Consider the following 72089-nt stretch of genomic DNA (forward strand, 5'->3'; position numbering starts at 1 on the left):
CTTCTGCCTTCAGAGTCCCTTAATGCCCTCCTGGGCTGCCATTCTGGCCCCTGGTCATCAACCTTTTCTGTGTTTCATTCCTGATTTTATTTAATCTCTATTAATGAATGATATCTCAAGGTTGGACCCTTCCTGGGAATATTTGCATATAAAAGGCTAGCCCTGTAGTTATAAACAGACCCACACTCAAAGGCACTAAGGGATAGTGGTGGAACAGCCAGGTGATGATGTTGATGGCGTGGTCCTAACCCTCTGGAGGATAGGGAGACAGAAGACATGGACCCTAACCTTTGCTTCTCTGCCAACATCCTGGGTGTCATTAGAGAAACCACATAACCTTTCTGACCCTGAGAAGAGCTCAAGAAGCTCTGCTCATCTCACAGGGCAGCCGAACTGAGCACCTCAGACTGGGGTAGTCTTACCCCACTGTGCCGAAGAGTGTGGAAAGCCATAGAATAAATGAGGTGCATCTTCCAGTTGTCTCTATTATAAATGATATTTTTATATTAAAACAAACATGAGTGCGTTCCAGGCAAATTGCCTCACTTGCTGAATTTCTATGCAGGCTGCCCCATCCCCATTTCCAGAGGAGGCCTGGAGTTGCAGCCAACAGGTCCCAGGCTGAGGGCCTTGCTCTTGCTTGCACTTTCCCTTCTCACCAGAGATGAGACTTCTCCCTTTAACCATACCCTGGGCTCAGGCAGGTGAGCAGAGCCCTGGCTGCCTGCTTGCCCTCTGGGATGACCACACTTCTCCCTTTTTTCCCCCCAAGGCTTAGTTTCTGATCCTCTTGCCTCACCTCCTGGTGTGATCAGCTGTGTTACCTCCATCTGTTGTGTGGAGCAATGGTGCTTCCCCTTCTGCTCTGACACAGTTAGCTTCTGGCACGCGGGCAGTGGAAGGGCCTTGAGACATCATGACCACAATCAGAGTTCTGGCCTCAGCTCTGCCATCAGCCAGCTGGGAATCCCACTTCTATGGGGCTCCATTCCTCACTTCTATGGGGCTCCATTCCTCCCTGTGACAGACCGGGCTGGAGTAGACAGGCTTAGAAAAGCAGGCAACCAAGAACCCCAACTCAGAACTCTCTCAGGACTCCCAACACCCTCAGGAGGAGACGCAGCCTTCTCATTATGGCTCACAATGCACTTCATGGTCTGGTCAAGCTTTACCTTGAGGCCTTTGTTTTTATTCACCTTTTGAAACTCTGTGGTCTGGCAAAAATGAATGCCTTGAATCTCCCAGGACATACCCTATTCTCCCTTATTCCCAGGACTGCTCCTCTGTCGCCATGGCTTTCCTGACCCCTTTCTGCCTCTCAATCCCTTAGACTCTTACTTGCTTTTGGGGGGCTCTGCTAAGTCTTCACTTCCTGAAGCAGCCCTTCTGACCCCCTCCTGCTCAGAACTGGTTGGGGGCTACTTTCTTGCAGGATATGAACTTGATTTGGGTGCGATTCTAATGCCCTGTTTACTTGTCTGAGTCATCTTTACCTCATAGGGTCTGTCCACTTTTAGAAGGCAAGACATGTGGTTTGTTCCTGTAGAATCCTCGTGCCTAGAATTGCATTGTCTAGCAGGGTCACCCCTAGCTACAGGTGGCTATTGGGCACTTGAAATGTGGCTACTCTGAATTGAAATGTGCTGGAAGTGTCAAATCCACACTGGATTTCAAAGACTCTGTACCAAAAAAATGTAAAATAATTTTACATTCTCGTTCATCACTTTTTATATTGACTACTTGTTGGAGTGATGTCTTAGGGCATACACACTATGTTAAATAAAGCGTATTATTAATTTTACCTGTTTCATTTTAATCTTTTGAATGTGTTGACTAGAAATCTAAAATTTAAAATCACATATAAGTCTTGCATTTATGACTCACATTATGTTTCTGTTAGGCTGCACTGCTATGGCGTGTAGTGCCTGGCACATCTGCTTAATGAACAAACTGGTAGGCGGATCTGTGTGAAAGGGTAGGTAACTGTCTTCCCACCTCAGGCTCAGCTCATGTTGCTTTGCTCCAAATATGACCCCACAGCCCGCTCATGCTCCGTGCTTAGAGCTGGGCAGCCTGGCTATCAGTGGTCTGTAGACACGAGTCCCTTAGAGTTGGAGTAACCTGGGATGGAACACCCTACTTTAAGCCTATGGACTCTGACTTGCAGGAACCTTGTGCACCTGTGTCCATATTTCCAGGAATAAAATATTAACATGACTTTCTAAACTGAACAGAACAGATGCTCATTTTGATCAATTGCAACATCCCATGATACCGTAAGGGGTGTTCATTCTTACTGGCACTAGGTGAGGACACATTTCTTACTTGAAATTTCTCGTTTTGTAATATTTTGATTCTGTAATCAAGCAAGATGTACTGATTAGATTAGATTAGATTTTTCAAGGAAAGCTCTGCAACCATAAAAGAACAAAGAACCCTTTTCTTAAACAGTAACTGTACCTTTCCTTTGTGTGTAGAACTTTGGCTTTTTCCTCATTCTGTACTTTATGGGGTCATTGTGTAGGCAGGTTGGAAGGAGGAGTTTAGGAGACTGCTTATCACTATTGGGAGTCTTTGAACTCTGATTTCCTGAGGATTTAGTGATTACTTGGAACAGCTATGGGTGCAGTGAGAACACAGTTTTCTGGAGATGCTACAGCTCTAACTGGGCACAGAAATTCTTGAGTCTGGTTGATATTTTGAAAGCCATATTTTTAGTATACAACAGGTCTCAGATCTTACAATTATACTCAGCATTTACAGAGTGCTTTTGCAATTTCCAAAATGCTTTCACACACAGTATCTCATTTGGTCCATACTTTCAGTCCCCTTTTTAACAAAACTCTTCTCAGAGATGCGTACACTTGCTGTCTTCAATTTCTTTCTTCTGACTCTTCATTAAAGCCCCTAAATTGTGCCTCCAGACCCACCACTCTGTTGGCACAACTCTCATGAAAAGTTTCTATGATGCACAATGTTGCTAAGTCCCATTGTCATTCTCAGTCTTCTCATCTCATTTGACCCAATTGAGTCATTTGACACAGTTGATTCCTCTCTCCTACTTGAAATTCTTTTTTCGTTTGGCTTCAAGGATGTCATGCATGCCTGGCTTTTCTCTGACCCCACAGGCAGTTCCTCTCCATCTCCTTGACTGTTAGCTCCATGTTCCTCCTCACCTTTTTTTTTTTTTTTTTTTTTTTTTTGAGACAGGGTGTCACTGTGTCACCCAGGCTGGAGTACAGTGGCATGATCCTTGCTCACTGCAGCCTCTACCTCCTGGGCTCAAGTAATTCTTCCAACTCAGCCTCCTGAATAGTTGGGACTACAGGGTCACACCACCATGCCTGGCTAATTTTTAATTTTTTATAGAGATGGGCTCTCACTATGTAACCCAGACTGGTCCAGAACTCTTTAGCTCAAGCTACCCTCCTGCTGACCCTCCCGTCTCAGCCTCCCAAAGTGCTGGGATTACAGGTGTGAGCCACCATGCCCGGCTATTTCCCTGACTTTTAATCCTGGAGCCTCCTAGGCCTCAGATCTCAGATGTCTTATCTTCTTTAGCTATACTCACTTCACTGGTGATTTCACTGAGTCTCTTGGTTTTAAATATCATTAATAAGCTAACAATTCCTAAAGAGTTTTCAAGAGTCTAGATCTTTCCTCGTAATTCCAGTTTCATATATCCAGCTACCAACATACTACCTCTACCTGGTTGTCTAAAAACATCTCCAACTTTACATTCCCAAACTGATGCCCTGGGCTTCCTTCTGTGGTCTTCTTCTTTTCATTTAATGCCAACCTCATTCTTCCTCTTGCTAAGAGCAAACACCTCAGAGTATCTGGGTCTTGTCTTTCTTCACAGCCTCTAACATTGTCTCATCCTGAATGTGGCCATGTCTCATAGTTTCTACTGCTGTCACCCTGGTGTGAACCACCATCATCTCCTGCCTGGATTATGTCAGAAGTCTCCATGCTGGTTTCCCATTTTTGCTCCTACTCAGCACATTCTGATCTCAACAAAGCTCTCAGAGTGATCCTGTTAAAAGAAGAATCGGATCATGTTGCTCCTTTACTCAACCAGCTGCCGCATAACCAGAGTAAAACCAAAATCCTTCTAGGACCATTGCATAGGACCTTAGAGGCCCTATGCAATGTGGCACTCCCCTGACCTCAGATTATTCTCCTCCACTTTGTTCCATACCAGCCATACTGGCCTCCTTGCTTTGTCATTCAGTTCTAGGTGACATGTCTGTCTTGCAGTTTTGCATTTGCTTTTCTCTGGAATGATTTCTCTTCAGAGAGCCTCACGTCTTTCTCCCTTTTCTCCTTTATACCTTTTACTCAAATGTCTCCTTTTCACTGAGAACTTCCCTGACCACCCTACTTAAACAGGCAACCCCTGATGTCTACCTTTCCCTACTCCCCTTTCCTATGTAATTTTTTTCCCCATGGCACTTAATGCCATCTAACATACTATATATTTTGCTTAATTTATATCATCAATCATCTGTCTCAATTAAACTGTCAGATGCATGAGGGCAATGGTTTTTATTTCCATTGCTGTGTCCCCCAACACCTAGAACAGCCTTACCTACAAGGCAAGCTCATTAAATATTTGTAAATAAATGAACAGTCCTAGAAAATAAGCATTGTTCTTCTTCTTTTCTCCACTACATGAAGGAGTTGAGAGCTCAGCAAGACCCGAAACCAAACCAAATATTCACACATATACACACATACACAACACACACATATACACACACAGAGATACGCACAGACAGACATACACATACACATACAAAATAAAACTTAACCCAGCACAGGTATAGCATAACTAAAGTGTTTGAATTGCGAAGGGGGTAAGAACGCTGGGTCAAGATAGGGTGTAGACCACTTGTGTTAGGTCTGTTTGGTCTGGTTACCAAAAGAGGCTTCTAAGCAAGCCACAAACTAAAAACATTCAGGCTAATGTTTTACAAATGTGTATTTTAAAATCATTGTGTAAACTTTTCATTAAATATTTTCACAATGACATAAAAGCAATAGTCATTAACTCTCAGCACAATAGCAAGATTTATTTGTCATCAGGAAGTTTGAAACTTCATGGGAATAGAAGTGCAAAATTCTTAAACATGAGACTCAATTAGAGAAGCCTCAGGCTCTCTCATGCCAATATTTCTGGATCCTCGAGGTTTCAGCAATAGGTTGCTAAATGCTGCTTAATAGGCACGAGTGACAGCTCAGAGGGTACCTCTTCCACCATGATGCTGTGAAACCCAGTTTTAGATTATACAGATGAGAAAATCATGTTTCAAGTCTCATTTTGAAATTTCTTTCCCTTTTGCTGGAAGACTTTCTTAGCCCCCCAGAACTGATTAGATCCCCCTTGCAGTTAGGGCTGGCTTCATGGATGTGCCACCTGTGAGTCACACAGGTCCTCACCTTTAGAAGGGCCTCACACTTGGTTTAATGCTTCGCTATCACTGTTTTAACATTCTTCATCATTTTTGAACAAAGGCCCCACATTTTCATTTTGCTCTGTGCCCCACAGTGGCCAACTCATACCAATAAGTCATAGCAGTTGAAGCAAGAAGCACTAAGGAAGGACCAGGACAGACAAAGCAAGAGCCAGCTTCAATTATGTTTAAGCGATCATAGATGAGGTTGAGTTATTTGGTAGTTTTATGAAATTTACTTGCATAAATTTCCTGCACATGTTTGGCCATTGCTTCATTTAATGATTCATTAAATTTTGTTCCATTTAAATAGCAGTTTCAAAATTCATTTCATTATGTTCTGATTGTTTTCCAGAACTCATAAATCCAAGTTTAGTGACATGGCATGTTATCCTTGGTAATACATTTTAACATTATGCTGTTCTTCTGATGAAAGTGGGGGAAATGCAATATCCTAATTGCTACATTCTTTTTACCTTTAAATTGCTACATTCTTTTACCTTTAAATTTTCTTTGCTTCTGAAAAGCTCATTTTTCAAAGTTGAAATCTTAAAACAATAATTGCATACCCAAGGGCTTATAAAGGCTAGAGAGGTCATGTACCTAAAAGAAAGAGACCAGGTGTGGATGATGGGGACTATGGCAAACTGGAGAGCATGTGCTACTCAAAGGGCCTCTGCTGTCACTCCAGCTCACTGAGATCATGGGGAATGTAGGCCTGGCGTTATGAGATATTTCTTTCTCCAACAAAGGGACCTCAAACATAGAAATTTATGTGAAATCTCTTGCTTTTTGAAAACATGGGCTCAAGTAAAGCACCATGTGGTTACTCTTGCAGAGGTAATTTTCACTTTGTGAAAATTTTCATAAGTGAAATTCATAATTCCTTCACTTTGTTCCAACTAGCACTGACATATTTTTTCATTTCTCTCATTTGATAAACTTTTTAATATAAGGAGTAAAACGTGTCTAATTTCATCTTGAGGTTCCTTAGAGAGAACTTCTGTAACATTTAACATTTGTGAAGAAATGTTAAGTTTGAAATCCAATGACAGCAACCCACCTGGTTAGCTAACATCCTGTGAGTGGGAAGAGACATTTGGTACAACTTCCGATGTTCTGGCAACCTCCAGGAGCGTCTCCATCATAGCTAATCGTGCTATGCGCTCTGCGTAGCACTGTGCAATAGAAACATAATGGAAGCCACAAATGGAACTAAAATTTTTCTATAGCAGCCACATTAAAAAAAGAGACAAGTGAAATTAATTTTAATAAAATATTTTAACTGTATCTAAAATATTACCATTTCAACCTGTGATCAATATAAAAATTATTGATGAGATATTTTACCTTTTCTTTTATACTACATTAAAAAAATCCTGTGTATATTTTCTACTCAAAACACACCTCAATTCAGACTAGCTGCATTTCAAGTGTTCAATAGCCATACAGGGCTAGTGGCTGCCATATTGTAAAGTTCAGGTCATGCTGTGCTTTTGCACTCAGTCACTCAGGAAGTTGGTAGATTTAATAGTTTTGCTTAGTAATTTGGACTCTTTGGACTCTTTGCCCCTCTCACTCCATTGATTTGCCCCGAAGTATTAAGTGCAGAATTCTGACACCCAGCTAGGGTTTAGTATTTGCCTGGTATCTTAGTTTGGGCTCCTGTCACAAAATGCCATAGATTGGGTGGCTTATTAACAACACAAATTTATTTCAGATAGTTCTGGAACATGGAATTCTGAGATCAGGATGTCAACATGGCCGAGTTCTAGTGAGGAGCTTCTTCCAGGCTATAGACTGTCGGCTTTTCCTCACGTGGAGGAAAGAGGACAAAAAAAGCTGCCTGGGATTCCTTTCATAAGGGCACCAATTCCCTTACGAGGGCTCCACCCTTATGAGCTAATCACCTTCCAAAGGCCCTGCCTCCTGATTCCATCACATAGGGCTTAAGATTTCAATCTTGAATTTTGCAGACACAAACATTTAGTCCATAACACAGTTTGAGAATATTTGGGCAGGGAAGTAACAGCAACAGAAAAATAGAAGGTATGACTAAATTTGAAAATGCTTAAAATAGTTGCAGTGGTCGTACTTAAAATTTCTGGGTGACAGTGTCCAATAGGTGTAGGAAGAGTTTGCCTCTTTCTCACAGTGAGAGGTGTGGGAGTTAGACACGTGCAACTAACTACGGAGACAACAGGTATCACTCAGAACTCAGGTGGTTTGGATGGGAGGCCGGCAAAGGCTTCTATATTGGGGCAGATGAGCAAGGAGAGGGTGCTCTTTGCCTCTGGCTGTAGAAACCAACTCACCTGGCCTTGGAGGAACCTGTGGGTGATTTACAATATCCAAGCGGTATGGGATATGAAAAACCCAGGTATTGATGTTGAGGTGAAGTGAAGGTGTGCTTCAATGCTTAGTCAGGAGATGGCAAGAGGAATTTAGAGGGCAGTCTGGTTCTAGGTCTCTGGGCAGATTCCATCTAGTGGGGTCCAGAGATAAACCTGAAGTTTGGTGTCTTCCTTGTGATGGTGGTAGGGAAATGCTTCTGGGCACTGTTATGGTTCATTAGTCCAAACTTTCTCTGTGGAGGGTATAAGGCTTCTCTTTCCCCCCCCCAAATTAGTATATGCTACCTTTCAACCCTTTGGTTATTGTTGCCTTTCTGCATTTGCATAGACGTTTGCCCTGGTTTCCATTAGTTGCCATTTTTACTAGTTTGGTTCTGCATTTTGTCAACAGGAATGATTTTGCTGCAGATTGAAAACATAAGTATTTGGCTGAAAATTCTGTAATTGGGGGTTTTAATCTTCTGAGCCAAAATAACATGGCAAAATTTAGGTAGTTCTTGATATAGGATATGCTTAGGGAGTGAGAATGTTGATTTGGGGTTCAGGTCAGGCTGAGGAATAACCTTAAGAACTTGAATCCAAGTATGAGTTGCTAGAGTGGGCTACATGAGATTGTAGGTACAAGGGCATAATCATGACCCTGGAGAGAATTTGGGTTGCCTATGTTATTTTACTTGTATAATTTCTCTTGCTTGGAAATCATTCCCTTTTCTTCAACACTAATTTTAAAAAAATAAGTATTTTCTCCAATAGTTATTTAAGAATTTCCTTCACAATTCTTATTAAGTCAATCCACTCATTCATGCATGCATGCATTCATTTATTAAATATATTCCTCAGTGTACAGACATTTATTAGACACCAAATGCCGAGCACTGGGCTAGGTGCCGGAGATTGAAAACCAGTGAAGCCATGGTCTCCATCCCTAAGAAACTCAGCACCTGGCAAATTCTTCACACTTCAACCCACTTTTGGTCACCGGAGTCTATCCAGTCATTTCTCAGTATTCATTTAACTGGTTTTGTGTTCAATTTGTGTTAATTCCTAGTAGAAGTGGCCTGTCTTCCATAAGTGACTAGGCATTTTCATAAGAAAAAATTATACTTTCTTCTTTCCTTATCATCATAGGGCCTGGTATTCTGCACAGAGTAGGCTCTAATACACATTGTTAACTGAGGGACCACTTTCTAAGGTAAATAAATGGGGTCAGCTGATTATTACTTATACACACAATTATTGATATTGCTAATAGAAATTTGAGGGTTGTTGACGATGTAGTCAACTGATATGAAAAGCCTCTATTGCCAATCTGTAGACTAAACACAGCCTCTGTTACCTTCGTATACACCAGATACCCTGTAGACAACCTCTTGCAAAAGTGCAGCAGTATGTTTGATTTTTAATGACAGGAGGATTAAATTAAAGTTATATCTACACGGATGTCTTCCTTGTGTGTTGCAACTGTTCAAGAAGTGTGGTTTGGGGAGGTTCCCTAATAAAGTGCATAAATAGTAATTTTCTTTCAAGCTGTCAATGAAGATTGCTGTATTACTCAATTGAATTTCAGTGACCCCTTACTCTAGAAGGAACCCAGGATAGAACACATTTTTAAAAATAATACACTTTGCTTTCTTTGCTTTGCAGCTCTGATAATTTTGTTCCTGTCTTTGAGTCTGTCAAATAACCAGGAGGCTGCTTGTTTCTTAGGACAAAGGTATTTGCAGGAAAACTGATCAAACTATTTTTATTAATAATCTCATTATTATTAATAATCTCATTACTGAGGCATCACCAATGCCTTTGTGCATTTGAAGGTACCAAATAGATTAAAGTTTTATTCTGGAAACTCTGGAGCCATACAAGAACAAAGAAGCTTATGAGCACAGTGGGTGGTGGTTCTTCCCTGGTTAAGGCACATTTGTGCTTGGGAGAACTGCTGTCCTATTTCTGCAGCATTGCAACCCCTCTGGTAAGGGGTCTTCTAATGAATTGGCCATAGGAGCCCTTAAAGGTAGTCATGACTACAGGCTATACTATTGTTAATGAGATTTTCTTTCTGACAGGGCACCAACATGCTCCTTGAAAAAAGGTAAAAGGAAGGCTCATTACAGCTACATGCAGAGGCTACTAGCAAATGAGAACAAATTTGCCCTTTGCTTTGGTGGGAATCGGGAGGAAGAGGGGAATTGTGTTGGGAGGGAGAGATACACTCTCCTTCTTATGTCCATATTCGTAGCATTCAATCTTAGGATAATGGATACAGTCTCCCAGTTTTCATTCTCATACATTCTATACACATTCCCTGCCTTGGACTGGGCATCTAAGTGGTTAGAACATTTGACCAAAGAGGCCAAGGCTGAATTGCTTCCCACAGAGAACAATGAACTTTACAGCCCACATTTCTCCGTATTTGTTCTTCTTCACTCTCTATTCATCTATTTGTGGTTTCCTGTCCCCCCTTCCCCCTCCCCACAACCCCAGTTTCTGAATAGTGTACCAGGGGTTTAAGACCCTGTTTGTCACCTTAGCACTGTGCTTATTCTGAGAGTTTGTGTGGAGCTTCTGGGGAGGCTGGGGTGGGGTGGCGACAGAGTGGGGCATGAACCTTCTGTCCTTGTTTTGAACCCAACAATCTTACATATTGATCTAGTCTTCAGGAAATTAAACAATGAAAAAGCTGACACTTTTATGGCACGTCAAAGCTTATAAGCAACTTCCCATACAATAGTTCATTTAATTCAAACAATTTAGGAATTGTTACAACTCTAGAGGGGCTAAGTGACATGCCCAAAGCCACTGACTCATTGTGACAAAGCTTTTTTGTTTGTTTTTGTTTTTGTTTTAGACAGTCTTACTCTGTCACCCAGGCTGCAGTGCAGTGGTATGAACATGGCTCACCACAGCCTCAACTTCCTGGGCTCAGGTGATCCTCCCACCTCAGCCTCCCAAGTAGCTGGGACCACAGGTGCACACCACCACACTTGGCTACTTTTTTCATTTTTTTTGTAGAGACAGGGTCTCACCATGTTGCCCAGACTGATCTCAAACTCTTGAGCTCAAGTCATCCTCCCACCTTGGTCTCCCAAAGTGCTGGGATTACAGGTGTGAGCCAGCCTCCCCAGCCCAGAACTGAGTCTTAATACTGAGACTAGCGCCTTTTTCATTCTCCAGGGGAGAAGGCAGAGGCCACAAAGGTGTGTGAAATGTTGAGCAGGGCAAATGGATCCTGGAGCCCAGGGTCAGGGCTGCTGAGCAAGAGAAAATGCATCCTATTTCTCAGTTTTTTGAAGAATAAGCTTGAAATCTTGAATGCCTGGCTGTCTCACAAGAAGCTGAGGGGTAACAGAGGTCAAAGTTTTCTGGAGGGAGAAACCGCTCCTGGGGTCCTCCTTGACTGGGTTTGGGGCAGTGTCCTGGCCTGGGAGAGCAGGCAGTGGGTCATCAGGATCCCTTTGTTTATTTGGGTGTTTTATCTCCCCTACATGAAGCACACAGTGGTGAGTGCTTGATAGGACAGAGTCCTACCTGGTTTGCCAGGCAACAAAACGTCCCTGATCTTTCCTTTAGAGTGGGGTTGTTAGACAACTTTGTCTAGAAACAGTCACTGTAAGGGACAGGTCAACGACAACTTGGGCAGTAGGAACTGAAGAGGGAAGCTCAGTCACTCCCGGAGGAGAGCCACAGTCCCTAAGGTGAGTTCCCTGTCTGTGGAAAGCAGTAGGCAGTAACACGGGGAGGAGAGCCATAGTCCCTAAGGCGAGTTCCCTGTCTGTGGAAAGCACTGTGCTTTCCACACTAGAAGTGCTGCGAGGCAAAGGACAGAGGGTTGCTTTTCCTCCCTGGAGCCTCCAAACTCTGTCTCATCCACAAAGACTACTTCGATCCCATCTCTTTCAAGGAAGTACCAAGTGGGAAACCAAATACTGGGCTTTACAAAGCACATTGGAGTTAATGTTTGGCAGGGGATATCTGGATCCAAGGGCAGCTCACAGAGTGGGCCTCACTGACAAGGTGTGGGCTGTGACTCAGATTCCTGGGTGTCCTGACCCTCCTGGGGCAGGTCACATGTTCCCTGGCCACTTCCTCTTTTCCTACATGCTGGCCATGGGGAAATCCCCACTGGGCCCTATAAGAAGCCCCTGGGCTCTGTGCAGAGCCGGTGGCTCCAGCTAAGAGGACAAGATGAGGCCTGGCCTCTCATTTCTCCTAGCCCTTCTGTTCTTCCTCGGCCAGGCTGCAGGGGATTTGGGGGATGCGGGACCCCCAATTCCTAGCCCTAGCTTCAGCACCTTCCCAGGCGTTGACTCCGGCTCCAGCTCCATGTCGGGCTCCAGCTATAACGGCAGCTCAGGCAGCAGAGGTTCTGTGTCCCAGGTGAGGAGGCCCCAGAATCTGAATGAGCTGCCTTCATTCCCTTCCTCTTGCTTTTGGGGACCTGAATACAATTTCATGGATGGCTAGACCTGGGCACTCTAAAAGATTTACGACTCCTTGTGTTAACTATAGGTGCCCTGGAAATGAATTAAAGCCTCAGTAAAATAATTAAATTGTTAGCAAGAGAGACGACATCTCAGTTCTCCAGCTGGGACTTCTGAGAAAATCTATGCTTTAGAGGAATTCTCAAATCTGGCTGCACATTAGGATGGGTGGCCAGGGGGACTCTAAAAGTACAGATGCCTGGATTCTGTACTTAAAAAAATCCTGCATAGATGTATAGAAATCAGATAGTTTAAAAAACCTCTGCCCAGGTGATTCTAATATACAGGCCAGGATGGGAACTGTTAGGAAAAGACTCTGTGGGTTGCAGCTCCAGGAAAGTTTGTCCAGTTGATTTGCTGCCTGGCAGGGTCCTGGGATGGTGAATAGTAGCCCTTGAGGGAGTGAGAGCCACAGTGCTCTAGTTGAAGCCCTGACCATTTCTCTTGGCCTGGTTTGTAAAGTAGATGGGTGTCAGAAATAAGCAGGGGAGTTACTGGTCTTTAGCAAAGTGTTACTACAAGGGGACATTTCCCTAGGGGAGTGTTCACTCTTTGCAATCTTCTTTATAGGGAATCTTCAGAGCCATTTCCAGCTCCAAACAACAGCAGCAACAAACAAAACCAAAAGTCATGCATTACAAAGAGACTGGTACAGCTAGGCTAAGTGCATAGAAGGCATAGCGAGCCCAGTTCCTTGGGGGATGGGTCCTCTTTGGATCTCCTTTAAAGAAAGGAGAATAGGCTGGAGGGCATGAGGGGTTAGGAGGTAAGAAGCAGTTGTTCATTTCACTCTGGGCCTTTCTGTGGGAGCCCCACTCTGCAAACCTCCCATGCTATTCTCACTAAGGTATAACTTGGGGTGGGGGAGTCTTATCTGGGCCAAGGCTCCTCTCTCTAAACCTCTAGGATCTTTACTCACAGGTCAGGTGGCTGCTTACATGATCATGTCTGAATGGAAGGGCAAATGGGAGAAAGGGGAGGAAAAGGCTTTTATTTGTTTTCATTTTGACCATCAGAAATATGCATATATTAAAAATTTGATAATTAACAAATGGTTTGGATAGGGCCTAGATAGAAACAGCAGCAATAACATTTACTGTGTGTCTAATACATGCCAGGACTAGGTTAAGTACATAATATATATCTTTTTTGTTTGTTTGTTTGTTTTGTTGTTTTTTTTTTTTTGTTTTTTGAGACAGAGTCTCACTCTGTCGCCCAGGCTGGAGTGCAGTGGCACGATGTGGGCTCACTGCAACCTCTGCCTACCAGGTTCAAGTGATTGTCCTGCCTCAGCCTCCTGAGTAGCTGGGATTACAGATGCGTGCCACCATGCCTGGCTAATTTTTGTATTTTTAGTAGAGACGGGGTTTCACCATGTTGTCAGGCTGGTCTTGAACTCCTGACCTTGTGATCTGCCCGCCTCAGCCACCCAAAGTGCTGGGATTACAGGCATGAGCCACCGTGCCTGGCCTATATTATCTTATTTAAGCCTAAGAGGTAGGTAAAATTAATAGTCCCATTTTAGAGATGTGAAAACTGAGGCTTAGCAAGGTGAAGTCATTGGCTTTAAGTCACTAAGCTAGCAAGTCATATAGCTCGAAATTAGTCTGCCCATTCTCTTCACCATGTCTGCACATGCAGGTTTCTATATTTCCAAGGAGTATAGATGAAAATTGCTTAGTTTTTAGAGGAGGGAGTCTTGGGAATCATAAGTAGGCACAAGGATTCTTTGCAGTCAGAAATCAGATACATAATTTTATTCCGTGATACTCAGTGATTTCTGGGGATGATCAGAATTGGCTAGCACTCTTTTTTGAACTGAGGTTAACAATAATCATTTATTATGAAGCTCCATCAATATTTCTCCATCAGAAACCAGCATTTGGGTAAGATTATCAGCTATAATAATAGAAAATATAGATCAAGAAACAGAGAAATCCAAAATGCCTGTTGTCTGGTAAAAAGACAAATATTTAAAAGTAGATGAGACATGGTAGTTAAATTGTACTTGGAGGTTTTAATTTTCCTTTTTACTTATCTCTCCCTGGTGAGTCAGTATCACAACTCCAACTTGTTTTTATGGTGGACTGGGAGTCAATTTCACTATCAACCTAATTTTCTGGGGCTGGCTGTCAGCTTGATGCGCTCTTTGGAAGGTGGTGGAAACCCTTTTATAACTGTCACTGAGTAAGTTCCAAACATATCATTTTCTGTACTTTGAAAATGTTGAGTACCATTATTTTATACCTTGAATCTTTGCTGATGCCTAGCCTTGGCTACTAATTAGAGCCCATTGCAACCTTAAATCACCTTAAATGTGAGTTGTACCTTCTGTTGTAAGCACTCAGAGTACTCCCTGCCTCAGACGTCTGCCTCCTGAGGAGGGGCCTCTGCAGGGTCCTCAATTCGCAAGACTAGGAAAAGGCTCAATGCTCTGCTCCACACAGTAACTGGTATAGTAGGAACTGCAGCGAGTCACATGTTTTGTTCTCATCAGGCTACAAGGCTGGTTTGAGAAAACAAGCAGGGCTTTCATAGTGACAGTGGGCCTGATTCCTGGGCAGAAATTGAGTCTTAATCATCTCCCTAAAGCCAGAGCCTGGCATAGTGTAGACATCAGTAAATGTTAATTGAACACATGCTTAGTGAAAACCTACCAGTATAAAGTGTCTTGTGGGGAACTCAGGGTCCTATTTGCCCTACACAAGAGGAATCGGATATTCTTCCAAAGGCCAAGGGGACAAGCGCTTGTCTTTGTCTCCCATCCCCCAGGCTTCATTCACGTAGTGTTTGAGCATTCACCGCAGAGAGAGACTCATCACCATTAGCTTCATTGTCTTTGAATGCGAGGAGCAGAAATATCTCTAATGGGAGACACTGATCAAACTTATGGACCATTTTGATGTCAGCTGAGCATGCTGGGCTGATGATAAGCAGGATGGAAGCTGGGGGAGTCCACAGCACTGGGACAGAGATGTTCAATAGAAACCGATGGAATGGCTGTCAGCAGGGCTCATAAGTATTTGCCTGTCTTTCAAGTGAACTTCAGGACTAAAAGTTGTTAGCTAGTGGTTCCTAGTTGACTGTCTAGAGATTGCTTGATGATATCCACTGTTTTCTCAGTGGGCAGAGTTTTTCAGAGAACTCTGCGAATGGCCCAGCCCTGTTTTGTGCAGCTAATTCAACTTCCCTTGTTAAAATGCAATGCAAGAATTTTTTTTTTTTTTGCTAGACAGTTATTATAATAAGCGATTTCTTCAAAAGTCCATGATATGTCGATCTTTTCTGCAAAAGCCTTGGCATGCTTGAGTTGGAGTCTTTCTGTCTTTGGAGAAATGAGTAAAGCTGGTTTCAAGGGAGGCTGGCCTCTCTGATAGGTTCCTGGTGTATCCTGTCCAATCTTTATTCATCTCTAGCAAAGACCTTTGCCCTATTCAAATCCTGCTGTCCACCCCTATGTTCGACATAAATCTGCTTGTTTCTCCTCCCTACTCCTGAACTCTTTCCCGTGTGGGGATGTGATTGGAAAAGAAAATTGAGGCCAAGGTCATAAATTTTGACTAAACACATATAGAGACTTTTGGATACACACACACATATATATATTTTTTGCTCATCTTGAAACTTAAATTAAATTAAAAACAACTTAGGTGCAAAAGCCTTGATTGGCCCCGAGGCCAGTGATAAAATAAGTCTTCATTATAGAAGCATCTAGACCCAGCTTGTTCAGGCATCATGGAGGTTGGTGGCCATTAAATGCACAGGACACATGACACCACCTGCAGCTGGCTGATCTGAACTTTGAGAGACATGGCCAGAGTGTCTTCTAGCTCTGAAGACCATTGCTGTCTCCTTAGTGGTTTCATGAAAAGTCCCTTCAGGCTGATGTTCCACAGGTGAGCTTTGGGTTGGCCTTCAGATGAGATCATTAAAAGGCACAGCAAATTGGCTGCCAAGGGTTACTCTGTAAGGCAATAGTAGTAATGAAAAAACGTTAATTGTGCTGGGATCCTCTTGGGGAAGTTGAAAGGGGACAAGAGAAAAACAGGATCTTTCAAATATATCATTTAAAAATATGCAGTTGCACTGAGGTGTGAGTCTGAGTATCTTAAAGAAACATCAAATATTTTAAAATGACTTTTTCTGCAAATGGTAAGCTGGAAAAAAACTTTTACTAAAAAAATTGCACAAAACCTTCAAGCTCGTATGCTCTTCAGTTTCTAACAAATGGCTGGCTCTCATTTTGAAGGATGTTAATTTACAATTTCCCAGGCGATGAGAGGATACGAATTTGCATCATACATTTTCATTGTAGCCTGCATCCTTGGTGATTCCCTCATTCTGATGAAAAGGAATTGGATTGGGGTTGGGGTGAAGGTGAGGAAGAGAAAATGAGCAGTAGAAGGAAAGAGAATGTGACATTTTCTGATCATTTACCCTGTGCCAGAGACTTGGCTCACATTACTCCGTTAACACTGAGGACAACCCTGTGAAGTAGGTTATCTCTATTCTACAGATGAAGGAACTAAGAATTAAGGAGGTTTCACATCTAGCAAGTGCTAGAATTGAAATTCGAACTTAGCACTCTCATAGCTTCTTTATTTCCCTTTCCTTGCATAGAGATAGGAATAATTTCCTTTAAGACTCCAGAATGGAGAATCTTCCTTTCGGGAAAGTCCGCTGACATAGTGGTTTTCATACAACCAGTGGCGATGTGGCTAAACGCTGTGTGGCCCCCACCTGTGAAAACAAAGCTGTTTTAGCTTGTTTCTATGATTCTATTCATTTATGTATTGGACTCCACTTGCTTGCCTGTAAGTCCTCTTGACAAGCCAATTTCTGTCACTCCAGTTGCCAAAGGGCTCAGATTCCAGCTTGTCACTGATGTTCAACTTGTTATTATTTACAGTTGTTTTCCAATGTCACCGGCTCCGTGGATGACCGTGGGACCTGCCAGTGCTCTGTTTTCCTGCCAGACACCACCTTTCCCGTGGACAGAGTGGAACGCTTGGAATTCACAGCTCATGTTCTTTCTCAGAAGTTCGAAAAAGAGCTTTCTAAAGTAAGCATTTTCTTTTCAAACAATATCTTGATAAAAAGAAACAAAACAAAACGTGTTTTAATTTAGGATTTTATAAGCAACCATTCTTCACTGTATCAAAGACATCACATTTTTATTCTATGGTGATTTTAGTATTTATTTTAGAGGACACCAATGGAGTTCTTATTAAGGCAGGGGAAATGAGAACACAGGAAGAAAGTGGGGTTCAGATTGTTCACTATAGTATTGTGGTATTTACGCAGTTGGAATGAAGCCTTGAGCTCTCCCTGCAAACCCCAACCTGCAATTTTTATTTTGTTTTGATGCTGCTTATTCCTTTTGGTCTTCTAGATCTTTCCTCAAGCTTTCATTTCTTTTTTTTCTTCTCTTCTATCCCCTTTAGTTCTATTCTATCTCCTTTCTCTTTTTCCTTTTCTTCTATTTCTATTCCATTCCTGCATCATTTAGTTTCTTATTTCTCTTGCCTCAATCCTTGCCCTTATTCATCCCTTCTAATCTATCTTTTCCTTTCCTGGTTAATTCTTTTTTTTGGGGGGGGGGGGGACATTTTTGGGTATTTTCTTACTTTCAGATGGTCTTTTTTTCCCTCCTTCTTTTCCTCTTCCTCCACTTCCACTCCTTCAAATCCTCTCCCTCTCATCCTCCTCCCCTCCCTCTCTCTTTTCTTTAACCCTTTTACAAATTGCTCACTTCCTTCTCTCTCTCCTTCACTCTCTTTCTTTTTTTGTGACAATAAGTTGTAGTCTCTTTTATTTTTTTCTCTTTTCTCCAAGTGAAACCCAAGGTTGTAGTCTCTTTATTTTTAATTTTTATTTTTTCTAGGTATATAGTACGTGTATATAATAATGGGGTACATGAGATACCCTGAGACAGGCATGCAATGCATAATAATCACATCATGGAAAATGGAGTGTCCATCCCCTCAAGCATTTATCCTTGTGTTACAAACCATCCAATTAGACTCTCTTACTTATTTTAAAATGTACAATGAAATTATTATTGACTATAGTCACCCTGTTGTGCTGTTGAATACTAGGTCTTTTTTATTCTTTCTAACTACTTTTATTTTTTACCCTTTAACCATCCCCACTTCCATCCTCACCCTCCATCTCTCTTTCTTGATGGTTGTCTTCTATTGTCTCAGCAGGAACATTACATTTGATGTGTCCAATGTCAGACAAAAATTGAAGGCTTCCCTTGGAATTTGAATCAAGACTAGTAGGTTTCTCAGCCTTGGTGAAAACACTGTCTTGAACTCTGATTACTGTTTTTTTCTTTAGCCAGAGAAAGTTATCTTAAAGGGTTTGCCTTTCTCTGGACGGGCTGGCACAATGTGACTTGGCGTTCTAGTTTTGACCCCTTCCACCTTTTCAGCCCAAGTTAAAAATCAATTAGAAAAGTTCCTATTTTCTGCACAGGTGAAGTTCAAGCTAGGCTATAATCACATTATGCATTATTTAATACAACTACACTAATTTACAAGGAGCTCTGGCTTTACTGCAAGATTCAGAATAAGTTTTCCTAAGAAATTTAAGCTTTTCCACCTCAACATCCAACATAGTTATCCTTTAAAACAAAAATTATGATGAGGCTGAGACCCTACTTTCAGCCTGAATTGGTAGATAAATATTCTAAGTTTAAATGAGTGTCCAGGAAAATGTGTTTGACTACTCTAGAAATCTAGCTGCTTAAGAAATAAAATGTCCTTGAATTAATCAGCAGAAAAGGCACAGCACTAAATTATAAATTCTAACCATTAATATTCATAGCCTTATTCCAGCATAATCAAGTACAGATAAGAAGTTATGCATAAAAACATAACAAGTAGAGGAAAGTCCTAGGTAGAGATTTTTTCAGTTAGAGTCATTTGCTTTGAAATAGTGGAAAAGACTGATTCACATGTCATCTTTGCTGGCAGCAGTGTGAAGGGCAGTTTGAAACCTTATGTGCTCCAGGGAGAGTATGTGGCTTGCCAGGTTTGTGAATATGGGACATTCAATTCCAATACTGTACAGGGGTCTGGTAGCATCTGCTTTGCTTGTAACAGGTAAGGATGAAATGCAGAATAGGTGGAAAGTTTTAGTTCTGAATGTGTCAGTGGCCGCTCTGATCCTAAAAAAATCTATGATTGTGGCCTAAGGAAAAAGTGTATCTGCTAGCTAGGATTTATATAATCTATTTAGTGTGGCAGGTGATAATAACAACAATAATAGTAGCAGTTTGTTTGTGCTTTTTCAAATACTTCCAGTTCTATTCTCCTCTCAAGTAACCCTTTAAGGCAGATAGGCCAGGTGTTGTCTCTCCTATTTTAGAGAAGGAAAAACTGCAGTTCATAAAGGTAAGGAGACTTGCCCAAGGTAATTCCTCTCTTGGCTGGTTAAGCCAGGTCAGAATTCGAGTCTTCAGAATCATCCCAACTCTCTTTCCTCTTGGCCATGCTGTCAGCATCCTCCAGGGTAGGCCCAGGAAGAGATGCAGTAGGTTAGTAATGCCTTCAAATCCAAAGTTATCTCTTTAGCTGAGGGCTTTCGAATTTCCAAGTGAATTATTACAGCTGTCCCTAGGTTGCCTTGAAAATCATCATTTATCTGGGGGCCTGGGAGAATGCCCGTTTAGGACAGGCCAGTAGAAAAGGTTTTTGACTGCCTTACATTGATTCATTATCTGTCAGTACACAGAGAAGACAGGGAGCTGCCTCTGCATAAGATGCTGAAAGCATTTTATACTTTTCTGTTGTTTACAATATGTCCTTTTGTGACTATACTTAGGAAAGGGATGGCACAAAAGGCAGCTCAAGATTTTCTCTTTCTCTGGAGGCTTATGGTCTTTGGGGTAAGTTGTTTAATATGATACATTTGCTAGTAGATCCTTATGCATGGGAAGGTTGAGGAGACATTAAGGCAACCCATAAAGAAACAACATTGATTGAGCCATATTTTGTGTAGTGAAATAAAATAAATTAAAAGGTTAGATTGAAAAACACTGAAATTACTGTTTCTCTACTAATTTCTATAATTCATAGTGCCTCCATTAGCTAGGCACTTAATGTACATTATCTCTAGTCTTTATGATAATCTTGTAAACTCAATATCATTACCCCCAGTTTACAGGAAACTAAGGGTTAGAGAAATTAAGTGATTTGCCCACTAAGTACTGAAGTTAGAGTTGAGTCTAGTTGGGTCTAGCTACAAAGTACTTTGTATGTCTTTACAATCACTTCAGGCTCAATGAACCCTGTTACATTTACTTTGAAACATATATTGAAAACAGTAGTATGTTGCAAAGTAAACTTACTTATTTCAAATATTCCGGCCATAGTTATAATCACAGGTTTTGAGAGACTGGCAGAAACAAGAACCAGATTACTAGCACTACATCCTTATTTATTACAAGACCACATTAATTACAAGGAACAATAACAAGCACCCCAAAACCAACCCTCACACAAATTTTATTCCTCATCAATGACATAGTATGTGCATAACAAGCAAAATAAAATGGAAGCTGTGAATGTTAGGCTGGTGGCTTAAAGACTCAACTAAAACATAGATAAGCCGTCTAGTGCTCAGACTTGTCATGATGAGGAGCTTTGAGGTAAAGATGTTGATACAGGATGTGTCCTCTCAAAGCTAGACCCATATTCTTGATAGAATATTTAGCAGTGTCCCTGGCCTTTAGATGCCGATAGCACCCGCCCACCCCCCAGTTATGAGAACCAAGACAAAATCATCACAACTACCACCCTTCCTCCATTTAGAACAACTGTTCTAGATCAAAATACAGCCATAGGTCTTCTAAAGACAGGGATATATTCTGAGAAATGCATCGTTAGGTGATTTTAACATTGGTGAACATCACCGTATGCTTACACAAACCTAGAGGGTGTAGCCAACTACGCACTCACTCAGGGTATATGATATAGCCTATTGCCAGGCTACAAACCTGTACAGCCTGTGACTGTACTGAATATTGTAGGCAACTATAATACAGTGGTAAGTTTTTGTGTATGCATATATTTCTAAACATAGAAAAGGTACAGTAAAAATATGATATTTATAATCTCATGTTACCACTGTCATATATGTGGTCTGTCATTGACAAAAATGTTGTTATGCAACAAACGACTGTATTTTCTAGAAGAAGAAAAAAATGCAGAAAGTGCCCCAAGTGCCAGGGATGTGGGACTGGAGGCTCCCAGGCAGGCTGGACTGCCTCTCCCAAGACTGCACCTCCCAGGAGGAGATGGCTTGTGCTCAGCATTGTCCACGCATTCCCAAAGCTACAGATTCATATATGTGAAAGGTTCATATGAATGATTTACTTAAATTAGTAAAGTTCACACTCTGAAGTCTTTCTGGCCCATCCCCAAGCTCTTTTGTGTCTTCTCTAACTCCACGGATTATTGCCATTTTCCTGAACACCGCTGAGGGTCTTTTAAGTGTCTTCTGAAGAACCTTGAGTTTTTTTGCTCAAATAGATCTTTACAGACCCTTCATTTTGTCTGCACCAGGATAGGCACACCACACATTTTTATAGGTAACAAACTCCAGAATATGCCTTGCTTTTTTTTTGTGAAAATCTGGGAGAACCACATTTTATTTAGCAGAGATGACAGTTGAATCACTCATTTCTGTAGAACAACAGCTGCGATGTGCCACCAAAATGTTCCAGAGAAGCTGAGGGTGTTTCATTTGTTCCAAGAGCTGGCAAGGCCAAATGCCAACAAGCATATTTATTTCTCAAACTTCCATTTCTGTAATGGATTGGCACTTTATTTAATTATTTTTATCATAGTCACGGTTTTATGCCTGATTTTTGTAGACACTGAAACCATGCAGTCCTATATCTGCAGTGCACTTTTGAGGGGGACTTGTTAGGTTTTATATACAGTCAGCCCTCCATGGCCTTGGTTCTTCATCTGCAGATACAACCAACCTCAGATTGAAAACGTTCACAAAAAAAACTAATAAAAATCACCATGTAACAAGAGAAATTATACAAATAAAAGCAATACAACAACTGTTTACATAGCATTTACATTGTTTTAGGTATTATAAGTAATCTAGAGATGATTTAAAGTATTTGGGAGGATGTGTGTAGATTGTAGGCAAATACTGTACCATTTTCTATCAGAGTCTTGAGCATCCTTGAATTTTGTTATTTTTGGGAGGTTCTGAAACCAGTCCCCCATGGATACAGAGGGGTGGCAGTATATATATTTAAACCTCCCCATCCACCAAAATATCACCAGCCTTGTCATCCTCCGAGTTATGGTACATCCGATGGCAGTGAGCATCAGTTGCCTGAGGAGATACACTAGCAGTGCCAAGGGCTGTGTTTTCAACTTTCATTAAAATCCTTTTTGCCTGAAGCCCTAGCTCTTTAGGTCTGTGGTCTATGAGTCTACTTTAATTTGCACAATGGGGTTAAGTGGAAGGGCTGAAATGACAGAAGTTAGGATTGCTTTTGGTATTAGAAGGATTAGAGGCCAACATCTGGCTCTAAATTCATCCAGGCACTGTGGATCAGCTACTTGATATTAGTGTAGTTTTGGGAAAAGTATCACTTCTGTTCAAATTTTTAAAAAGCATATAAAGCCAGCAACTTTTAATGAGCAGGTCCTTAAAAAAGCCATGGCATTTTCTGTAGAGATCAGACACAGAAAGAACCACCAACTGTGTTTATTAAAATATCCATTTGGAGATTCCAATTATACACTAAACTGCCAAGGGAATTTTTGGAAGTATTTTAACTTAATGATCAGACATTCAAATATATGCAACAAATGTGTAATTTAAAGGTCTGATTGCAATCATCAGTTCTTGGAATAAATGTAGGTGCACTTAATGAAATGTGTACTCTACAGGGCACACACACTCACATATTGTGTAGTAGTTTGGATCTTTATGCCACTTTGTAAAAGGCAGAGGGGATCAAAACTAATTGCATATAGTGATCAAAGAAGGAACTCGGCATAGCACAGTTCTCCTTCTTCCAGAAAATACTGAGATTTAGAGCATCAAGAAGCCAAGGATGCTGCTTGATATTGTATAATTCACAGCCCAACCCCCACAAGAAATGGCAATCCAGTCCCAAATGCCAACAATTAGAGGAAGTGTGTTGAAAGGAGGAGAGATGGCAAGAGAATATGATACAAACCAGTTTAGTTTGGGGAGCTAATGTCTTCAAACATTAAAATGGAGATTAAGAAAAAAGAGCTCAATATCACCTGATCATTAGAGAAATGCAAATCGAAGCCACAGTAAGATACCATCTCACACCAGTCCAGAATGGCTATCATTAAAAAGTCAAAAAATAACAGATGCTGGTGAGGTGGCCAAGAAAAGGGAACACTTATACACTGTTGGTGGGAGTGTAAATTAGTTCAGCCATTGTGGAAAGCAGTGTGGTGACTCGAAGAACTAAAAAGAACTATTATTCAACCTAGCAATCCCCTTACTGGGTATATACCCAAAGGAATATAAATTGTTCTCCCATAAAGATACATGGGTGTGTATGTTCATTGCAGTACTATTCACAAGAGCAAAGACATGAAATCAACCTAAACGCTCATCAATGGTACACTGGATAAAGAAAATGTGGACCATATACACCATGGAATACTTTGCAGCCATAAGAAAGGATGAGATCATGTTCTTCGTAGGAACATGCATGGAGCTGGAAGCCATTATCCTAAGCAAATTAACACAGGAAGAGAAAACCAAATACCACATGTTGTCACATATAAGTGAGAGCTAAATGATGAGAACACATGGACACAAAGAGGAGAACAACAGAGGCCTACTTGAAGGTGGAGGGTGAAAGGAGGGAGAGGAACAACAACAAAAAATCTCTTGGGTGCTAGGCTTAGTACCTGGGAGACAAAATAATCTATACAACAAACCCCTATGACATGAGTTTACTTACCTAACAAACCTGCATATGTACCCCGAACCTAAAAGCTTTTTAAAAAATGAAGATTAACGTATACCTGCAAATGATGATGCTGACGCAAAATTATTTTTAGTCTAGCAAAATATAAAATCTACCTCCCTTCAATTGGAGTAATAATTTCTTTGTATATGGATAGATTTTAAAATCTAGCTAAATATATTTTGATCTATTTCTTTACAAAAAACAATGATTGGCAAGAATCAAATAGTTCTCAGCTCAAGGGCTTGGTAGTGGAAGGAGATGGTGTGATACTACTCAGGGAATTGGCTTGAACCTTTTGATTTTCTTTCAGGTAAAGGAATATGTCAAATTAATCAGTGTGTATGAAAAGAAACTGTTAAACCTAACTGTCCGAATTGAGATCATGGAGAAGGATACCATTTCTTACACTGAACTGGACTTTGAGCTGATCAAGGTAGAAGTGAAGGAGATGGCGAAACTGGTCGTACAGCTGAAGGAGAGTTTTGGTGGAAGCTCAGAAATTGTTGACCAGCTGGAGGTGGAGGTAAGGAGTGAACTCACTTCTTGGTAAATTAATAATAAACTCCCTTCAGTGACTATAAGCAAGTACTAGGACCAGGAAATAAAACTCTCTCTTCCAACTTCTAATTCTCTACTTTCTCATGGCCACATGGCATATCACTATGTTCTATTTTGGATAAGGGCCTGCGTTTGAATAGTAAGTTAAGCGCATTGGGAACGTGCTGACTTAGGAGCAGGTATCGTCTAATGGTCAGAATCCTGCCCCAGAATAAAATGCCCTTTCAACTTCTCTGAAAAGGAGGTGACATAAATTCGAACAACTGTTCATGGCCAAGCTATATGAGGTGTCTTCTCTGCTCTCGATTGGAACTGGAAATCCACAATATACCTGATTGTGGTAAACTTGTTAGGTTTGTTTCTCCTTTTGAATAACCTGGAATCCTTCTCCACAAACTGGAAACCTCCTTTAATAAATTTCTTGTATATTTCTGTGAAGGCTTTTAAGATCTGTGGATAAAGACCATCACATTTATGGTTGGGTAATTTATATCAACGAGAATTTACTAGCACAGTCATGACATGGTCTATAATTGCGAATTCTAGTTACATATTTTAGAATTTAAGCTTTCTCTGGCCCTCACCATTCATTAGAATCTTAATTATAATACAACACGAGTAAACACAAATTTATAGGGGAACGTTATTAGAAATGAACTTTAATGGACATTTGTGGATGCTGAGAATGAGCTTGGGCTCTATTATTAAAGCCATTAAAATCTTTGCCATTTTCTTCTTGTCACACACATCTGCCTGAGATCTGACAGGCGTTCACACTAAACCATAAAATGTATTCTTCCAAATGAAACCATTCAGAAGAATCTCTGGTGTATTCTCTGGCAATGTTTCACTAAATGACAAATTCAGCCCTGGAATGGTATGAAAGAAATTGCACCATAATATAAAGTCACTCTGAATTTTTATTTCCTTAGATAAGGAATATTACTCTCCTGGTAGAGAAGCTTGAGACACTAGACAAAAACAATGTCCTTGCCATTCGCCGAGAAATCGTGGCTCTGAAGACCAAGCTGAAAGAGTGTGAGGCCTCTAAAAGTCAAAACACACCTGTCGTCCACCCTTCTCCCGCTCCAGGTAAGCGTGTTACTTTTTTAACCACTTGTGCCAGACCCCATAAGGAGCTGTGAGTGGGGTGGGGAAGGGATTGGGGATCGCAATGGTGAAAGGAGGTGGTTTTCTGTTTTTCGTTTTTTGCAGTTCTCAGTTTTCTCTTCCATGTTTTAAAAGTCCCTTTCTCCCTAGTATTCTACATGCTATCATATTCTGGGTTTCACAGAGAAAGAGCACAAACAATGAGTGATTTAAACAAAATCCACAAGTTATACGTATTCTCTTTGCATTTTCTAACAGGGAACAGAAATCTCTATGGTGATGGAGGCACTGTCAGGGGCCTCAGGGGAAAGCCTCTGGAATTTGTGTGTGGCATCCACGTTCCTGTGTATTTAAGGGCTGATTGGCTCACTTATCTGATGAGCTGGGTTTATGCCTTCAATGCTCCCATCTTCTCTCTCTCCTTCCCTTTCTCCTCTTCAATTTTTCCTTTTTGCTTCTATAAATGCATGCTGAATACCTGTTGTATTATGTGTCTTCAGATTCAGTGAGGATTAAAGGAATGACCCCACATATCACGTGCTTGTGGGTGTGTCTTGCCATTGCTCATGGATTGTGAGTGCTTGGAGGGTAGGGGTGGCATGTTAGTCTCCAATGAGTTGTCACTGGGGTTAAGTACAGCACAGAGGTGGGTGTTCTGCAAATATGCCCATAAATGGAGGCAGTGGAGTGTAGGGTTCAAGAGCATAGCTTTAGAATCCCAAAGACCTGAGCTTCTCAGCTAGGTGGCTGCAGCAAAAAGGATCCTTAATATCTTCATTTGTAAAATGGGAGAATAATAGTGCCTGCCTTGCAGGGTGGCTGTGGGAATTAATGAGTCAATGCTTGGGAAGCTCAGAGCCTTATGATCGGCATTCACACGCTGGCAATAGATATTATTAATAATGTTGATAATTGAAGCGAAACCTTGCAACAAAACAAAAGCAGTGCCAGATCACTGTGCCCTGAAATGCATCCCTCCAGGTAAACTAAAGCCTCTCAGCCACAGTGTTCAGCCCCGTCCTTTAGAGATATCGATGACACAGGGACCTTCTCTCTGCAGGTCCTGAGCATCTTAGACTGAATGGGGACTGTATCTTTTCGTCAAATCATACAACCCTTTTATTTTTATTAATTCCAATCTTCACACCTGCTTTCTTTTAGGTTGTGTTTATGAATTCTTGTCAATGTAACTGATTTTTTTAAGGCTTCAATTATTAAATAGGTATAGCCATGGATATAAGCCTCTTGGTCTTGTTCAGGCGGATCTTTTTCCTCCCTCTACAAATAGGAGTCTATCCTACTATGACAGGTGTCATCTAATGGTCAGAATCCTGTCCCAGAACAAAATGGCCTTTCAACTTCTCCAGAAAGAAGGTAACATAAATTTGAGCAACTGTTCAAATTTCTCAACCTGCAGAGGAGTTTTAGGGCAGACAGCATGGTCTGTCCTCTGTAATAAACTAAGGCTAAATTTAGTCTGGGATTAGTGGTGCAAAAATGTAGCAAATGAGAGCTGTTTCTGCTGGACCACAGAGGGCTCACTGAGGCAGAGGCTGAAGCAATGACAACTCCTGATAATACCTGAACTAGCTCCCCAATACCCCTTGCAAATCTTCCTCATTGAATGGATTTTTCTGGCACAATTTTCTATGCATCCCTTAGAATGAGGACATTTTAGATGAAGCAATATTCAGGGCCATCTAACTTAGCCCCATCTTGTCTCAGAGGAGAAGACTTGGATAGTAAGGATGCTGCTTTTCCTGAGGCCACACAAGTAGTTAAAGACAGAGCAGAAGGTGCAAGGCAAGGGTCTTTGCTCCCTGGTCAGCTCAGGACTGAGAGTGTCAGGCACCAGTAATCCAAGGACAATGGTGGGGAGAAAATGTATTGCTTAGTACCCAGGGAGGAAAACAAGTGAGCCTGTTGGGTTGTTTTGTTGGATTTTTTTTTCCCCAGAACTTTCCCCTAGGCCCTCACACTTAGACTTCTGTGATCCATCCTAACCCAGCTGTGTTGTTTAAGCAAATTGGACCCAGATTTTCACTCACTTTCCCACAACCTTGACTGTACCTGAATCCCTGCCAAGCCACTTGGCTCTCTTCCGGCTTTGTTCATATTATATTTATGATGTTTATATTAAACTGACTTTTGGTCATGTTTTTAAATCAATTTCTTTCACTTGCTCTCTTTCTGTTTGGATTGGTTGATAATGCAGAACTGGAAAATCCCCAGGCACCACAAACTTGTGAGCCTGTGGAGACTTTAATTAAAGTTACTCCCTATTATGGGACTTTAAAATCTGGCCTGTCTGCTTTTTTCACTGCGGAGTTGCACAGAATAAAAAAGACTATATGCAAGTCTCAGCTCTAAAGTAACTCTGTGCTCTCTGGGCCCCCTCCCTCATAGCTACAGTTTGCTAACCCAGTGGTCAGCTTGAACTTAGAACAAGTGAATGTATCCCAGGTTCAATCAAATATGCTTCCTATTTGGTTTTTGCTACAAACAACATCCTTTTTCTGCCTCATTTCATAGAACTTTCTAATCTAAAATAATTGGCCTTCTACTCATTAACCTTTTTTCCCTTCAAACTTCAGTCTGTCTCTGTTTTGCCTGTGAATCTAAATGACTGCATATAGGCCAAATGTGATCGGAGTGCTCAGAGATTGATCTCCATTTTGCTTGGGGATGCAAGGTTCTATGCTGGTCCCTAGTGATGCTCAGTAAGTAGCTGATGATTAAATGGGGTCTGAAAGAAATGGGGTGATCTACTAAAATCTCAAACTTAGGGAAGAGCCACGTGTTGAGCAGCATATATCCAACACTTCAGAGTCAATTTAGTCTTAATCATTTTGTGACTGATTGTTTTAATTGCCTAATTCTTATAAGTCAATCATATTCTCCTCCTGGCTCAAACCAAGTTCAGTTGCCCAGTTGAGAGAGTGCATTAATAGATCCAAGATTAATTTTCCTCTGCAGGCATATAATTATTGGCTTTAAAAATGCTGCTAACCATGATACTTTAAAAAAGCCGAGTCAGAATATTTTAAGGTCTCATGATTATGGCTTCCTCAGATATTTTCAGAGAACCATGGTGCCATCTAATGAATTGCATGATGAAGAGAGTGCCAACCAAGGCTAAACTTGTATAGAGGGTTCCTGAAATTATGTTCCATGGAGTAAATACCAGGCTTTTTATTTATTTATTTTATTTATTATTTATTTTTTATTATTTAATTTTTAATTTTTTTATTTTATTTTTTTTTTGGTTGAGAACGGAGCTCGCGCTGTCGGCCCAGGCTGGAGTGCAGTGGCCGATCTCAGCCTCACTGCAAGCTCCGCCTCCCGGGTTTTTACGCCATTCTCCTGCTTCAGCCTCCCGAGTAGCCTGGGACCACAGGCGCCGCCACCTTCGCCCGGCTAGTTTTTTTTTAGTAATTTAGTTACAGACGGGGTTTCACCGTGTTACCAGGATGGTCCTCGATCTCCCTGAACCTCGTGATCCACCCGTCTCGGCCTCCCAAAGTGCTGGGATTACAGGCTTGAGCCACCGCGCCCGGCCAATACCAGGCTTTTTGTAAAACCAGATATGTAGCAGGGTGGAAGGCTAGTATTTTATAAATAAGGGTAAGCGGAGTTTAGGTGATTTGATTAATCTTTCCTTCCTTTATTCCACAAACATAATTTGGTGCCACTGTGTGACTGGCCCTGTTCTGGGTACTGGGGTTATCAGCATGAGTAAAGAAGCCTCCAGAAGCCACTATCTAGGAAAGGAGACATGTAAACCTCCAGTTGTAACATGATGTGATTATATTGAGATATTTACCATTTACTGAGTAACATTTACATGCCTTCTCTGTATTTTTCATAACTATTTTGCAGAGCTGGTATTATTTTTCTTCTGACATGAGGAAACTGAGGCTTAGAAGATTAAGTAACTTGCTCAAGGATACACAACTACTATTGGAATCAGGCTTTGAATTAGAATCTGGCTAGTAGTATTTTTCATACTAGGCTGCCTTTCATAGATGCTCTAACAGAGAGGTGCACCTGTGGTTTCTAGAGTGAAAAGAAAATTCCAGCAACTCACCTATCTGCTTAACACCAAATTATCTTTGCCTCCTTGCTTGTGGAGTAGGTAAAAGGATACTTTTGCTCCTGACAGTTTTGTGCTCTGTGTTCTCTTCCACCAGAAAATGCAAAATGATTCAATGGTCTTTCAGAATTCTTGGATCATGATTGGGCAATGGGCTGCTGCCCAAGTGTCAGGGTGAAGTTGGGATAGAAACTGGGTATGAAGTATGGAATGAAGTATGTCTAAGACCTTGACATGAAGGAAGAGGCTGGGAAGGAGTATGAGATAAGGGAGGGTAGTAAGAAGCTCAGTGAAGATGGGATGGGTGGATGGGGACTCTGAGGAAGAGTGGGAACTGGGCTGTCAGTTTCAGTATCGTGTCCAAGATGGTTTGCTGCCAGAAATTGAGGAAGCCTGCCACAGCATTTTTCCTAGTCTGACATTGTTGTGGCCACATTTGTAGCACTGGCAGCAACATTGAGTTCTCATCCCCATTTCTGCTTCCTTTCTACCATAGTCAGGACCCTAAAAATGGCCCTTTATCCTTACCCATAGAGGATAAAAGAAGGATAACAAATGAACAGGAAAGTGTTCAGAAATGTTTGGGAGGTGAGAAAAAGAAAGTTTCATACATTTTAATATTTACACTGGGCAATTTGAATTTTCTGGTCCACTTATGAAATGATGAGCCACTATTATTATTAGTAGTAGTAACAATAGTACCAGTACTAACACTATTATACTAATAATAGTGCATTTAGTACTAATACTATTATATTAATACTAATACTATTATACTAACACTATTATACTAATAATAGTGCATTTAGTATAATGGTGATAGTAGTAGTAATAGTAATTTTTTGAGAAGTTTATTTTGGGTCCTTCATGTCTAAAAATTTCCACATCTGGGGACAGAATAGTTTAACCTCTTGGTAGTACTTGAATAAGTGATATGCATCATAAATTTTCCTTAAATACTTTGTTGCTGTCGGTTTGGGATATTTTCTTTTCAGGAAGGCAAGATTCAATGAAGCAAACAATTCTATCTTCCAACCTGAAAGAAAAAAAGTGACTTTCCTCAGAGTGAAATGTAGTTAAATAAATAAGTTCTCAGGAAGATACTTTAACTAGAAAATCCAGTTTGTAGCATATGGAAACTTGAATAGTTTTTGTTATCATTAAACTGAACACACCACTAACTTTATTTTAATAATTCATGCATTGTTTCATAAACAAAAGCAAACAAGCATTCATCTGAGAGATCACTTTTAGTAGAAGAAATAATAATTTATAATTTTATTTATTATTTCTTCAGTGGAGAATAGTCTCTTGGCTGAACACACGTTGCTTTTTTATTTATGAAATGGCACATGCATTATTAAAATAAACCTGTGACTGTGTTCTGCTTAATGATATGCAAAATTATTTTGAGGTTGGGTACAGAGTGGTTTCATTTCTCTACCTGTTGTATGGTTGGCTGGCTTTCTCACCAACTGCAGATTTATGAGACCATTTAAGAAACACATATTTAATTCTGGGACCAAAAGCCCCAGCAGATTGGAAAATAAAACAGAATTTCTAGTAATGGTTTCACCTTTGAGCAGTCCTTGGGTGAGGAGGATGGGGAGGGAAGGCGTTTAGCAAGGAAAGGAATGGGTCTTTGCATATTGGACACAGCAGAGACCCAGAGACAAAGGCTTTGCTCTCCCTTCCCAGGCTCCATGCTAATCTCAGGCAATTCTTTGGAGCTCTGCTTTTGGCTCCAGCTCACCTCATGTTCCTCAATGGCTCTCTGAGTCCCTGCAAGCATTTCAAGCCAGATCCAACAATTTAGGTTCTGCTCCTTTCCTGTCTCACCTGCTCTGCTCTGAGCAGCAGGACGAGGGAAAATGACCTCAAATATACTTGAAGTTGGGTTTTCTTTGTTATCCAATAAAACATCTCACGAGTTTTTTTTTTCTGAGTGTTAAGATCCCAGAAAATGTGTGTTCAACTCTTTGGATAGTTATTATAAAAATACTAGAGGAACTTTATTTTATTTTTATAGCCCATAAACTCCTGGGAAGGCAGGCATTTCAGTGGGAGTACAATGTGAAGGGTTGATCGCCCAGACTGAGTCATTTACCCAAGTGTTACAGGGAATGTAGATTCAGTGGACCAGTGAATCTTGTCCCACTTGATTGTACACATTGTGACAATGACAGTGTCTGGATGGAAAGATGAAATACTTGCATGTCATTCTATGGCACAATAGCATATGGGTAATGAACGGCAGGACTCACCTTGTAACTCTGCAGCAGGATGGTCACTGAGTGATTTATTGATGGGCTGTGCATTGGGTACAGAGCAGGCAATGTTGCCCCAAAATAACTTTATGGCTTCTCAAGGGTGAAATCCCACCATTATAGGACCATCTTTCTGGATCTATAAAATGCTATATTTAAAACATCCTCTTCTGAGAATAGCTTAAAGCAGGATTGGTACCTGGCATGGATGTGCAATTGGGGTCCCAAGGAAGGGGAGAACGAGGAAGGGCATGAAGCCTTGCCTGGGAAAACCTTCTCCTTCATCACAGTTCTTTCTGGGGCTGACCCTAGTGAATAACATCTTGTGGATTTATAGAAATAGGGTAGGATTGTGGAATAATCTTGCTTTCTTGATTTTGCTGTAAGAAAAATGAAATAAGATAATATTTGCAAAATGCTTTCTGATAGAAGGAAATATATTAAATTCACCAAGTCTCCTTTTCCTCTCTCTGGGCCTCCAAACTTTTTAAATATAGTTCTTGCCAGTTTCGTTATTCCTATTTTCCAGATTGAAAGCCCACCCATGGAAACAGCAGGTAGTTCTCTGTAGAGCTGACATCGGGTTTGCATTGAGACTGAATGCACTGAACTAAGAGGAGGTTTGGCTCTTCTCCATCAGAACCACTGTTGTTATTGAACCTTGACAGGAAAAATATTTATAGATTCCTTTGGTGCTTAGGATATTAAACTACTTGTATCCTGTCGTTCCTTTTCTCTAAAAATGCCTTTTTATTTTCTTGTTTGTATAGGGAGCTGTGCTCATGGTGGTGTGGTGAACATCAGCAAACCGTCTGTGGTTCAGCTCAACTGGAGAGGGTTTTCTTATCGGTATGGTGCTTGGGGTAGGGATTACTCTCCCCAGCATCCAAACAAAGGACTGTATTGGGTGGCGCCATTGAATACAGATGGGAGACTGTTGGAGTACTACAGACTGTACAACACACTGGATGATTTGCTATTGTATGCAAATGCTCGCGAGTTGCGGATCACCTATGGCCAAGGTAGTGGTACAGCAGTTTACAACAACAACATGTACATCAACATGTACAACACCAGGAATATTGCCAGAGTTAACCTGACCACCAACACGATTGCTGTGACTCAAACTCTCCCTAATGCTGCCTATAATAACCGTTTTTCATATGCTAATGTTGCTTGGCAAGATATTGACTTTGCTGTGGATGAGAATGGATTGTGGGTGATTTATTCAACTGAAGCCAGCACTGGTAACATGGTGATTAGTAAACTCAATGACACCACACTTCAGGTGCTAAACACTTGGTATACCAAGCAGTATAAACCATCTGCTTCTAATGCCTTCATGGTATGTGGGGTTCTGTATGCCACCCGTACTCTGAACACCAGAACAGAAGAGATTTTTTACTATTATGACACAAACACAGGGAAAGAGGGCAAACTAGACATTGTAGTGCAGAAGATGCAGGAAAATGTGCAGAGCATTAACTATAACCCTTTTGACCGGAAACTTTATGTCTATAATAATGGTTACCTTCTGAATTATGATCTTTTTGTCTTGCAGAACCCCCAGTAAGCTGTTTAGGAGTTAAGGTGAAAGAGAAATAAAATGTATGTTGAAAAAATAGTCTTCTCCGCTTACTTAGATATCTGCAGGGATGTCTAAAAGTGTGTTCATTTTGCGGCAATATTTAGGTGCATAGTTCTACCACACTAGAGACCTAGGACATTTGTCTTGATTTGGTGAGTTCTCTTGGGAGCCATCTGCCTCTTCAGGTGCATTTTCCAATAAAGTCTGTCTAGGGTAGGATTGTTAGAGTTCTAGGGGTACTGTGGGCCTAGTGAAGACTACCGTGAGGAGGCTTCACTAGAAGCCTTAAATTAGGAATTAAGAAACTTAAAGAGAACTCAGTATGACTTCTAGGGATCCTTTGTACAGGAAAGATTGCCCAGTGACCAGTCCTCATCCATGAGTCCCACTAATTATTTCATGCCTGGAAGGAACCTGGGGGCTTACTTAGGTAGATTAATATCTGGAGCTCCTTGAGGGACCAAATCACCAACTTTTATTTTTTTTTCCTCACTAGCACCTGGAATGATGCTTTGTATGTGGCAGATAAGTAAATTTGGCATGCTTATATATTCTACATCTGTAAAGTGCTGAGTTTTATGGAGAGAGGCCTTTTTATGCATTAAATTGTAAATGGGAAATAAATCCCAGAAGGATCTGCAGATGAGGCACCTGCTTTTTCTTTTCTCTCATTGTCCACCTAACTAAAAGTCAGTAGAACCCTCTACCTCATAACTTCCTTCCAAAGGCAGCTCAGAAGATTAGAGCCAGACTTACTAACCAATTCCTGCCCCCCACCCCCTCTAGTAAAAAAATTAATAGTTTTCTATGGAACTGATCTAAGATTAGAAAAATTAATTTTCTTTGATTTCATCATGAACTTTTATTTACATGGCTCTAAGACTATAAGAAAATCTGATGGAAGTGATAAAGTGCTAGCATTTATTGTGATATAATGAAGACCTTGGAGCATATGTGCGACTTATGAGCATATCAATTGTTGCATGTCATTTTTGCCTTTGTTTAAGCCTGGAACTTGTAAGAAAATGAAAATTTAATTTTTTTTTTCTAGGAAAAGCTATAGAAAAGCTATTGAGAGTATCTAGTTAATCAGTGCAGTAGTTGGGAACCTTGCTGGTGTATGTGATGTACTTCTGTGCTTTTGAATGACTTTATCGTCTGGTCTTTGTTTTTCCTTTGATGTTCAAGTCCCAGTCTATAGGATTGGCTATATAAATGCTTTACTCCCCCTTTTTAAATAAATGATTAAAATGTGCTTTGAAAAAAGTCATCGTTTGTTTTATTTACTTTTTAATATTTTTTAATGCTCTTAACGGAGTAGTCCATATCTTTCTATGAGGTTCAGAGAATGGCTACCTCCCAAACACTAGTGCCAGGAGATTGCACACCTAAAAACAGATCATATCAATAACTTTTATAAGAGTCCAAAGTTAGCCTGGCTCTTTAGTTTTTCTTTCCCTTTAAAAGCCACTCTTTCTGGCAGCTTTTATTGTACAAGACTGCCCTATTATCTTTTGGGATATGACCCTATGTACTTATTAATTTGCATGACTGATCTGATTATTTCCAATGCTAGACTACATTTATGTGGCTTATGTTCCTTTTCCAATTGAGCTATTAACATGGATCAGAAGCCTCTGGATCTTCCCCAGACAGGAGGACTTGGGCAGAAAGCAAAAGGACTAACTGGCTGTACCAGGAGGAGAGGTACCTTTACCAAAGAGAATGTGTAAGAAGACAGGTGACCTACAGCTGGAAGGACACACTGGGCTGATGTAGTTAGTCTTACTGAAATGCTCATTTTGGATTCTTGCCAAGCTTTTTGAGACAGATGGCAGCTATAATATTTAGTATTTTAGTAAGATTTTTCCCTATCTCTTCAGGGCTGAGTGTAGAGGCAGGTATAGCCTTCAAAATGCAACAAGATATGAAGATAAAGACATGTATGTCATGTGAGATACAAGTTAAAAACCAGGATGTTATATTTAATCTGGCTCTAGGCAGTTTCCCAGATGAATGTTTTGTACCAAGTATACAGTATGACCTCTGAAAATTCAGGAAAGGAGACAGGAAGCTAAGGTAACCCTAGCAATCAGCTTCTCATTTGAACTGCTACAGAAGCATTTGCCCGAAAAAATTCACTTCCCAGCCTCTTTCCCACTGGACATGGTGTATCAGCCTGCAGTGACTGCCTGCAGGAAATCTCCCTGCTGGGAAGGTTGAAGGACTCAGGGATTCAGACTCCTGGGTTTACTGCAGTGCAGTTACACAATGGAAATTTTAGCTCCAGATTCATCAGCTACCGCCTGTTTGAAATTTGCATATATATATATTATAAACATAAATTACATAAGATATAATTCATATGTGATAAAACTTGCCAGTTTTAAGTGCGCAATTCAATGAGTTTTGACAAGTGTAGAGTCGTGTAAAGGCTACCACAATTAGGAAATAAAACACTTTCATCCTCCGTGAAATGTTCTCTTGTGTGTTTTTTTTTATAGTCATCTCCTACCCCCACACTCCAGCCTCCGGCCACCACTGATCCGTTTCCCATACCTACGGTTTGCTTTTTCCCCAAAGTCATAGACAGGGAATTATATAGTGAATAGGCTTTTGAATCTGCCTTCTTCAACAAGGGAATCAGTCGGTTCAAATTACCCCAGAGGGAACTGGGCATTACCAGTGCTCTTGGGGTTCCCTGCATTGTTTATTATCTTTCCTGGGGTTGGGTAGGGGATTATGGAGATCTGTGGTGACCTACTGCCTTTATAAGTGTTCCCAAGTGGCCTGTAGGGCCATGGGAAGGGTCTAAATCTGTGCACCAATCAAACTTACCAGGCAGCGCTCCCAAAGCATGAGGTTTTCTTGTTACCAGGCTTGTTGAAGGTTTGTTCTCCAGTCTTCACTCCTGTACCACAAGCATCCCTACCCAGGTGAGACAAGATATTAATTAACATTGCATAGAGTGGTTATGAGCACAGGATTCAGAGTCATGCAAAACGGATTTGACTCTTGGTCCTACTACTTGCATGTGGTATGGGTTTGGGAAGGTGCCTTAACTTTTGTGAGACTCAGTGTCTTTTTCTGTAAGATGGAATAAAACTGGGGCCGGGCGCAGTGGCTCACACCTGTAATCCCAGCACTTTGGGAGACCGAGGCAGGCAGATCATGAGGTCATGAGATCAAGACCATCCTGGCTAACATGGTGAAACCCCGTCTGTACTAAAAATACAAAAAATTAGCTGGATGTGGTGGTGGGCGCCTGTAGTCCCAGCTACTCGGGAGGCTGAGGCAGGAGAATGGCGTGGACCCAGGAGGTGGAGCTTGCAGTGAGCCGAGATCACGCCACTGCACTCCAGCCTGGGCAACCGAGTGAGACTCCGTCTCAAAAAAAAAAAAAAAAAAAAAAAAGACGGAATAAAACCACCTACCTCACAGGCCTGTTGGGTAAATTAAATGATATTAAGTATACAAAATGTCTAGGAAAGTCCTTGGCCCATGTTCTGCCCTTTATGATGAGTTTTTAATCTCTGTTTTTCATTTTGAATTTTAGGTTCAGAATAGGCATTGGGTTGACAAGATATAAAGCTAACTGGGATTCAAGTTTACATTTCCCCTTAGAATGGCTGTGGCAACTAGTGACTTTTTGAAGCAGGGGCCATTTTGGCATGAAAGAGTTCCAAAGGCTAGAATGTCCTCTCTTGGTCCTCAACTCCAAGATTGATCCTCAGAGCTGATATTTTCTATGCTTTGACTCCAAAAGATTGACCAATGTGAGCAGCAGAAACGAAGCCTGTTTCCCATTTCTTTTGGGCCACTGACAACCTAAACGAAGACCGGCTGTCACGAAGCCACTATGGATAAGACTCAAATAAATGCATATGTTTTTCTACTCGCTTTGCTGTAGTCCACACGGGTATTGGCCTTTTCAGAACATGCATGGGTACTTACTTTGTACTCCACTTTTAGTAAAATATATTTACCTCTTAAGGTTTATTTATATTGCCAATCTAAAGGGTCTGTTTTTCTCCCCTTCTTGTTCATGAACCACTGAACAGGAGAGCTTCATCCTCTGTCCTGTGACTGTGTGGGCTGCCTTCAGGATGACATTGGGAGGTTCTGTGCCTGAGCCTTCAGTCATCTCAAACAGATGTCATGCTATGGGAGGGTGATTAGCCTCCTGTGCTCCAGAATGTTCCGGAACAACAAAAGAGTAAATTGTGACACATCAGAAAATAAAAGGCAGGCACATTTCTAAGGCATGCTTTTAGTCAGTGGAACAGACCAGCTGGCCTGGCTCGTGGGTAAGAGATGCTATTTGAGCTGTCAGTTCAGTTGCCAGGCCCCACATCTGTAGCTCGGGATGCGCCCACTTGTCTCTGAGATCTGCATATGTTCCTGGAACTTATTCAGGGGGAATAGCCCTTGGAATCAAGGTCCAGTAGGGAAAGATGGCCTTCAGTCTGTCCAAAGGGGAGATTTCTTGGGTGGCACCCTGAACCTCTTGGAGCCAAAAGTTCTGCTGTAGAAGGGTTTCTCAGACCTCGGCTGCTCCGAGGACTATTAAGGAAAGACCTATGGTATGTATGAGGACTTCCAAGGGGTTTTTCTAGAGCTCAGTGTATGTGGAGGGTGGCTATGAAAGAATGAATAGGGCCCAGGGTTTATATACCATCAAAGGAATTTGATTTCTCTACCTCCATCCATCAAATTTATAGTAACTTCAACTTTCTCAAGTCTTCTCTTTTTCCCCCAGCTTTATTGAGGTAAAATTGACAAACAAAAATTGTATATATTCAAGGTATACAACATGATGCTTTGATATATGTATTCATTGTTAAATAATTGCCATCATTAAGTGAATTAACATATCAGTTGCCTCACATAGTTAACCAAATCTCTTCTCTTTTTAGATTCTGCCAACTCATGTGTTCTTTTTGGTTGTGACCAACAATATTTTTATATCAATATTGCCTGTGATTTTCTCTTTCACCTTGGTGGCTGTTGTCAGGGTTCAGTGTAAGAACAGAAACAACATCTTTTAACTGGAGCTGCTAACTGCTCTATTAGATAAATCTCATGGTCTCAGTGACTTGGCATAGGTGGGTTTTTTTTTTTCTCCCTCACTTCAGTGACCACTGCTCTCATCATTTTGTCCTTGGTCATTGCTTCTTTTAGCATCTCTCTCATCCCAACACCCTTTTCCCCCCTCATCCCCCAGTTGTGGTTTTGTCTGGTGCTGCCACAATGGGAGAGAGCTTCTCTTCCAAGATGATTCTCTTCCAAGCAGTGAGTCAGGGACCCAGGCTAGTTCCATCTCGTGTTATCACCATCTCCACATGTAGCTTCCAAGGTCACTGTGCTCATTTGCATCAAACAGCTAGAAAGGAAAAGAATGGTGAAGAAGTCTATGTGAGAGGTTGGTTTAGGTTTGACCTAAAGGTTCATTTCTGTTCACAATCCGTTAGCATAGGGTCATGCCTAGCTGTAAGGAAGGCTGGCAAACATATAGTTGATGGGTACACAGGAGAAAAGAAAATAGGTTGGTGAACAGCCAGCCAGTCTGCCTTACCACTGTAGGTATTGCAAGAAGAAAAGGATTTAATACAGAGAACCCAGTGCTTACAAAATCATTGGAAAGGCTGAAGGTGCAGGGCAACTAGGGGCTGCAATTTAAGAATTGGTTTTGAGGTCACTCCACTACCTACAACCTAGAAATCAAGAAACTGCATCTGCTGCTACTATTGGTGTGTCATCCCCACATCCCCCACACTGGACCAGATGATGGACTATGGACTCTATCTGCCACAAGCACTCATCTCTGCTGGTGCTCACCTATCCACCCCACTCCCTTCCACAGTAAGCCTTCCGCCTTTCAAATCGAATGTAAGTGGATCTCACGGACTGAATCTAAAATCACCCTGAACTGTATCTACAGAGGAGCCTGGGAAATGTAGTTTTAATCTTCTTCCCCTGTGACACAGTGAAAATGAGAGGAAAGGTTGAAAATTGATGCCAGTGCCAATAGACAATACCTGGCACAACAACTTCATTCAGTAACCCCTGTTTTCATCATTGCTGCTGCTTGGTGATTGCTCTTTTTGTACCTACTGTATCCCCTGGTCATTTGTCACTATTTTATTTTATAATGCTCATACTCCAGTGGTAGCTTAGCTTGATACCACCATAATAGGGGAGACTTTCTCCTCCAACAGTGAACTTTTCAAACAAACTTTTTTTTTTTTTGAGATGGATTCTTGCTCTGTCACCTAGGCTGAAGTGCAGTGGTGTGACCTCAGCTCATGGCAACTTCCACCTCCAAGGTTCAAACAATTCTCCTGCCTTAGCCTCCCGAGTAGCTGGGATTGCAGCCATGTGCCACCATACCTGGCTAATTTTTTAATTTTTATTTTTAGGTGAGATTGGGTTTTGTCATGTTGGCCAGGCTGGTCTTGAACTTCTGACCTCAGGCGATCCCCCCACTTGGCCTCCTGGGCACAGTGGCTCATGCTGGGATTGTAGGTATGAGCCACTGCACCTGGCCCCAAACGAACTTTTGAAGAAGAGCTGGGCTTTAAAATTTATAGCCCCTACACCAGACTTCATCAGAGTCACGTCGCACCACATGGCGAATTTCTCTCTGGTGACCCATTAGTATCCTAGGAGAGCTTCAGGCCCCTCAATTCTTTTTTGTCTCTGGGTAAGAATCTCTTCTGTTTCTGGGTAGAACTGAAGTGGTGGTGTTGTCTGGGGCAACAACCAAGGTTTGTTGTCTCATACCGAGGAAATCAAGGATGTGGACACACAAGAAGTGAGGTTAAGAGTGGAGATGTAATAGGTGAAAGAAAGAAAAGCTCTCTCCTGCAGAGACAGGGGTCCCAAGCAGGTTTTCTACTTCTGAAGTGAAATGCAGTGGATTCTATAGATGAGCGTGAGGAGGCAGTGTCTGATTTACGTAGGGCGTGAAAGATTGGTTGGACCAGGTGTGCCGTTTGCATAGGGTGTGGAAAGCTGGCCTAATCTTTTAATATGCAGATGGGTTCTCTCTACCTGGCCAGCACCATGTTGCCTGTTTCTTTACTGTGCACGTGGTGACAAAGAAAAGGAAGACGGAGCCTCCATGTTGAACATACCTGGCCCTCAGGTAGTCCTTTTCTATTGGTGCAGCTGCCGGCATTCCCCCGTGCAAGCTTCCAGCTTGCTTATCTATGTCTACAGCTCGATTTTTCAGGCTGCTCTTTGTTAGAAAAGAAATGATTTTGGGTTGCTTTTCTTGTTAAAAGGAAAATTCTGCCAAGGGCTCTTTTATCTTCACTATCTGCCTAAATAATTTCTTTCTATCTCCTGTATCAGAACCACCCAGAAGCTTCCAGAATTTGGAATATCCCATACTCCCTATTTTCCCCTGTTCATCATCCCTGAAATACTGGCTGAAGTTTTCCCCAGGAAGAATTATGGGGTTATTTGGCCAACAGGCTACTGTTCTTGGGAGGTGACAGTGAAGAGGGGGACCACCCTGGGGCCTTCCATAGTCCCTCATCTCCACCTGAAGAGCATCCTGATGAGTTAGGGTAGTGTTTTGATTCTTTCAAATGATACCACGCAGTGTATCGGTTTTCTCAAAATGATTCTGGGTGGGGCTGCACCACTCTGAGTTTTACAGCCCCACTGAGATGATCTGTTGCTTGCTGGGGCCTGGGTGGCAGATTTTCTAGCAGGATCTGCGAAGTCAATGAGTGAAGGCAGAACTGCCCTGGAGAGGAGGAATTCTGGCAGCATAAGCTCAGGGAATTAGTTTGGGAAAGAAAGTTTGTAATAACAGTGTTCTAGTTCCTGCTGAATAAAACATTCAGAGAGCTTTTCTTCTCCCAGCAGAAAAATAAAATACTCCGGAGGCAATAGGATAGTTGTTCTTTTTAAATGTTGTTTTTCATAAAACTCAGATGGTTGCAGTCATCTGACCATGACACTGTTCTCCCTCCTGCTCCTGCACTGGGCATCTTGTGGGTGTGTGTGAGACAACATGTCCTGGGGCTGTATCATGGTTCTCTCATTTAAGCAGATGAAGAAACAGCCATTTAAACGAATAGGGCATGAGCCCAGGGAAGGTATAACCAGCTGCAAACAGACCAGTAACTATGGTTGTTACACATCTGGTAGGTAGTTCTATAGCGAAGCAGCTAATGGGACTGGTATTTAAATGGCCATTAGTAGACTCCGACTCTGTGCACCCAATCAAGAAGTACCCTGGAAGCTCTCTCTCAGTGCCGCTCTGCTGTCATTCGGCTGCAGATTGGGCCAGCAGCAGAGCTCTGGTCTGCATGGCTGTCATCATTGCTGACAGGGAGCAACTTCATTTTTGTCGAACTGAAATAAGGGATTCTGGAGCGGACCCCCCACATCCTTGAGGCATCGCAGAGGTGTGCGTCCTGTGGCCCTCTCCTGCATAGGTGAGAGTGCCGGCTTGGCACATCACGCACCTCCAGCGTCTGTCTCTCATTAACCTTGTATCCACAAAGCCGAGAGCCAGTTAATCCTAAGGATTCAATCTGTGTGAGTGCCAGGTTATTCCTTTTAAGCCCTCTGGCAAAGTGAAGAAGGGGGAGGTGCTTTTTTTATTATGAAGGGGCCTCACAAGAGAACGGAGGCGGCCTCTGCCCACCTGGTGTACAATTCCGATTCCGAGGCTGCTGAGAGCCATTCCTTTGCCTTAGAGATTTGTTCACAGTTAAAATGCAAATATCTTTGGCAAAGAGAATTTATTCAGAATGCTTTTTAAAACTTGCCTGAAAAGTTTGAATAATGAGGAGCATAAAGATTTTGAGGAAAGTGGAGCTTGGTATTGATGAGGAACATCTGGACAGTTTAAGGGAAAGGAAAAGGAGACACAAAGGCTGGAGAGACACCTTTTCCTACATTTCTCCACCCCTTTCTCCACCCCTTTTCTCCACCCCTTTTCAAGAAAAGCTCTTTTATTTCCCCTTGTTTTTCATGGGTATTAACAACAACAGGTCGGGTACAGTGGTTCATGTCTGTAATCCCAGCACTTTGGGAGGCAGAGGCGAGAGGATCGCTTGAGTCCAGGGGTTGGAGACCAGATTGGGCAACATGGTAAAACCAAATCTCTACAAAGAATACAACAACAACAAAAATTAGCCTGGCATGGTGGTGTATGCCTGTAGTCCCAGTTACACATGAGGCTGAAGTGGGAGGATTGCTTGAGCCCAGGAGGTCAAGGCTGCAGTGAGCCAAGATCACACCGCTGCACTCCAGCCTGGGCAACAGTGAGACCTTGCCTCCCTCTGTTCATGCTTGTTGTCCTGGTATAATTATTAATAGTGAGCACCTTTTACTCTCAGACGGGTTCCAATTTGAACAATAAATCATATAATCACCCTATTGATAGGTACCTCATAGAAAAAGGATATTTGTTTTGTCTCTTGTTTCTGTCTTCATTGCTTTTGGTCTGGTTTTGGGGAAGCTGCAAGGAGACACATGCTTCTACCTTCACATAGCAATTCAGTGACAAGTAGAAACATGAATCAAGTGGAAAAAAAAAAAAAAAAAAACCCAAGGCAAGCCTAAAATGCATCAAATTGCACCAAAAATGCAGATTAAAATGGAACGTGTTGTCTGTGGGTCCCTGATTCCTCCTCAGGCCCCCAATGCTGGCTGTGGTCACTGCTTAGCACTAAGGCCATCAGCCTGGCAGCAGGGACAAGGCTTTGGAAAATCGCACAACAGGTTAGTCTGCTTGTGGCCTGTGGCCTGAATGAAACTTTTTGGGAGTGCAATATGCTGAAGATGTGGCTGTGTGGTAGTGTAGCCATCCAGTGGGTTCTTGCCCACTGCCTAGACAGTAGGGATATTGTGTGATGGAGGTACTCAAAGTAGGGTGGAGGACACAGTCACATCTGCTTCCAGCACCAGCAAAGTGAAGGGTGATCACTCATCCTGGCCTCTCTGTAGAGGAGGGACTTTGGAGATATGTGTACACACACACACATGCATATACATACACACGTACACACACACACAAAGCAGGAACTCAGCATATGGGTGAGCTGACAGTATGACATAGTATAAATAGATCTGGTTTTGGAGGCAATCAAACCTGAGTTCAAATCCTCCCAGCTCCACAATTTATGAGCTGTGTTACCTTGGTCAAGTTTCTTAAACACTCTGAGTCTCAGTTTCCTTTACTATGAAATGTAGTAGTTGTGAGGGTTAGCTGATATAATATATTCCAGTTTTTAGCACCGTGTCTGCCCCATAGGATGGTCAATAAATGTTAGTTTCCAATTTATCCTCATCCTGCCTTCCAGCTCTAGTACTTAAGAACCTTTAAGCGCAGCAGGAGGAGGCTTACGGAAGAGAAAAATGTGCTTTCTTCTGGCCAAGGGAGCATGACCACAGTCAACCTTTTATTTCGTTTCAGTTTTTATACTCATTACAGGCAGTATCCAGGTTTAGCCCCACTCATCCAACTTCATATATTCCGTAGGGATGGCCTGGCTCCCGGCTTACGAAATGGCAATTGTTGTATGGCTGCTGAACAGAGGAATACAGCTGGGTAAAGAACAGGGAGTGTTTTGTTTACCAGAAATCATGCAGCTCGGAGTTATGTTTTGATTCCTTGAAGTTCCTGCAGGTAGATCCTGTAGTGATTTGGTACGGGTATTTGCCTTTCAAACACTGCTGAAGGACTGCTCCTCTTTCTACTTCTTGCTATCTCCAAGAGGGTAACAGGATCTGTCTCCCAGAAAACAGCCTGCTCTTGCCCTGTTACTATTGTGCATCCTCTGGGTTTGGCCTTGACTCTCCTGTGTGCAACGCTGTGAGCAGAATATCAATTGGTGTAGAGGAGAAGCAAGCCAGGCACTGCCAGCCCAGAGCCTGCATTATCGGGGAGAAATCATGCTACATCACAGAAAATAACTTCTTTTTCTCACTTTATAAATTAGCTTGGCAATTGCTAGAATGAGGAACCCTTAGTCTCACAGATCGTGCTTGTAAAGAGTGGGGAAAAAGGAACCAGAATGCAATGCTCTTTGCCATTCCAAAAGAGAAGCCTGAGTGGGAATTACTCTGGCAATCCCTAGGATACCTTATTCTCTACCCTCCCTGACTCCACTTTTTTCTCCTTAGTTGCATGCCTATTTTTGTTGCTCTATTGCAGAAAGCTTTGGCTAAGACATGGGATCTCAGCTGGGGCTTCCAGGTTGGGGAGAAGGACCGGGACTCTGCTTTTTATAGGAGAAGGACCATGCAAAATGCTAGATTCCTGTGCCTGATAGTCGACCAGCCTTTTCAGATATAGGTTTATCCTGTATATTGATTTTGTCACAGAAGCATAAAAGCAGAGATCATCAGAGCTAGAAATGAACCAAAACATCACCTAGACTCACCCCTTTGCTCCATAGATAAGGAAATTGAGACCCAGAGAGGATAAGTGACCTACCCAAGGTCTTCATGCAGCTGACAGGTGGCCAGGCTGGGCTAGATCAGGAGCCTGGGTGGGCATCAACGTGCTTCCCCTTCCTTGCTCTGCCTACCAAAGAAACAGGCTTAGGCTTCCCGAAGGGAAAATGGGTGGATTTTTCTCATTTCATTTTATTTCAAAGTAAAAAACACTTTCATAATTTGTTCTTATTCTACTTGCAAACTCTAATTACTAGTTCTAGTGTTAACTACCTAACATAATTTACTTAATTAGCTAATTACTAACAATGGAAAGTAGTTTTCTTTGACCTTTTATATTCACATTCTTCCCACCATAAAGAAGTTCATGTCTTTGGTGTTGAGTGACATTAGCATAAATGGTGAATTACTTGGCAGAAAACCATAGTCTAGCTCCTGAAGGTCGTGCTTTTCTCTATGAAACACTCTGTACTCCTTTATAAAGAAAGGACAATTTTGAATTAAAAGCAGTACACACATAGATACATACTAATCATCAGGGAGAGTTAATGTCATAATTAAGTATAGAGAAATTGGGGCTCCTTTGGTCTGATTTCAAGTTTGGTTTCTACCCTTTCCCAGATAGGTGACTTTGAGCAAATAACCTAAGCCTCTATTTCCTCAGTGGTAAAATGGGTGTGATGATTGTGCTTATTTTGTAGTTGCAATTAGGTTTAAGTGGAGGTGATACATATGTAAAGTTCTTAGTACCTTACCCGGTAAATACCAAGTCTTCAGCAAATAGTTGTGAATACATATGTATCACAGAAAAATTGGGGAGCTCACACAGATATGAAGAAGGAAATAAAGTCTGCCTTAGTTCCACCTCTTACAGACTGCTTCTCTTCCCATTATATGCAGAATGACAGAAGATATAATTACAGACACATGTTCCTAACCTAAAGTATGTATATTTTAGTCGGCTATGAGTTCCTAATGTACGTATAATTTACTAGGCTGCTTTTTTCTTTTAGCATTCTTTGTGGACAGCTTCCCTTATTTTTTAAACTCATGATTTTTGAGGGTAAGAGATAATTATGCAACTTCATTGTGGCAGTAGCTAATGAGTACAGGGCCCTCAGATCTTTAGGTTTTATCTCATTGAGTAAACGTGATTTTTAATGTCTACAAATTATTCCATAGACATATCATAATTTATTTAATCATTTCCCTGTTGTTGCAAGTTAGTTTTCCTATTTTATTTTATTTTTTGACTTTATAAGCTTTTAGAATATAAATCTTTGCCTGCATTTTGATCATGTTCTTAGGAGAGATTAAGTAAATTTTTGGGTCAAAACACAAACACTTGTCAGAATCTTAATCCACACTGCTAAGTTGCTTTGCAAAAAGGAGCAGTGCTTTGCTTTGTAAAGCTCATTCCCCAAAGCTGCACAGGCCAAGGTTTCCGACTGGGCTGTTTTTGTGAAAAGGGCAGTCAAAATCCTAATATTCTTGGTCAATCAGGAGTCAGTTTCCTCTTCCTTCCTCTCCTGGGCTATGTCTAGGACAGTTGGAAATATCTCTGGTTTGGGGATCCTTTTGGACCTCCTCCTAAGAAAGTCCTGTGTATGCTAATTTGGAGGCTACCTAAACCTGAACTTGACCTCTAAAGCTCAGCTAATCTAATCCTAAGTCTTCTGATCAGTGACATGGCATCCTCCATCATGCTTGCATTTAAAAGCTTTCAAAACAGTCAAGCCCATGGGTTCTTCGCTCAGTTTGCTGTTGGATGGATAATATCCCTTCTTTGTTAGAAAGTTACTGCTGAAGTTTACCCTCAAATCCTTAATGAATTTGGTCCTGGTGAGGGTACTTTCCAGGCAACTGGCTTCCCGTCACAGTGTGCGGGCAACTACCCCATCACAGGGAAGCTTTGCTGATGCCCTCTCTGTGTCTGGTACAGGGAATGTTTGTTACCTGGCTTGGGTATTGTTAAGCTTCTTCTCCATCTTCTCTTCCTTGAATCTAGACTTTTTACCTTTCCTGGAATCCTTTCTAGTCTCATGGCTGCTCCTCTGAATTAATTTATGCCTCAAATGTTGCATTTTTTTTTTTTTTGAGATGGAGTCTCACTATATTGCCCAGGCTGGAGTGCAATGGTGTGATCTTGGCTCACTGCAACCTCCTCTTCCCAGGCTCAAGTGATTCTCCTGCCTCAGCCTCCTGAGTAGCTGGGATTGCAGACATGCACCACCATGCCCGGCTAATTTTTGTATTTACAGTATAGATGAGGTTTCACCATGTTGGCCAGGTTGGTCTTGAACTCTTGACCTCAAGTGATCCACCTGCCTCAGCCTCCCAAAGTGGTGGGGTGACAGGCGTGAGCCACCATGCCCAGCCAAATGTTGCATACTTAGTTAATTGGTTTCTCTGCTGCCAACCTCTGCTTCCTCTAACCTGTCCTGAACCCAGTTGGCAAATTAATCTTCTTTAAACATAGTCCTGAGGCTCCACTCTTCCCTGATAACCGGATTAAGCATACTGTCAAGGGCATCCATTGCGTAGTCCCTGTTTCCTGGTTACCCCATTGCATTTTCCACCCAAAAGGCATTACTTGCTGTTCTCCAGTGGACCCAATCCTTTTCAGCCTTCTTACTTTCCCCTTGCTTAATTGCCCTCCCTTTACCCATGTGTCTGTGTTGAAATTTCATCAATGATTAGTGGCTATCCCAAACGCTCCTACGTGAGGCCTGTCTTAACCCTCTTCACTAGAATGAAAGCTTACTCTTCATGAATACCTATTGAATATTCTTCTGTCTTCTCAGTTTGCCCCATATTAGAATGATTTCTTTGGCTGGATAATTCTCCCTTTGTCCCAATCTTGGCAGATAATAAACTCCTGGATGGCTTGGCTGTGTCTGCTTCCTCTCTGTATCACCGGCATCACCTAAGGAGTGCTTTGTACATGGACACTCACATGTTCTGAGACAGAGGTCCTCAGACGCAGCCCTCCTCTTGTGTTGCATGAGAGCGGGAGCAGCACAGCTGCCTGGATTTATTGTTTTTCCCAAGGGAGGTGATTATAACACTTTATCTTCCCCTATTGGCTTTCAGCCAGTGGCTCTGCATTTAATCTCTAATTTTCTTTTTGTTTAAAGTGTTGTTCTGTCTTCCCAGTCAAAGCAAAATGATGATGGTAATAATGTGAGTTGTTATTTCTTGAAAACCTACTATGTGCTAGACACTGTGCTTTACATATGAGATCTCGTTTATTAATCTTCACAAACGTTTTATAAATTAGGTACTATTTCCCTCTTTTATGGATGAGAAAATGGAAGCCTGGAGAGATTAAAAAACCTGCACCCAAATCATTGAAGTTGTAGATTAGAGTTGGAATCAAGAGCTGAACCCAGGGCTGTCAGCCCAAGTCTTCTCACTATGTCCTGCTAGAAAAGGATGACTTAAGGGTGGGGTGGATATCAGACTTGGCTCACTTTTCCTGGGACCTAAGACCATGAGGCTTTTGCAGTAGAGGGACATGCAAACCTCTATTGCAGCTTAGTTTTGCTGAGCACTGGCTCCTCTTCATCTGTTTCAGGCCTTAGGAAAGGACAGGGAGATTGAGTTAAGCCTCTGCTCCCAGACATATCACTGCATCAATAGGCAAAATGTACCCTTCATGTTAAATTGTGGGAAACTTGACTCATTGCTATACTATCCAGGTCATCTGCTTGCTGGGCAAAGGCAGTTAAAAATGGGTACAGTATATGCCAAGATTAAGACACTCTTAAAACTAGTTATGGTGGAGAATTCAATGCTGATTTTTAAGGAACTCTAGAAAAGAGTACCTTTGCTTAGTGATTGATGTAAAGTAGTCACTTAATAGACATTAATCAAATAAATGAATTAATTAATGAATATAGGAATGAATTAGTGGTATTTTATGGGTTTTTTTTTTTTTTTTTTTACTGGCAAGCGATGTGGAATAATGGGAAAAATGGGATCTGCCAATCATTAGTGCGCTGACCTTGAGTAACTCATTCTCCCTGAGGTTCAATTTGTCATGTGTAACATGGTAATGTTATTACCCACTGTCAAGAACTATGGGAAATCTGAGATTTTACCTTCTTTCAAGCTAATGTGGCCTGACACATTTTCAAAGATGCTTGCAGAAGACATGGGTATTTTGGGTCAGATACATGGAATTTACTACTCATGGCATGGCAAAACATGAACATCACCATATTTGTATCTATTTCCTTTGCAAATGGCTCTGACGTATGCTTGTTCACAGAGTGAGCTGTGTTAAAGAAGAGGGACCCCAAGCTTAGGTGTCCGGAATTTAAAATGGGCAGTAAGCATGCTTGCCTTTTTCTCTGGCAGAAGATGCTATCTTCCCTTTTTCAGGCTGTTCGCTCTCCACATGTCCTTGAGAAGATATATTGGAACAAAGGGTGATACTGCCATGCTTGCAAGACATACAGAATGTATGAAACCAGTGAAGGATTGTCTCCCAAAATCTACTTCATATATTTTGTTTCGTGAAAATTAAAGAACTAACATATTTTATCAGTTAGAATGGGCTGGGCAATTCTGCAGCAACACATGACTGTCACAGTGCCTTAAACCATGAAAGATTTCTTGCTAATGCCACATATTCATGGGGAATTGGCTGGGGACTCTGTTTCACATCAGGCTCACTCTGGTTCCCAGGCTAAAGGAAGTGCCATGATGTGGCACATTGCCATGGCAGCGGGCAAGTGAGTGTGCAAAATTACATGCTGACTCTACAAACTCCACTCCAACTTCATCCAAGAAGTGACATGCATCAATTCTTCTCACATTTCATTGTCCAAAGCAAGTTATGTAGCCAAACCTAACCTCAAGAGGGAAGTGAAGTGTGCCCAGAAGAGCCAGAAATATTTATTTGGTGGGTGGCACAAATTACTGCTACCCAAATGCAACGTCCTTGCACAAGTCTGGACACATTAAAAATGGTCACTTCCCTCTTCTTCTTTACTTCTGGAGTCATGAATTTGGACAAGGTCAGAAGTGTGGTTCTTCAGTTAAGAAAAAACTCATGGCTGTCATGGATTCAGGTTGTCCTCTGTCTATCAGCACCCGTGGTCAAGAAAATAATTTGCAGAATTTCCAGTATAAAGCTATGTGCCGAAACTTATAAATCAAGTTAATAAATACTAATTATTAATATGCATTCAAGATCACAAGTTTGTTGGTCAACATTAAAAAAGAAGAAACACAGAATTTCTCCTAATCCCCAATTATTGCACAGAGATAATAACTAGATTGAGAAAGAAAAGAAAAATGTCGATTTATTTTCATTCATGGTACAATGCAATCACAGACTCAATAGCTGAAATACTTTCTGACTTGAACTGGTCACTGCGTCTGACTAGCAATCATTGAATGCCACTAGAATGAAATAAACATTACTAATTATCACAGCCTGCATGCTTCAGAGTTTAAAGACACCAGACAGGTCATTAATTTCTTTTTTCATTCATTGAGAGCCCCTATCTGTCAGGCACTGAGTTAAGGATGTGGGGACAGAATTAGAAGCAAAACTGAAATGGTTCTTGGCTCCAAGGAGTTTAGAGTCTAGAGGGAAAAAAGATAATAGTAGAAACTAACTCTTGTTCATGGCTTGCTTACTAGGGGCTGAGCATGGGGCTGTGCAATACATCTGCATTTCATAAGAGAGTCGACAGCCTTGTGTTGGTTTATTACTCACAAGAACCCTGTTGGTTTATTACTCACAAGAACCCTGCGGAGATGGTGAGGACCATGGCTTTGACTTGGTACAATCAAGACTCAGAAATGTTATTTAGTATATTCTTGGGGTGCCAGGAGAGCTAGGTCAGAATTCAGCTCTCATGTCTCAGATTACAGATGCATTGACACCTAACCATTTTCACTAACCGGCACCACAAAAACCAGCCTTGTTTATAGGTTGGGCATCCCCACCTCCAGGCAGTGCCTTCTCTAAGTTAATATTTCCCATCAATGAATGAATTATTCAAAGAATTGGTTGCACACCTATTTGGTGTCAGGCACTGTGCAAAGCGCCTACTCACTACAGATTTCACACTACTCCTACAATTATCTGCAAGGGTAGGAATCATGATTTGACAAATGAAGAAATGAAGAATCATAGAGTGAGAGATTTGCCTATTATTTCCAGGGTTCAAAATTGGTGGAGGGAGCCAGGAATCAACCAAGCCATGTCTAAGCCAGAACTCTTCCTAGGGGCACAACTCTGCCCCTGTGAACTGCTGGCAGGTCTGGCCAGTGGATACTCTCAGACCTATAACCGTGGCTCCTGCCAGACATCCCTAAGTCCCTCTGCAATAACATTGGGTTATAAAATCTAGGCAGCTAGTAGAAACAGATCACTTTGAGGATACCTGCCTCTTCTCACTGCAGCAGCACAACTTGCTGCTTTTACTCACCTATTCTAATGAATTCAACAAACATTGACTGAACAGTTTCAATGTAACACTCCCTGGAGGCTACCAGGGTGAGTTCAACATAGCTCTACTCTCAAAGGGTTGAAAATCAACAGTGGGAGAGAAACTTAGAACCACATAAACTATAATGCAGGTAGACAACTCAGGGTTATAACGAACAAAATGCAACAGGAGAGAGAGAGAGAGAGAGAGAGAGAGAGAGAAAATCCTATTGGGAAATCTGGGAAGGCTTGGGGGTAAGTGTGTGATTTGTCAGGGATTTAAAGATAGATAAGACTCAAGTGCTCGAAATGGGCAGAGGGGAGTGGAGGGAAAAAGTGAGTGTGAAGAAGCCATATCATGCAAGCAGAAGAAGGGGCTGTTTCTTTCAGAGATTTGTAACCTGGAAGAAGAGTTGTTTTTCTGGAGTTCACAAAGTCTGACCCATTTTCACAGAGCCTGTGGGGAGGAACAATTAGTGCAAGCCAGGTGCAGTCGGAGAAGCTGCCTCAAAGGTTAGCTGAGAAGAAAGTCTGTTGTGGACACTTAGAAAGTCTTTTCTGAAAGGGAGCCATCTGGTGCTTAGTACCAAGCAAGCTTCTTTCTGTTTTTCCAGGCTTCTGGGCACTGGTGGCTGATGCACAGTTCCCCTGGGCTTTGCGAGGGTGGAGGGACTGGTGGTGGCTTCTTGGGCTGTAAAAGGCTGCATCTCATGCCTGAGGTCCCAGCCTCTGCACCTCCGCAGAGTGTGGTCCCCATGGGGAGCTGATGAGCTGACAGCTGTCTCTTCAGAGACCCCCCGGGTCTTCATTGCCTCCGTGTGCATGTCCCCTTGCGGGAAGCATGGAAGGTTTTTAATCCTGGCCAGTCACATCTGGGAAAAACAACCCAAATGTTAATCCATCTGGAGAGGGAACTAATCCATATCTTCTGCTGTCTTTATCTTTTGTGTTTCATCTCTGGATTTTTAAATCTAATTATGAAGCCAGAACGAGCCCCCTGCAAGCCTGTCTCTTACCCTTCAGGCAGCCTTTAAACGTTCCTTTGTGCATGGTCTCCTTACGCTCCTAGCAGAGTTCCTTTCATCGGAATGTGGCACAGCTCTTTAAACAGAGAAACAAAGCCTCACTACACCCCCATGAGGAAAGAAGCAATAATAACTTGCTTTCACCACGGCTGAGAAGATGAAGGAATGGGCGGCCACTTGCTTAAGGAGTCCCAGCTACTATGGCCCTCCTAAAACAACAAGAGCACTAGCCATATCCTGCCCTTGTGTATTTTTCTAGAAGTAGACTCAGGTTCAAGAAGGAACTTTGTATATTTCTTCCTAAATGGGCTCCTCCTCCTGTACCCTGTGTTTAGAAAAATGGTATCAACCAATCACCCAAGCCTGGATATTTCCACTCTCTTGGGCAGTGGAGAATTAACTGATCTTTCAATGGTCGTGTCTCTTCTGCCTTTTTTCTCTCTCTGATACTCTGGGGTACTCTGCTAGCCTGGATTATTACCACAGCTTGCCCTCCTTAGTCTCTGTTTTTATTGTACGTTCCTCCTAATCTACTCTCCAGGCTGCTGTCAGACTAAACTCTCTAAAAGACAAAGTTAGTTAAGTTATGCCTCTGCTTAAAATCCTTCTCCTATAGGATAAGATGGAAACTCCTTAGCCTGATATAAAAGCTCCAGGCTCTACCTGTGCAATCTCACCTGCCACCTATACCTCTCTATACTCTCTATAACCAACGTTTTGGAACTACTTCTTGTTTCCTGGACATGATGCCGCCTCCTTTTGCATGTGGTCCATGCAGTAATCTGACCCTCCTGTCAGGGGAAATTCTAACTGTCATCAAAATCCAGCTCAAGGGTGGTCTCCACTCTGAACATCAAATGGTAATGAGTACTTGCTTCTTTGTGTTGCATTGTATTTTCACTGGTTTTCTGTTGGAGCACACAATAAGATTATTTTACTTACTCCTTGTTTACATATTCTCACCTCACCCCTAAATAGCCTGTGCATTTCTCCTAGACAAGTGCTGTGTCTTATTCATCTTGGCCTTGTTGGCACCCAGTATAGTGCCTTGAAGATAGTAGGCATTCAATAAAGTTTGCTAAGTGAGTAGAATTATCACATCCATCACAGGAAAGAACATTAACAGATAGGGAAATTGAGGTTGAGGATTTTCCTAGACTCATACTGTTAATTAAAGTACTGATGCAATGACTGAAACCCAAGTCTTCTGCTTTATAGGCCATTATACTTCTTTAGATCCTCAAACCAACAACTCTAGGAAACTGCTTTAGGGAAGCGTTTATATTCATCTACACATCACAGATGACAGTAATTTATATACCCAACCAATGTTTTCACGGGTTTAGTATAAACCAGGCACTGTGCTAGACATTACAATTATAGGAGTATACAAGACAAAAAATATCCTTTCCTACAATAAACTTTCTACTTGGACAAACAGACACAAAACAGATAAAGAAGTAAATAAATATGAGGAGAGCAGGTAGGGGCCAGATCAGGTAGAAACTTGAAAGCCATCATAAGGTTCCTGGATTTTATTCTAAAGAATAACCAGAAGCCATAGGTGGCTTTAAAGGAGGGAATTTGATGGCTGTGTGGACATGAGTTTGGCACAGAGAAGATGAGGGGGACATGAATTTAAGAGTTACTGTAGTTTCTGGAGAGATATGATGATGGTGGCAGTGGAAGTGAAGGAGGGTGAACTGACTTGTTTTAGGGGTAACCTGTCAGTGTTTGTTGATGGACTGGTTGTGGTTAGCATCCTTGGTCTGGAATAATCTTAAGTCATGACTGTCATCTGCCTGCCTCTCAGTATCATGCTGATGGCTGCAGAGGCATTGAGTTGGTACTCTCGAGTCATTGAGGAAGTCCAGAATTCGGTCATCACCAGCTATTTCCACGAACAACCCCATAACACTTTATTATGTGAACAATATTATTGAAGCCCTTCTTTGGAATTCAGACTTTTTCTTGTATTCCCAAAGGCCAAGGATGATGGCAACAGGGCCTGGTCCTGGGCCAGTCTGGATCTGAGTATGGCCCTGAAAGATCTGACACTAAGGCTAGTATGGTATAAGAGCCTGGGACTTGAAGCTGTACAGTCTCATTTTCAAGTCCTTGCTCAACTGTTTACTAGCAATGCCACTTTGGGAAGAAATTTTTAACCTCTCTGAATCTTAGTTATCTTATTTGTAAAACGGACATCATGAATACACACCTCACAGAGTTGGTGTGAAAATGAATGACATAAGTAAAGCCCAGGAAGGGGTAAGGGGTCAAGAAGAAAACTCGAGGACAGGCGGGAGCAGTCCTTACATTCCCTGGTACCAGCCTGGTCTTGACATAACTGTGCCCCAAGAATCAGAATTTTCACATTCCTAGATGGGTGCTCACCCAGTTTTAGGAAAAAAATTTTTTTCCCTCCTCTGTGGTGGCACTTTGAGGAGGTATAGTATGGAGCACAAAGGAATTCTCATAACCAGTTAGTGGCATGAACTTGTCTTTGTCCCAGTGAGGATGATAACAGCAGGGTAGATTTATGGCAACATGATGAAGATATCCATCTTCAGCCAGTACTGCAACAGCCTCTGGTGTTGATTCTGGACTTGGGGGTAAGGTAGAAGCTATAAGAGGAGATTCCTGAAAGGATCTTTCTCTGATTGACTTTCCCATAAATGTGTGGTTGTGAGTGGTGAATAGAGAAGGATATCTCTGTGGGCAGATGTTGGCTGCCGTGGCATAAGTTGTTCCTGGCGGGTCATTCCCTTGGAGGCTAGGGGTTCTTTAGACAGGAAACCAAGACTTGTGGACCTTAGGCAGGCATGGAAAAGCATTCCCTGGTCTTCTTTGAGCTTTGGCCTTTTTGAAAATAACTTTGAGCGGTCTCAAGCAGGGATCATAAAGCCGATTTACCTTTGATTGGTAGTTGATGCTGGAGTGCTAAGACTAAGTCTTCATTCAATGAGGAAGAGTGGTGTGGTTGATTAGTGTTGTCTGCCATGAGCAGCCTAGGGAAGACTACAGCATGTAGGCTATGGATTGGTCATCCCTGATGTGGAGATTCAGGAGGGCCCTCTAGGATGGCAGGGACTAAATGTGCCCTTGTATCTCCATGCACATTTAGCCCCTTACTAAATAAAAATGGATAAACTACATTGTGTAAACCAGATGATCTGTTTGCTTGTTATTTTCTGTTTATTTATCTTTTTTGATCCCTTAACCATTACTTTAACTTTCTAAAAATTTTATGACTGGGTCTCTGCTTTGTCACATGGAACTATCAGAGAGTACATGTCTGGGTGAGAGTATAAAGAGGAAGTACAAGTCCCTGAGAAGAGTGATGCTGGTAGTGGACGTCGCCCTAAGACTCCAAGAAGAAGGCAAACCTCAGAGTCTACGTGCCCACTTCCCACATATAAATTTTCCCTCCATTGTTAGCTGTAGGCAAGCTGAATTCTAATTCTGTGTACGTAGGATTTCATTCTTTTCTTGGCTTTACCTTTTTGAGAATCTGTCGCCTAGGCTGCAGTGCAGTGGCAATTATAGCTCACTGCAACCTTGAATTCCTGGGCCCAAGTGATCCTCCTGCCTTGGCCTCTCAAAGTGCTAGGATACAGGAGTGAGCTACTGCACCTGGCCCTATTTTAATTCTAAATTTTATTAGGAAAAGGAGGGGAAATATATCGAAGGGGAAGTGTACCAAGAATAATTAAATTGAGTGTTTACCAAGTATTTTTGTGTATTTTATCTCACAACTGCTCCATGGGGTAATTACTACTGTCACCACCTAGTATTTGATAAAATATGTTTTGAGAGGACCAGAAACAGGCCTGAGATCTCAAACCTAGCAAAAGACAGAGTCATATCCCCTACACAAGTGTGCCAGCCCCTAGCGTGCATGCTCCTTGGTCCTGCCGTGCTGCCCCTAGAGTAGGTTGGGATTTGTGATCCTGATGGAGCCTCCAGTTGGAGGTGGGCTCTGAGACCGTTGAACCCAGGCTGGGATTGCTGCCCAGTTCAGGGCCAGAGAGCTTCACTGGGCCACTGGGGAAACAGGAGAGGCCTGGGAAGCTCTTGTGTTCTTTGAGCCAGGGAAATGAACAGCTTCCCTGCTGAGTGGGGTAGCTGTGAATCGAGGTGCACACAGCACCTGCTAGACTGCGGAGTGTGCTGGAGACTAAAAGCCTGACTGACACTGTGTTCAAGAGGCCCCCGGGCCGCCTGTCTGGTCGTCTGTGCTAAAAATGCTTTCAACCACAGGATTTGCTCTATGGATTTTTTATTAATAAAACTTTCAGAGCACTGCATGGGGTGTTAGCTATGTGAGTTTCACTGAGTTTGTGTGGGAATTGTATAGCTCAATCACCAAGCAAGGCATCCTTGCGTTCTTTCTGTGTATGTGTGTGTAGTGGTGCTGGTGGGGGGTACTGATGGGGTACAGATTTAACTTAATGTCATTGTGAATATTTTTAGAGACTTTTTGAATACTGTGTAAATTGTACTAGCTATACTTTGGGCCCAGTGTTACTGTTCAGTTGACAAAATACTAACTGCTAATTACAATAAACAAAGGATTTTATTTCTCTGGGGAAAAAAAAGAAGATCTCTGCTTGAAGCAGACCAAATTACCTACTTGAAATTAAAAAAAAAAAAAGCCTATGACAGGCACACCCAAGACAATTTATTTTTTTATCACAATTACATCTGTATGGCTTGAAAACAAGGAAGCCTCTCTTTATACCTTCTGTCTGCATGTGGTGGCAGAGAGATTAGATAGGTTTTGTGTGTAAAGTTTAAACTGAAGCCTGGATTTTGTGTGGCTAAATAGCAATGCTTACTCCAGCATTGTTCCCTTCTGGTTTCAGTGTGTAGACAGATGCCTAGGGACTTTTCCATGAGCTAGCAAGAAAGGAGGTAGGATTTGCAACCTCCCATTTCACAGATAAGAGAGGGGACAGGGAAGAGGAGAGGGAAAGCACAGACCACTCTGTGGAATGTTAGTGCTGCCATGCACTGTGTGGCCTGAGGGATGTTCCCTTATCTCTCTGAGCCTCATATGCAAAATGAAAAGAACATTAGCTGTTGTGAGTAGATGGAAATCATTTAGCACAGCATTTACACAGGAGTGTTTAGGCAGTGTTGGCTATTATTGTTAAGATGTGCTCAATAAATATGGGGTGAATGAATGAAGAATATTTGTTCCAATCACAAGATGCTTCAGGCAGCCTTTTCAATTTTAAGTTACACCAGGAAGAAAGCCTAAGGAAGTGCCAGCCTCCCCCAGGAACCTTGTAACTTCTGATTGTCTCCAACAAGGACGGCGCTGATCTTCCTGTTCAACTGTGGGCATCTGTACTCCGCAGCGACAGAAGCCAGGACGCTCTTACTGGAGCGGGAAGGGCGAATACAGCAGGGCCCAAGGGGGCTGGGAAGTGCTGCACAGCTATATACAGCTGATGCTTATGGAACTCTTGCCACGTGCCAGCATTTTATGCATGGGACAACAACCCCACCACTAGGCATGGTTATTATCCCCATTTTACAGATGATTAACCTGGGACAAAGAGGTTCCACTAGGAAGTCTCCTGAACGCCCACAGCTTTATAAGTGACAAAACTGGGACGTGAACTCAGCCCCGTCATTCTGGCTCCAGGATTTCCCCTGGGCCTCTGCCTTGTTGCCTCCCTAGAGCCCGTAAAGCTGAGAGTGCCCTGAATACAATTTCTAAGTTCGGATGCATGTTGGGAACAGGGCATCGGTTCTCTGATCCACAGAAGCCCTGCTGAGAGAGGTACTCAGAGAAGACAAGCCAGCTAGCCTGGCTGAAATCTCTCCTGCTCGCACACACACCTGTTTATGGGTAGTCTTAAACATTTCACGGGGTTTAGACAGGCAGGTGAGAAATAGCACGAAGACCACAGGGGAACACTGTGTAACTAAATTAAGGAATTTTGAAGACAGGTGAAGAAATGAATATCCAAATGCTTTGCACTTGCTGAAAGGGATCACACAGATTCATCTGATTTTTATTTACCCTTAGACATGTTTTAGGCTTGCCTATCTGGGCTGAAGTTAAAGTCACAGTCCTCCCTAGTGTGTCCCCTTCCCTTAGGAGCTCTCTCTCTGCTTCCAGAGAGGGCAGCTGACAGTAGCAGAGGCGGTAAAGGGGAGACTGACTCCAGAATGTGCCCTGGGTCTACACCCACCTACGTTGCCTCTCCAGGGAGTACAGAACTGTGTAAATCAGCCATGAGAAGGGCTTAGCAATTAAGGAAGCTGACACCTGGGTGATTGCTCCATCCCCAGTGGTTTCCAGACCTTCTTGAGCTGGAATTTCTATGTTAAATCAAAATATTACCCAGACCCCCAGTGTGTGAGGGTCTGGTGGAAAGCAGGGAGTCTTGGAGCCCTGCCCCCTCTACCGTGATGAAATCCTGGGGGCAGAGAAAAGTGGGTTGAAAGTCCCAGTAGGCAGCTCTCACAGTTTCCCTTTATAATTTAGAAAACCAGTTTGGTCCTATTCTGCTTCCATTCTTTTCTTCTGGGTGCCTGTAATCCACTGGTTACAAACAGGCATAGCTAGGATTGAAAGGTTCTTCTAAGGCGCCAGATTTAACATTCTACTCCAATCTTTCCTAATAAATGAGGGTTACTGGTGGTGAAAAGTGTTTGAAAGGTAGAATAGTTTAGAGGTTGAGAGTATGAATTTTGCAATCAGTTCAGCCACTTACTAGTTGTGTGACTCTAGGCAAGATTCTTGGTCTTTCTGTGCCTCAGTTCCTCATCTGTAAAATGGGAATTAGATAATAGCAAAGTATCTCATTGGGTGGGTGTGATACTTCAGTAGATTAATATATATGGCACACTTAGATATATTAATATATCTGGCACATGGTAAGTGCTCAATAAATCATCTTTTCTCTCCTCCCATAAGTGAATTTCAGGGCACACTAAGGTACACATGACAGAATTTCTGAAAAGCAACTATTTTTTTTTGAGGAGAAGAAGAGCAAACCAGCATTGGAAGGAAGAGAAAGGAATTTCTTGAAAGGCAGAAAAGCCACAGAAGAAAGAGCCCATAGTATGTGGAAGACATGACTGACCACTCACTACCAGATCTTCAGCAATCTAAGAAATGGGGCTGTATCTTGCGTGAACCTAAGGGAAGAAAGACTGGCTGGAATTTTATGTAACAGTTTTGCTTTATGAACCAGCACTACCTCACCTAACCATTTTACTGTAAGTTGTTTTCTTTCTTTTTCTTTTGGAGTTGGACTCCTTTTTATTAGGTGAGATGATGAGATGTTTGGGGCCCATGGCTCTGCTCTAGGTGCCAGGCTGGAAACACATCACGTGTTCTGGCCAGAAGACTTCCTGAGGGGTTGAAGAAGGCTGCAGGGCAGAGATGTCAGGTTACTCTGGAAATCACTTGCCTACTAAATATAGTGGATGATTATGCAGTTATTCCGTTGATTTTTTCCTAATCACAGTTTACTAGAGGCCTTAACCTTTAGAATTCTTAACAGCGGGGGGATGGAAAAGCTGTCCTGGTATCCTCTCACGACAAACATCTTCAAATAGTAATTAAGGCAATGTATTGTCACCTTGGTTACACAGAACCATCCCCAGAGCATGACTGCATGATGTCCAGAGTCAGGGGTGTCAGGAACTTAGCTGACCTCAGGCGAACCGAGGCAGGACATGAGTGGGCCTGGGAATCTGAAGGCTAAGGCTGGGCCTACTACTGATACAAGGGAGCCTAGTTAGGGAACCCTATTACTTCTCCAGTTTCTTTGGAAGCTGAGAGCAACAAGAGCTGAGTCCAGCATGAATGTTAACAGGATCTAGTGTTGGAAACAAAGGAAATGATGGACTTATATAATCATAGGATATAAGAAATCATTTATATCCTATGATAATAGAGCAATTATAAGATGTATATAAGATAGGACATCATAGAAATAAGAATTATTAAGGGAGTGATAACACTGTAAGGAAGGTATGATGGCCCGAGACATATTTCTCTCTTGTCCCTCACAATTTTGACTTTTGGCAGCACTTTGATTCTGGAGTCTGGGGCCAAATCGTTTAGTTTGGTGAGGTGCCTGGTGGCATGGGGAAGAAGTGCTGCCGCTGGAGGGGGGATTTTGTTGATACTGACTCTGGTGGTTATCTTGGCCTTTGGCTTGCAGAATGAGAGGCCCAGGGTCAAGATCACTATATTAGTCCAGTTTTTTATTGCTGGAAAATACCTGAGACTGGGTAATTTATAAGAAAAGAGATTTAATTGGCTCATGGTTCTGCAGGCTGTACAGGAAGCATGATGCTGGCATCTGCTCAGCTTCTGGAAAGGCCTCAGGAAACTTATAATCATGGTGGAAGGCAAAGGAGGAGTAACTCTTCATATGGCAAAAGTGGGAGCAAGAGAAGGGGAGGTACCACACACTTTTAAATGGCCAGATCTTAGGAGTGCTTGCTATTGCAAAGACAGCACCAAGAGGATGGTGCTCAAGCATTTATGAGAAATCTACCCCATGATCCAATTACCTGCCACCAGGCCCCACCTGCAACATTGGAGATTACATTTCAATATGAGATTTGGGCAAGGACACACATCCAAACTAAATCAATCACATGAGTCAGTACAGGATTCCAGAGGAACAAAAGGATAGACAGATGCTGGCTGTCTACAAAAAGCAGAAAGAAGTCCAAAAGGACTTCTGTCTCCTACCCCTAAAATTTCAGGGGGAAAGCAGGATAATTTGAAAGGAGCTCACAGCTGCTCTGAGGCTTCTCTGAAATCACCTAGTTTGTAATTTTTAAAATTTAACAAATATTTGTTGAGGTTCTAGGCACTCTTTTGAGTTTGAAGGATGAGGAGTAGGGAAATGAGAGTAAATCAACATATTCTCTGACCATAGTTTATACCTAATGACCAGTATAGTTGATGTGAACACAAAGAACACAAGGTGGTAACAGGGAAGTCGGACTTATTTGGAAATTATCCATCCTCGTGTTCTCAACTTGGAGCACTGGGGTTGAGTTCTCCTTCTAAATTCCATTGTGGCCCGTGGTCCATGTTGGTGTGTTCACCTGTGTCTCAGGCTGGGGACAGGTTGATAGAGAGACTGTTATAAAGCCTTATCTCCTCTACTTAGTGTGGGAAATTGTACCCAAGTCTGGGGTACTTTAATATTTGTAAAAATTTACTGTATTGCAGAACTTGTCTTTCACTTCAGAGAGGCCATCCCTACATACTCCTAGTTATAGGTTTCCCAAAGCTTTACATCATGGCAATGATTTTTGGCCATAGCACTTGAAAAAATGAACTTGTCCACATCTTTATTCTTGTCCCTTTGGGGAAAGAGAACTAGAAAAGTGCAGAAGGCCATCAGAAGCCCAGCTGCCCATTTAGTCCCTCTTCATGTTTGCTTTTGAGGAAAGGCAGCCAGTCCAGATAATTAGAGTCAGAACTCTGATGAAGTATTTGTTCAAAGTTCAGTCACAGTCTGGGATGGAGAACTCTGCATGCCCACTTCCCTTGTTAATAGCTTTGCTGACCTTCTCCAAAGAAAAAGTCATTAGAATGTTGAGTTATGATCTGTTTCTTGTAAAATCTCGCCAGTCACCCATTTATAGCCCTGTATTTCAACCAATTCTAATTACCTTTTAGAATATACTTCTCCCAGCCCTTGAAGAATATTGTAAACCCTGAACCATGCAATCAAGCATACTTCTTGGTTAGACAGCTGATTGTGACCTGATATACACACAAATCTCCACAAACACCCCCTCCCTTTTCCCAAGAGCCACATAATCATCTATAGGGCTCTCCAGGGCTCCAGAGAGCTGGTGTCATTTGGTTACTTAATGTTGGAAGAGGACATTTCATGGAGAATGTTTTGTGTCAGAAAACTAACAAGGAAGAGCAAAACACTCTTGTGTCTCTTGCCATCATTTTCTGCATCTCCCTGGGGAAGCCCTCTCCTTCCTTCCCATTACTGAGCATTGTCTGAAGTTAGTGGCCATCTTCTTCCTCTACCTCTGGAGAGTGAGATGGATCAGATCAGAGTCCACTGGGGAACATGAGTTATAGGGTTCTTGCATCAGTTTTGCTTTGTTCCTACAAAACAGTCACAGATTTAAAAAGCTATCTCTGTTGCCTTATAAAGTCAAGAGCTCCTTGGTACATCTTGAGCTTGGCTGTGTCTAGTGGATTTCCCTCTACTAACCCTCTGTTATATATTAGTCTCTATCATTTGAGACAATTCAAATGACTCAAAGATTTTGGAGGTCTCTGTATTTTGTTTTAAATACTTTGAATAGGACTAAAATCACTAGTACTGCTGAGAGGAAACATTTTATAGACTTTCTAAATCTCTCCACTGCTGAGAAGAAAAAAAAAAAAGCAGCAGCATTTCTCTTGTCTCTTTATTTCTAATCACTTTTTCCTTCTAATGGGACTGGAGCACCATGAGAAATGTCGGTCTTTTACGGCAAGGACTCATTTGCCCATAACGAACACTGAGTACAAAAGCAAATTAAAAAAAACAACCCTATGCTTAGAGAGACCATTAGGAACGATTTGACATTTATTGAACAACAGATGGCGATTTAAAAACATAAAAGCTAGATTGCCTTGCTAGAAACAAAGGGTAGTTCTACTGAGGAAGTCTAACGTTTCAATTAAAACACCTCTCAATGTCAATTAAATCATATGAAGATAAGTCTGAAAATGGTTTCTAGCTGCACTATAATCAATAGTGCATTTAAAATCCCCATCAAGAAGCACCCAAGTTTTTAGTTTGACAGTTTGCTAAAAGATTAGCCAGAGCTTCAAGAAACCATTTCCTTCAGTGTAGGGTTCAAAAGGTAAACATTTAACCAGGAGTGCTTCATATGTATTAAACAGATTTATTTCCACAATGAGAAGAAAACCTCACTGCCTTTGCTTTGTTTCAAATCTCATCCACTTTTCAGTATGGATTAGGCATTAGTGAGGGGTGGAAAAATAACCCCATTATTTCGACAACAAGGATCTCATTTTGATGATGCTTATATTCTTTTGGAAAGCAATGAGTTGGAGTGGAGAGAGAGAGGTGATTTAGTAGTGAGACAGACCTTGGGTTGAATCGCAGCCTGGTCACTTTTAGCTAGTGTGTTGAATGATCAGAATCTGTTTTCTTATTTGTAAAATTTCCACACAATATTACCTTTCTTGGGTTGCCTGGTACATTCTAAGGAATCAGTGAATGAGCCCCTAACTTTAGCTCTCAAGTGACTGAACCTTGTGACACAATCTATTATAGGCAGATCTTACTAAAACTGAGCTCAGTGGATACTAGTTATGCTACATGTTTTATGCCAAACAGCTACTGTGTGTTTTGGGTTGAAATGTGTCCCTTCCAAATTCATATGTTGAAATCCTAATGCCTAGTATCTCAGAATGTGATTTTATTTGGAAATAGGGCTGTTGCAGGTGCAATTAGTCCAGTTAAGATGAGGTCATACTAGAGCAGAGAAGGCCCCTAATCCAGTATGAGTGGTGTCCTTATTATAAAGGAAATGTGGAAATAGACGCCCACACAGGGAGAACACCATGTGAACATGAGGCAGAGATCAGGGGGAATCTACAAGCCAAGGAAGGCCAAAGATTGCCAGCAAACCCCCAGAAGCTGGGGAAGGCAGGAAAACAGATTCTCCCTCACAGCCCTCAGAAGCAACCAACCCTCCTGCCACCTTGTTCTTGGTCTTCTAGCCTCCAAAGCTGAGAGACAATACATTTCTGTTGTTTAAACCACCCTGTTTGTGGTGCTTTGTTACAGCAGTCCTAGCAAACTAATACATGATGTCAAATACATTAGTAAAAATTGGTACAGCACCCTGCTTTAGAAGATTCGTAATAAAACCCTTTACCAAATTCAAGTCTCTGAGAAATCATACTAATAAGAATTATCTCCATTTTTATTCAGTGTTTCCCAAACATTTGATCATGGAAGACTTTTCTCCCCTGAATAAATACCGATTTGCTTACTTTGGGAAAAAATACTCTGGAATGTTTTGTCTTTAAGCCTACCTCCACCTCAGCCCCCAAGGCTTCTGCTTCATCTCTGGCTCCCTCACCAGCTACAACAGCCAATTAACCATGTGCTCAGCACCACTGCAGAGTGAATGGTGATCCTTGTCCTTTGCTCCTTTTGTCAACAACCTTCCCTGGTGCATTTTTCCCCCTTTCCCGGTTTCTGCTGTCCAGGTGTGAGGTGTTGCTTGAGAAAGTCGTGAAACCCAGTCAAGTTCCATGGTAGTCCAATGCAGTGCTTTTTGAGCTGAGTCTCTACTGCTGCAGCTGCTGCTGAGTCCTTATATTTTTGTGTTTCTCCATTCATCATTTGGTGTGTGGCCTACTGTGAGCCAGTTCTCACTGGCTAGGTAGGTAGGTGAGGAGGAACAGGCACCAAGGCATCCCTTCTTTCAACTGTGGATGGCCTAGCAGAGGAGATAACCTAATAGTGTGAGAGAAAAGCATTAACAAAAATACCATCATGTTGAAACAGAAAGGGGAATAAAGAGCGAACAAGAGTATGCTAGCCAGACAAATGTAGGGGATTGTATTTCAGGCAGAAGAAATAGCATGTGTATTCAGGATATTTCAAGTCCTGGTCAGATGTGAGGTTATAAGCCTGGGGAGAATAGGATATGAAGCTGGGAAGGAGACAGGGATATAAGCACTACAGGCTAAAATACTTGCCGTTTATCTGGGAGGGAATGGGGAGTCATTGATCACTGCATAGAGATGAAATTTTCATTCATGAAAAGTCACGATGGGATTGTAAGTGATATTAATTTTCCTTGTCCTTTTTGGTGTGTTCAAGATTGTCATTCAACTTTTGTTTTTGAAAATGTTATATAAATGTTGCATAATTATGTTTTATTAAAAAGATTAAAAAATTTAGACATATATGGAGAAATTTTGGGCTTCTCTTATGACTCTCCCCATCAACTTATGTCCCCTCCCAATAGGTATGGTTTATTGTTCAGTCCTTTATTGGTCTTTCTATGCATCTGTGGGTATGTATACATGGAAACACATACATCCATGCTTGCATATACACACACATATTCACACATTTGTATACACACATTGTGATTCAAATTTGTTAATTAAAAAACACAAATACTACAACCACACTATGTCTTTGTTTGGTGATATTTTCACTATAACAATGGTCTGGAAGCCTTTCATGTGTGGGTATCTTATTCTTTATGAAGGTTTCATAGTGTTCCATCGAATGGATGAAACAGTTTGTTTTAGGCACTCCCTGTTTAAATAAAAGTGTTATTATAAGAATTACTTCAAAGATACTTTGTCTATACATTTTTGTGCCCATACACAAATAGTTCTTTAAGATTTCTAGAAGTGTATTGTTTGATCAAAGAGTATAGCATTTAAAATCTTGAAAAATGTAGTCAAAATGTAGTAAAAAATGACTTCTAAAATAGACTCAGTGATTTACTCTTGTACTTGTTTTCAAAGAATGAAATTATCAATATTTTAAATTTCTTTGAATTCATTGGGCTTAAATTTTAAAATAAAAAATATTCCCAATTTCCTTTATTTTAAATGAGTTAGAATCTTTTTCCCCTATGGCAACATGCCTATTTTATTTATTATTGTAAACTGCCAGTTCCTTATCCATTCTCCTAATTTTTAAAATTGAGATCTTCATATTTATTCTTATTAATTTGTAGAAGTTTGTTATATAATTTGAATGGTAAATCCTCTGTCATTTTAATAATTAATATTTAGTAATTTCTTTCAATATGACACTTTTGACTTTATTTTGACTTTTACTATAAGGAAATCTAAAATTTATGTAAAGTAAAACTGACAGTTTCTTTTATGATTTCTAGATATTGTCTCCTGCTTAGGAAAGAATTTCTTAGAGTAGAATAATTTCAAAATTAAATATTTTGTTGCTTTTATAGCTTCTAGAATATAAGAGTTTGTTTTTGCACATACGTGATATTGGAAGATAAGCTTTTTTTTCCCAAAAGCCTAAATAATGGCCCAACACTATTTATTCAGTAATAAACTCTTATAACCAGAAAAATATATTTCAAAGAGATATCTCAATTTAGTGTCACTGTACAAACTGTACTGGAAGGGATCAAGGAAAACAGTTGCGAGATGGACAGGAATGCTACCTTCCTTGTTAAAGCATACTCCAGGGTTTGTTACTAAAAAGAAAGCTTTCAGGTCAGGAAAGCTAACAGCCTAAACTAAGGAACTGGCTTTGGTAGCAGTAAAGGTGACTTAGAAAAGAGGCTGTAAAATTGAAAGAGTTTGAAGAATAGAATAAATAAGGGTTTGTAACTGATTGAGAGACAGGGAGGAATCTTGTGTGATTCTGAAGTTTCCAACATGGGTAACAAGTACTAAGGAATTTCCTGGAAAAGAGAGTAGATTGAACACACTGAAATATGCTTGCCAACGTAAATTCATTGAAATGCTAGGCAACATGTTAAAAAATTTAAAAAGTCACTCCTCAAAGCAAGAAGGGAGTTCTCCAATGCTAAAAACAAAAGGGGAACCCAAAGTAATGAGTAGGAGACAAAGTCAACTTGCTCAAGGGAGGCCTGAAGTCAACAGAGGCATTAGCAGCTATGTTTTCAACATTACTGTGGGGACAAAGTTAAATTTTTAAGCTCTGGGTCAGGGTAGACTCAGAATTTGGATTCCTCGTATGAGGCTTTGGGCTAGAAATGTGTTTCCTCACTCCCCGCTTTTTTTGCAGGGAGAAAAAAACCCCCACAGTCCACTAGACAGAGGTTATAGCCTAAAACAAGCTTCTGCCTCAGACAAGGGTTGGAAATAATCTTACCAGGGCTGGGTCTCAGTTCCAGGACTGTGTCTTGCACAGGTTTGGGGCCCAAATGTGTGCTGCCTGTGTGACACAAGAACTCTGAAGCCATGCACTAACTTAAAAACTGATCTGGGGCTGGTTAAGCTCATAGTGCTTTGGCAGAGCAATGGTAAAATTGGCCAGTTGGAAGACAAAAAGTAGGAAAATTAGAGCCAGATAGATACATACATGATTTCCACATCTAGACACTTAATAGTGCAAGTGCAGAATAGCAATTATAATGAGAAATCCTAAAAGCCAACAAAGAGAAAAATAAAGAGGTAACTGTAATCTCACAGTAAGAGTGGCAGCGTACTTCTCCTCAGCAGCAATGGTTGTCCTAAGGTAGTGGGTATATTTTCAAGGTTACCAGGGCAAATATTTGGGTTGCTAGAAATTTATAATGAATCAACCTAACATTTATGTATGTATGTATGTATGTATGTATTCATTTTTTTCCTTTTCTTGAGATGGTCACCCAGCGTGGAGTGCAGTGGTGTGATTTCAGCTCATGGCAACCTCTACCTCCCAGGTTCAAGTGATTCTCCTGCTTCAGCCTCCTGAGTAGCTAAAATTACAGGCACCTGCCACCATGCTTGGCTAATTTTGTATTTTAGTAGAGAGGGGTTTCACCATGTTGGCCAGGCTGGTCTCAAACTCCTGACCTCAGGTGATCCACCCACCTCAGTCTCCCAAAGTGCTGGGATTACAGGTATGAGCCACCATGCCCAGCTGAGTCAACCTAACATTTAAGACTGAGGATATTTTGCACTTCTTGGAAATGTATCATGTGCTTGTTTTACTGATTAGAAACATTAAATAGAATAGTGAAGGTAAGATAAAAATATTTTAGGCCTACTAGAATGTAGAAAATTTACTGCCCATGGTAATATTAATGGATTGCTGTCATCAAAACAATTACTAAATGATAAACTTTACTTTGAATAAAAAGGTATTCTGCGGGAAGAAGTGAGATGCAAGAAGCAAAGGCAATGAATGGTGGTAAATCTAAATCGACATTAAAATCAATGAGAATAATAGCAATATTGCTCATAATATGCTTCAAATAAGAAGAAATGAAAATATCAAAACAAACAAACAAAAAACCCCACCATAGCACAATAACAGAAGAGTTAGGTGAGGGATTTTTGAAGGTAGTTTACGCAGAAGTCCTAATTTAGTTTGGAAGAAAGATAGTTATATGTATAACTGTCCCTCTGAGAGAAAAAATTCAAATTTCTCTCTCTCTCTCTATACATACGTGTGTGTGTGTGTGTGTGTGTGTGTGTGTATACATATATATGAACAATTAGGTATTATTATTAATGGAACGAATATAGACCATATAACTTTAAATGGGTGAAGGAAAATTAAAGGATATGAAGAAAATATGATTGATAACAAAAACCAGGAGAAGAGAATAAATGAAGCATAGCAAATAGAAAACACCAGCTATGATGGCAGAAATGAGTTCTAACAGTATGAACAATGAGGCAGACTCTACATATTGACATTGGTTCTATCGTGTATGATGAATCCAGACCAAGCAGACAATGACACAGTCCTGGAGATTCTGCTGTGTGGGAAGGAGGAGGAGGAGGAGGGAGATAAATGTGTCCTACATTGGTCTAATTCTACTGAAGGGAATAATTTATCCTGCCTGGTTAAGGGAGAGGTTTTTTTCTTCCTTCTGCTAGAAGCATGTAGCTCCTTTGGCTCTACCAGCCTTCTTGCAGCCACAAGGGTACCTAGCCTTGCATGAAGCCGAGAGGGGCAAAGTAGAGAAGTGGAAACTCCTACGTTCCTGAGGGCATCACTGAGTCATTGATCATGTGGCACCTGGAAACTGTCCAATCCCTGGACTTCTGGTTATGAAGATAATGCATTTCCTTATTGTTAAAGTGGTATCAGTTGAGATTGTTTATTGCCCGAAGTTGAAACGTTCTAATTGTTGCATCAGGTATTTTAGCAATCAAAACAGAAACAGATTAAGCTCACTTACTAAAAGGCAGAATCTTAGTAGTTAAAAAACAAACAAATAACCAACCAAATAACAACAAAAAAACCCAAGCAACAATTTACCAATGTGTGAATGTGTGGTTTAGAAGAAATGTCTCTGAAATAAAAGAATATGGAAAGATTAAAATTAAGTGGAGGAAAAAGATATACCGGGCAATTATGAACCAAACAGAAAGTTAGCATAGCAATATAAATGTCAGACCAAATAGAATTTAAGTTGAATAAACTTAGGGAATACATAGAGAAAAATTTTATACAAATACAAGGAACAATCCACAAAGAACATGAACCTAAGTATATAGTCCCAAATTAAAGCAAAACTGAGAACTGCATGGAGAAATTGACAAACTGTAATAAAATAAAAATAATATAGAACAAAATGCCATTTATAACATTAATAAAAACTAAAACATACCTAAGAAAAAACCATAATAAAAATATGTAAGGTCTTAATGGAGAAAATTATCAAATATTACTGATGGACATAAAAGAAGATGTGAATAAATTAGAGATATATAATATTCATGGATGGAAAGACTAGACATTAAAGATGAAAAATTTCCCCAAAGTTTGTTTATAAATGCAACTCATTCCCAATCCCCATCAAAATCTCAGTAGAACATTTTGTGTACCTTGCAAAGTGTTCTTAAAATTCATATGGATAAAAAAGGATGCAAGATAAGCCAAGAGAATTTTGAAAAAGAAGAACAATAAGGGGGTATCCACTTTGCCAGGCAGTTACTACAAAGTTATTATATTGCAAACAACATGTGGCTGTTAGAGAAATTTATAGGTAAATCAGGAGAATCGCATAGAGACCCCAGAAACTGACTTGGGCATGGAACTTGGTTTCTTACTGAAACAACATCAAAATTAGTGGGGGGAAAGATATCCTCTAAAATATATGCTGTTGAAACAAATTGCTTCCTGCAAGTAAAACAAATGGAAAGTAGATTGTTACTTCACATCGTACACAAATTTCAGACAAAATGTGAAAATGAAACTCCAAAACTACTAGGGAAAATATGTTTAAAAAATAGGAAAAATGTGAACTTGAGATAAGGAATTCTTTAAAATGATAAAAAAAGCACAATTAATTAAGTAAATGATAGATAAGTTTGACTCCATTAAGAAAAGATATTCCATAAAAAAGGATTAAAAACAAGCTATGAACTAGAAGATATTTTCTGCTTACATGATAAAGAATCAGTATCTGGAATAAAATAAATCCCTACAAATGGTTAAAACAAGACAAATAGAAAAGAGAAAAAAATTTCAAACGATATAGAAGACAAATCCTAGTAGAGATATGAATGAACAATAAATATAAGAAATGCAAAAAATTATTTATTTCACTAGTCATCTGGAAAATGCCAACTGAAACAGGGAACAACATTTTCCTTTCTGTTTGTTAAAAAATAAAGTACAACAATATCCAGTATTAGTGTGCATGTGGAAAAAGATATGTAATAAGCCATTGAAAGGAAAAAAATACTGTTCATTCAAGCTGTTTATTATTTTTTCCTTTTTCTTGTTTTGTTCACCCTTGTGTTCTGGCTCTGGCATTGGATATAGTCCATGGGCAGAGCCTATGAGTTGATTTTTTAATGAATGAATGAATCCTTCCAAAGAAATCAGGTATCATCTCTCCCTCCTTGACACTTTACCTCATTTTGTTTGTATCCTTTTATGGGCCCTCCCTTATTTTGTCTCCACTGGAGTATTTGTTAATGTGTCTAGTTGTCTTACTTTACTCTCCATTCTCGTTATTCCAAAATTTTTGAAGGCTGAGACTATTTTATATCTGACTTTCCTGTAAGTCAAAGCATGCTACCTTGGATATAAAGGGTGCTCAATAAGTACTTGCTAAATGTAATTCAATTCAAGTAAAAATTACGTAATCTTCACTAGAAAAATGTGCTGGCCATGAGACCATTGTTTACCAGTGAACCTGCTAGAACTTTCATGTATCAATTTAGTTGACTTTGCTGCCTATGAATAAAAAATATATTTTACACTCTCATGTATTTTAAACTTTGGAGGAGAAAAGCATCATTGGATTATGTACTTATTTTAGAAAAAATTGCGCTTAAGAGCCAATGGGAATTAAGGTCACAATCCATACTCCTAAAAATGTACTAGAATTTCCTTAAAATTGGATTTGCCTTTCCTCCTACCGCTGACGGTCTCTTTGCTTTTTGATTACTAAAGACCACAGGATCAAGGAGTGACTTTGGGGCTCCTGGAAAGTGAGTTTTTATTTAATTATGTCTCACTGCATAAACTGCAAATTGATTCACATTGGTAGGAAGAGGGAGGCAGGAAAACAGTAATTCTGTTCCATTTTCTCTGCCCTTTTCTTCCTCAC

General features: G+C 41.2%; 1 protein-coding gene across 1 annotated transcript; it reads left to right on the top strand.

Moving 5' to 3' along the window:
* Nucleotides 1-11901: 11901 nt before the first annotated feature.
* OLFM4 (olfactomedin 4) lies at nt 11902-35172 on the top strand. Its single transcript, XM_017855909.1, has 5 exons — nt 11902-12184; nt 17198-17350; nt 24597-24809; nt 25777-25936; nt 33085-35172. The coding sequence occupies exons 1-5, from the start codon at nt 11993-11995 to the stop codon at nt 33885-33887; spliced, it is 1521 nt and encodes a 506-aa protein (XP_017711398.1). The 5' UTR covers nt 11902-11992; the 3' UTR covers nt 33888-35172.
* The last annotated feature ends 36917 nt before the right edge of the window (nt 35173-72089 follow it).

This window comes from Rhinopithecus bieti, unplaced genomic scaffold, assembly GCF_001698545.2.
Source record: "Rhinopithecus bieti isolate Rb0 unplaced genomic scaffold, ASM169854v2 scaffold_41709, whole genome shotgun sequence".
NCBI lineage: Eukaryota > Metazoa > Chordata > Mammalia > Primates > Cercopithecidae > Rhinopithecus > Rhinopithecus bieti.

Bases quoted from the DNA above. Each gene is read 5' to 3' on its own strand.
- OLFM4 (XM_017855909.1), top strand. From the start codon at position 11,993: ATGAGGCCTGGCCTCTCATTTCTCCTAGCCCTTCTGTTCTTCCTCGGC. The intron at 17,351-24,596 runs GTAAGCATTTTC...ATTTTCTTTCAG, and splicing joins TCGAAAAAGAGCTTTCTAAA to GTAAAGGAATATGTCAAATT. The intron at 24,810-25,776 runs GTAAGGAGTGAA...TTATTTCCTTAG, and splicing joins TTGACCAGCTGGAGGTGGAG to ATAAGGAATATTACTCTCCT.